Raw genomic sequence first — 72,089 nt, 5'->3', positions numbered from 1 at the left:
TAGCATTTTGTGACTAGTTTAAGGCATACTTGAGTATCCTCTTTAGGTGGTAAACGGTGGTGATTGGGTGGTGAAGTGGTGATCAAATAAAATCAAATAAATAGGAAATTTTCATGAATGGTTGCTGAAAATTTAAGGACATTTTCGAATTAGACCAAATTTGGGATTTTAGCTAGAGTTTTCAAAAATCAAGCTTGGTAAGAAACTTCATGAATAAATTAAGGGGCCAATGACATAAATTTCCTTAATAAAAATGGTATAAAAATATTTGAGCTAGGGGCACATTAGTCCATTGCACACAAAATACACATGGGTTGCGATTAGTATGGTTTTAGGGTTTGACATGTCATTACCCTAAATGACATGTGTAAATGTTTATCTAGAATTCTAATATGATCTAAGAGTAATAGAAATGGATAATCAAATAAGGAAATTTTAGAACAAAATGACAAGAAATGATAAGAATAAAAATCAAACTTAAAACATGGTTTCAAGATCACTAATAGTGTGGTGATCGATCAATGGTCTAAACCAAAATTTAATTTAATTCTTTCTAAACTTCTTAGGGTCATGGACTACTCTAATGAGTTAGTCTTCTAAATTCTAGTGTTGATCTAAGAGTTAATCTATAAGAATAAATAGGTGGGGTGTTACAGGAAAGCAAAAGGATATGGCAAAACTTTTTAACAAGTGTTTTGTCTACAAGCTTGTTAAAGCAATAGAACATCATAAATCTACTGGTGTGTTGCAGCCACTGTCAATCCTAGAATAGACGTGGAAAGATATCTTGATTGATTTTGTAGTGGGTTTTCTAAAAACTGCAGTTGATAATAATACTATCTAGATAATAGTTGACCGGTTGACTAAAAGTGCCTGCTTTGTACCCATCAAAAATATAGATTCCTTGGAGAGATTGGCAAGGATTCATGTGTCAGAGATTGTCGAACTACATGAAGTACCAAGAACAATCGTTTCGAACAGAGACCTCATTTCACACCTTGGTTTTGGTAGAGTTCTTAGACTTTGATGGGCACTAGTATGAAATTCAACAATGCCTACTATCCTAAGTCGAACGGATAGACTGGGAGGATGATAAGACTCTAGAAGCAATGCTTAAGGCCTATGTACTGGTGCATGAAGGAAATTGGGAGAAGCAGCTATCTCTGGCAAAGTTTGCTTACAACAACAACTTCCAGGTCACCATTTAGATAGCGCCCTATGAAGCTTTGTTTGGAAGAAAGTGCAGGTCCTCGTTGTATTAAGATGAAGTTGGAGAAAATAAAGTGATTGGACTGGAAGTCCTATAGGAGACAAAGGACCAAGTCATAATGATCAAAGAAAAGAAGAAGGAATCTAGATTTTGAAGTCGGAGATTGGGTCTATGTGAAACTGTCTCCTATAAGAGGAGCGACCCAATTTGGCATAAAGGAAAAGATAAGTTTGAGATATGTGGGACCCTATGAGATCTTGGACAAAGTGAGAGCAATTGTGTACCGTTTAGATTTAGCAATTGAGTTCTATGGAACTCACAATGTGTTCCACATGTCCTCGTTCAAGAAGAGCTTTGGGGACCAAACACCAGCAATTGTGGATCCCGAGAGTATACCATTGCAACCCAATCTGACTTGTGAGGAAAAAATAGTGCAAATTATTGATTAAAAAGAGAAGGAATTGCGTAACCGCATTATTCCACTAGTCAAAGTACTATGGTAGAACCAACCGAAACCCTAAACGAAACCCTCTCTATACCTTAAATTGAAGTCCACTCGGTTAGACCCATTTTTGGCCCATTGAAAACCGCCACCAGGCCAAGCATCTTGAGAAATTTCATCCCCTTCCCAAGGCATTGTGGCTATGGTTGACACACCACTCATTTGCTAGTCTCTAATAGTCACTTGATAAGAATCAAAAGGGCTACACAAACTCTAGCCATCCACACTGTCAGACTGCAGCTGGAGACAGTAGCTGTGCAACCCCTTTGTCCCCCCCCCCCCCCCTCTGGCTACCACTCTCCCATCCAAGGGTCACTCATCTACCCTCATGTTAGCCCCTCTCATATATAACATGACTCATGTATTTTCATTCCACACTTAGCATTCGTCCCTCACTTTTTTAAAGATAAACCGAGAGAATTCTTGATGTAGTTTTCGATCTTGCATTTCAGCCCCTTTGTAAGTCAATTTCCATGACACAATCTTCATATATTTGTTACATTTTGTCCCTAGTTTACGTGGGTACCTGTTGGAAGATTTTTCATGGCGTTTTGATTGGTGAAAGTTTGGTTTGACAATTCAAAGGTCACGATGGTGACAATTTTGACATTTGTGTGAAACTTTGGACATTTTGTGAAATTTTTGGTGAAATGTTAGGCAAATCTTACTATGGTTAAGTGTTGACATGTTAATATGCAAGTTAGGTTTGGATTCATATCATGTTAATACTTTCATAAAAGAGTTTTGCATGATTTTGAAATTTTAGAAACTAGATGACTGTTTCTTTTTTGGTGAAGTGATTTTTGGTTATGGAAACTTGATCTAATAGCTTTTATCTTTACATTTCCTATTCTTGAGGCTTTGATCTATGTGTTAAGACTTTATGTTTGGAGAATATTGGTTTATATCTTTTGATGGAATGATTTTATACATGCAAGAGTTTGTGTAAGATTCAATTTAGAGGCTCGCAGGTATGAGTTTTTGTTTAGATGCAATTTTTGTCAAGTCATGCTAGGTTTAATTCTTAAATAAATTTAGAACTTGAATATAAGGTATATGGCTATCTTTTTTAAAAATTTGGTTGCATGAAAATCAAGGATCTAGTGGTTTTGTTTTAAGTAAAGCATACTATACACAATTTTGAGATTTTCAAGCAAACCAATTGTGTAGGTTGTGTTTTTGTGATTTTGGTTATTTAATCAAGTATGCTATTATTTAGGTTTGAATGGGGAAGATGTTAGGAGAGTATTTATAAACTTTTGGAATCTTTGGAGTTGATTTGGAAAATGTTAGACCAAGAATATCAAAGGTTGGTTATATTTGACTTAAACTTGGTGTTTTGACACTTTTGTTGATATAGTAAGTTTATGATTTTTATTAAAGGTGAATGTTCATATTTAAACATGATTTTAGAGCTTAGAATGTGATTTTGAATATTTCAAAAATCAATTTCAGCATATTAGTTTATGGTTGGTCAAATTACAACAAGAATCATGCTTTTGCTAATAAACATCAGCCGATGAGTGTTTCTGCTAGTTGTGCTATAGTTTAAATTTTCCTAATTTGATATTTGGTTTTAGGAAAAAATTTATATGCAGAATATAAATTATGGTAAATTTGGAGTTAGTATTCAAAATCTTCTGAGTAATTTTTATATTTTTAAATATTTAGTGAGATATTATAACCTTAGAATTATCTCATTTCAGTTCACGACTTTTATGCTTGTTTTTCATAATGCTAATCATTGTAAGTTATGTAACCTCCGCTCCTTTCTTCTTACGTAAGCTTCTCTTTTCTTACGTAAGGCTCCTCCTTTCTGACGTAAGCAAATTTCAATGACGGAATTATGCAATAGTCTGCCATTCTTTCTGGCGATTGCAAGCATCGTCATGCGTGCCAAACCATGACGATGTGTCTCTCGATATATTAGGTGACTTCTAAGGCACGTCCAATATTTTAAATGTACTGAAAATATTTATATGAGATATTTTCAGTATCGTTGAGTTAAACTTGTTTTTAAATGAGACAATTATAATATTTTAAAGAGCTGCAAAATATTATAATTGTCGGAGATCATTTTAATATTAATTATTAAAATGATTCCAGTTATTTAAAATATTAAGGGATTTAAATTATGTTGAAAGTTTTAATTAAATTAAATGGTTTCATCCTTTTAAATATATTAAATAAGACTTCATCATTTATTAATGATGAAGAAATGTTATTTTATAAAATAAAGTTAGTTTAAAATAATATTTACCTTAATTCCTCTAAGTGCTTTTAATTAAGCTAACATTTACGCATTTTCAAATCAGTATTTTAATATCTCAACGTTAGATTGTTTTGAGGACCCCCAAGACGAAGGAACTGGATTAAATACCCAGACCCTTCTCTCTCCCTCACTTTTCCCCAGCCCTCTCTCTCTCCTCCCTCTCCCTCCCTCAAGCGTACGTTGTACGCAGCCTCTCTCCCTCGCCAAATGCTCCATGCCTTAGCCCGGCGCCGCCGTGCGTCGGCAGCCCTCACCGCCGGCACCACCAGCTCCACCTCACTCCGACAAGCTCCCCCATCCCGATATCTCTCCCTCACACTCTCCCTTTCTCCCTTTCGGAAGTGTAATGCCCGAATGGGCATGATGCCCATTCCACCGCCGTACGCCACCTACCGGCGCCACCACCGCCACCAACAGCCTCCTCTCCCACCGGCCATCATCCTCCACCGAAGCCAGCCCCTGTTACGCAGCCCTCCCTCTCCTTCCATGGCAACTACCCGAAATGGGTTTTAACCCATTTCTCCACCGTGCGCCGCCGTACGAGACACCCACGGCCACCAGGCACCACCGTGAGCCTCCCTTTCCCTTCCCCTTCCTCCTCCATGTGACCTGAGGCCCATAGCCTCTCCTCCATCGCACGGCTTCCTCCCCCTCTCACCCACGGGTTTTACACCCTCCACCGCCGTGCACCGCCACCCACGGTAGATGACCACCACCTCCAGCCTCCTCAGGCCACCACCAAGCCAACCCAACCACCCACGGCCCCGATCTATCACCCATGTACACACACTTTCTCTCACTCTCCCACGGTTTCTCCTCCACTGTGCGGCCAAATCCGCAGCCGTGAGCCACCGTGGCACCACCTCGACGCCACCACTAGTTCCGCCATACCTCCCTTAGCTGAACCTAAGGTCCCAAACCACCATTTTATGTGGTGGGTAACTACTGTACGTGATGGACAGTCACTGCGTGTGACTGACCGCCATTGTACACGGCCAGATCCGCCGTGTTACACTCTTTGCCACCATCACAAGGCCTTCACGAGCCCTTCCAAGACTACACTTAGCTATCCAAATGCCCAAATAGCCACCGTACGTGGGTTAGCCGCCACGTACGACCTCTCCGACGTCATCGGCTGTGACGATCAGCGAGCAATGCACTGGTTATCCCGTCGATGGTATAACCCTCTATCTCTTGTTATTTATGTTAGATATTGATTAGTGGATTAGGTTGTGGACTGTGCTGTTAGTATTTGTGGAGTTCGTTGTATTGAGATGTGCTTTGTAGTGCACTGTGAAGTGTTGGGCATATCTGTGTAGTGTGGTGATGTGATGTGCTGTGTATGTGAAGTGTTGGGCTTATCTGTGTAGTGCGCTGTGATGTGTTAGGCGTAGTTGGGAAGTGTGCTGTGAAGTATTGTGGATGGTGCCGTGTAGTGTGGCTGCGGAGTATGTGTTGTATTGGTGTCGTGGCATGTGGAGTGGGAAGAGTACACACTGAGTGTACTCTGTGTGTCACATAGAGTAAGATAAGGAGAGTATATGTAAAATATACCCTCCTGACGTATTGTGGAACGGGACGAGTACACGTGAAGTGTACTCCATGTGGCGGAGTGATGCATCGTATGGTGAATATGCCATATTGATGAGCAGTTGTAGTGTGTGGAAAGGGAGTACAAGCGGAGTGTACTCTATGTGGTAGAGTGATGCACCATATGGCAAGTATGCCATAGTGGTGATGTGGCGTAACATGTGTGAATGGAGTACATGTGGAATGTACTCCATATGGTGGAGTAATGTACCATATGGTGAGTATGCCATAATGGTGATGTGGTGTAATGTGTGTGAAGAGATTATATATGGAGTGTACTTTATGTGGTGGATTGATGCACCATATGACGTGTACGCCATAATGGTGATGTGGTGTGTATGAACGGAGTACACGAGGAGTGTACTCCATGTGGTGGAGTAATGCATCGTATGACGGGTATGCCATACTGATGATAGGTCGTAGTGTGTATAAAGGGAGTATATGAGAAGTGTACTCCATGTGTTGGATTGATGCATAGTATGGTGGGTATGCCATATTGACGATAGGTTGTAGCATATGAAGAGGGAGTACACGCGGAGTGTACTCTATATGGTGGAGTGATGCATCGTATGGCGGATATGCCATATTGATGATAGGTTATAGCGTGTGGAAAGGGAGTATATGTAGAGTGTACTCCACGAGGCAGCGACACTCAGTGTGGCGTGTCGGAGAGATAAGGATAGTTGTGCAGTTGATGGGCGTAGAACGTAATGAATAGTGTTGAGAATTGTGGAACAATGTCCCGAAGTAGTTATGGCGTAGCCTGTAGTCTGAGGTGACAAGTATCACTGTGATGGACTTATGGCTAGGAATATGCGTGAAGTAGCAAAACAAGTATAAGAGTGCGCAGCGGAAGCATGACTAGGCAACGTCACGAAGTGACGTGGTTACTGACAGTCGTGCTTATGATGGATAATGAGTTAGCTTTGGAATGGCGTAACGGGAACGTGACGAGATGTCACGATGTGACGGGAGTATGTGAGGAACCGTACTCGTGATGAGTAAGGAGTTGACATAGAAATGACGTAACAGGATGTCGGGTGACGTGACAAGGTCACGATGTAGCTTGGGAGTAGTCTCGAACTATATGATGTGACATAAGACGTAATTGTGAATGTAGCCTTGTCATGTTAAGTGTTGGGATGAACTGTTAAAAGGGATGGATAGCATGAAAAATCATATTAGCCAGGTTAAGAGAAGGTTGTTATTGGAGTATGACCCTTGTCCCTGCGAGTAGGTGATCAACATGTCATATGTTGATCTTAGGTGATAAAGGAGTAAAGTACATGTGTAATCTGGTTGGACACATGTGCTGGACGGATTCACCATATGTAATGGGTAATCTGTCATGAGCAAAGTTACATAGTGCTTAAGCCTCAGAATTGGCTCAGAGCTGTGTGACTTGTATGGATGGGAATGATGATTTAGTATGGGCTAGGATGTATGGAGGTAGTGACGGCATATTGTTAGGATTGAGATGCGTGATTTCCATCGGTCGGAATCATGCGTCGAATGTGGTTAGTAAGAAGAGTAAGACTAAGGTCTTAGTGTCTTAATCATAAGGTGAATCATGGGTTCGCTTTAGTAGATGAGCACTCAAGGCAAGACATTGAGTTAGAAGATGTGGTGACCGTAAGTGGTCCCCGAAGGTTTTAACATAGTAAATGGCACGTAAGTGCATGTGATAGAAAGAGAGTGTTCCAAGTATAGTGTAGTTCTATTTATAGTTTAAGTTGCTTATGTACTAGATAGAGAATGACGTTAAGGTTATGTATACATGTAAGTTGCCAGCTGACACGTGCATGAATGGACTGCATGATATGCAAGTAGCATGGAGTCCAGGTAAGTATTACGTTCATGCTCTTCTAGAGTCTTCTAAAATATATAAAGAAACGAAAAGAAACACTTTTCCTCATGATGCCTAACGAAATGAAACGAAAGACGTTTTACTGAAGAAAATGCTAAGTGTTCAAATGTATACGTATGTACGGCCCCTCCTTGGCAGCCCCTTTTTACGCAACGAAAGTATTAATTATACGCATGTGAATGGATGACTATACGTTGTATCTATTGTATGTATTTTCTAAGAAAATCCATGAACCGACGTAAATGCACGAAAGACGAGTTTAGACCGATGCTTTTATGGATCCTACGAACCAACGCTCTCATGTGCGCCATGAGGTGATGCTCATGGATGCCATGAGAGACGACGTTTAAAGTGATGCTTACAGATGCTATGAAAGGCGAAGTTTAAGCTCGTGCTTTACGTTTTATGGACGGTACGAACTGACACTTTTATGAATGCTACGAAAGAACTGAATGAAAGCTCTAGCTCTTTAGAGCTGACGTGAATGAATGAAAAAATAAAAGGAAAGCATGAAATGTATGAAAATACATAACAGCGACATGAATGAATGAAAATGGGTACCTAATAAATGAATGGCGAATTGCAATGCCGGGCAGTAGTACTGGTAGTGCACCCAGTGCTGCACCCTAACAGAATGAGATTCCAACCCGTGGCCAAGGGCGAATCCATTGGCCATAGGGCCGCTAACCCTAACACACGGGGCGTAACAATGTGTACTAGCCTATGAAAGTGAAAGAAAGAATCTATGTATGTATGTATGTACGTATGCATGAATGCACTTTAAGAAATGAAGGCACTGCACTCTTGCAGAAATGAAGGCACTGACGGGGGACGCGTTTTACGAAAAGAAAGTCAATTTTCAAAAGAAAATTCCGTCCAGTGACGTTTTCAAATGAACGCACGTATGCACACATGCATGTATGTATAGTATGTACGAATGATGAATACATGAATGAAAACCTATGTTATTATATTTTAACTGCATGAAGTAATGCTTACGAGTCTTCGACTCATTTTAGTTTTTATGTATGTCCCTTCCCCCCATAGGGAAGGAAATGAACTGCACGCGTCGGGACAGACACGGCCGATGGGAAGAGCACAGAAGTCTAGGCACGAGCATTTAAATTGTAAGAGACTTTGTTATTAAAATTGATATTTTCGTCTATAAACCTCTTTTATTGTAAAAACATATTTTTATTTTATAAACGTAGAGTCTTGCACCCTGGGAAGAAGCAAAAAATTTTAAATCGGACGGTAATTCCCGTCGTCCTTTATCAAAATATTTTATAAAAAGACCCACCACAAGGACGAGCGTTACAAGTTAGTCTCTAATTTACTCTCGATATATTTATGTATGTACAGTGGTAAGATTGTTACTATTTTATTCTATCACTTATGATTATAATAAATTATTATAATATGTCATGTCATGTCATTTATTACAATTAATGTTTATCTGTTACATGCCATGATATGTCATGACATTTGTCACATGTTCATTTTGTACATGTCATACCATGTCACACATATTGAGTATGTCACGAAATATTTCTAGTCATTTAAAGTTTTTTATTTTAATTATGACCCCAAGTGTTAGAATGAGGAGTTATTCTAATGGAATTTCTTTGTCTATGCTGGAGTGTTTAAACTGGTTGTGAAATTTTCTTGGTTGACAAAGTACAGTCAAGAGGCTTCAAATGGGATCTAAGTAACTGGTTACCAAAGCAAAAGTCAGGCACCCAACGTCAATGGTGCCAACTTCATGTTTATCAGTTTTAAATCAGTTCATTTTTCATGACGTAATTAGACCTAGCACAAATGCCTATGTAGCATCCACAGTTTCACATTTAATCAATCATGTATATGTTGAACAAATTATGTCACTTTCAGTTTAGCCAAGTCATGTTATGTTCATGTGTAGTCATGTTCTTGTTTTAAGTTAAGCACATGTCATGCTATTTTTCAAGGCATGTCATGCATATTAATGTCCATGTCATGATGTATCCACGTCATTTTACTGTTATGCATGCATATGTATATTGTTGGTAGCTTAGTAGCTTCCTTATTGAGATTTGTATACAAATCTCACTCAGTAGTTCCAACTGTCATTCTCCTTATAATGAAAGATGATCTGTCAGGATCTCGAGAACCCATGCACAACAAACTGGATGAGGTTGAATAGTCCACAGCACAATGGTGACGACGAGGAATTGATTACTTCGATTATCCTTTTTTTTATGTGATTTTAGATATCATAGCTAAGTGACGTGTGCGGCTCAGCAATTTAGTACAATAATTCTATTTTCAATTCTGTAATTATGGAGCATTGTCTCCATTTAGCCAAGTTGCGTGTTACAGACATGTTAGAAAAGTGTTGTAACCCTTTTGAATATCAGTTTATTATGTGATTTATGAAGTATGTTTATGTTTTTGGGATATATTACTTATGGTACAATGTGTATTGCTTAAAGAAAAAAAACTATCTACGAATATTGCATACTATTAGATACATGCTAGGTGTACTGCATATTTAATTATCATGAATGGGGGTATGTATCCTTCTGTTGCATGTCTTGACGCTTCAAGCTCTATCAAATCCCAAGTGAGGGTTGCGGGTATCAAATCCATCCTATATGGTGCTCTATGGACTTGGGCCGTCCTTAGTTCCAAATCAATTATAAACTCAATTTCCCAGGCAAGGGCATCCCTGGCAATTTCTCAAAAACTTTCGAGAATTTCACATTAGTGGTATATCTTCCACTTCCTTACGCATCCCTTTCCTTGAGGCTAGATGCACTAGATAGGCTTCATCACCTTTTATTAACTCTTTCTTAGCCTGAAGTAAGCTAATAGCTTCTGATATCGGGCATAATTTCCTTCTTGTAAAAATTCTAACTTCCATTGCTTGTACTCAAAATGTTACAACCCTTGAATGATAATCTATGGTTGAAAAGTGCCTAAACAACCAATCCATCTCCAAGATAACGTTGAATCCTAGCATACTGAATACTATTAGATCACTCTCCAAAGGTAATCCTTCTACCTCTAACAGACATCCCTTAACTCTCTTGGTGCAAAACACTGTTTCTCCGTTTGCTAATGCCACTGTGACTCCTAGCTCATCGGTTGCATCCGAAGGCCAGCCATCCTAACCAATATGGAAGATGCAAACGACTGGAAAGCTCCCGAGTTGAAGACGGCACTTGCGTAGACTTGTGATACTCTAACTCTCCCTGTAATAACCATCACTACTTACTATATGTAAAGAACTCTTATGAAGGAAGTTAATTAAGGTGAGTTATATCTCTATAACTTTGATCACGTCGGCTTCCTGTATTTCTATGCTATCCTCATCGACCTCTTACGAGGTAAGTGCATATACCTTGGCTTGCACAAGCCACCTTAAGCCTCCACATCCTCCTCCGAGCACCGTTGTTGCACTGGTGGTACTTGGAATAATCTTGAGCGTAATGTTTCGTCTGTCTACACATATAAGACACATTCAAGGCATGTCAATAGTCCCCTTTATGGGATCTATGGCAAACATTACACACTAGCATCCTCCCCCCCCCCTCTCCAATTCATGAACCTGGAATGATTGGTGGTAGCCTACCAGTCCTTGACATGTCTGTAGGGCTCCTGAACTGCTTCCTTCGCCTACCACCATACGTTTTTTTAGATTCGGGGATACAACCAACAAGTTTTGTTATTCTCGTTTGGCTATGGAACCTTATGAACTAATTTATGGAATTCATAATCTCCAGATAGGCTACTTGTGTCCTAATATGGGTTTGCAATCTATCTTGAAATCATTTCGCCCTCATGGTTTTTGTAAAGATAAGATGAGGGGCAAACCTTCCGAACTCCATAAATTTAGCGACATGCTGCTCTACCATCATGCTCCCTTAGATCTCCGATTCCTTATAATTTTTGAAAAATACTGGTCATCAAATTATTTCTTGAACTTCTCCCATGAGATTCTTCCTGTTGCTCCCAATTTCATGGTAAGGAGTTGCATATAGATATTCCACCATAGAGTTGCCCCTCCCCAGATGAGGGAGCTCACATATAACAGCTTTTGACCCTCGATGCATCCGCAAACCTCAAAGGTCCTTTCAATATCGGATATCCACCTTTCTGCCCTCGTTGGTCCCTCGTTTCCGAAGAATCTCAAGTAGGATTAGGCCAAAAATTGCTTGTACATACATCCCCTTGCTTTCTCCTTGGGGGATCCTAACGACTGAACTTGCATGTGATGATAGTACATCTCATATTGTAGTTCCAACTCGTCCAATATTTTGTTTGGCACTATTATTAGTTCCTCATCTCTTCCTCTGCCAGATGATCCTCCCTCATGACCACTCAACGTTTGCTCTCCTCACAATCAATCACACCATCCTCAAGTCCTGCCACATAACCCAAGCTTATTACATGCTATCCCATCTCTTGGTCCTAAGCACAATTCAAGCTTAACATTAACTTTAGCTTATAGTACTAGATTAATAACTCCTACTTTCTGGTCTTGTCCTAATATATGAAGAGTTGCACATAGGAACGTACAAACATTTGCTCTGGTACCAAACTGTGGCACCCCATTCTTCATGAAGGTTTAGGTTGATCCGTGGTGCCAGGGATGCTCGCCAAAATTCAACATCCAAGAGGGAATTGATCTAGCCATGTAAATTTCTAGAAGGAAGTACACATGAAAGGTATTTATCTATGAAATTGCAGAGGAAATTTAAGTAGAATACATTGTGGTAACAACGCTAGCTATTAAGTACTAGAATAATAAACTTCATAACAAATGGCGGCCTCTTTCTCTTCATTAAATCCCAACATATGACATCATCCAAATATACAGAAAGTTAGTCGCCATAAGGTAGCAGACCAATTACAAGTGGTCACCTAAGTTAATATTATATATATATTCTAACGGAAGGTACAAGGTAACTACGGTGGCTACTGGTCTCTGTACTTAGGACTCAGGCGAGTTTGATTATTTTTCCTCAGGCGTTACGTCAGGATCTGGATTTTTATTAGAATCTATGGTCTCAAGAATGAAATCATATGTAGGTTAGGCAGGTATGATAAGATTGTTAATGAGAGATAAAGTTACCGAAGATGCTATGAACACTTTCATGAAAAGATTGGACAGACACGTATTTGCATGACGATGAATTACCTTCATGCTTATAGCTATGTGCATCCTCAAACATAGTGAGAAATCACCCTCTCATATAACACATATACATATATAGGCATGGCGATGAATCACCATCTGGAGACATTGCCCTCTACTCTTATGCAAAGTACAAAAACGTATTAGTACTAGTATGGCTAGGAATAATCCATCTCCAATATAAATATAAAATCCATAAAAATCAATATTCAACATGTTTTAGCCGAAGTAACATTCTTCCACCACATAGGTACTTTTATCATATAGATATTCATCGCACAAAGATACTTGTTGCAATGGAGATGCTTCTACCTAACCATCCAACTCGATGACATCAACACGTGATATATTAGAGTATCCTACATCTCGACTATCAAGTGAGGCCAATACAACATCGTTCCACCCCAATCCCCAAGAGGCATTTTCCTTACTGTGTGAAGTAAGTGGCAATGTTTCGCAGGAATGGCTCAGGGAATTCTTCATCCTGTCCCATTATCATAGATTCACGCTACTAACTTCTCACACAGAGATAGACATTCTCAAAGAGAGATATATATTCTCACACAGATATTGGGTTCCCTCACAAGGATTCAATCATGTATTGTAAACAGTTAACACATTCAAACATTCAAAACATAGGAAATCAGTGCGTAAATATATGCATAAACATAATGATCAGAATATTTACTCATGCTTTTAGAATGAGGGAGAGAAATTACAGGATAATGTAACTTATCCCAGCACCCCATATTTCCCTACACTGTCTTAGAAGCTAACATATATTCCAATATTTGGAATTCATTCATTGCCTCTCTGCTCTTTGTTTTCTAAAGCAATTGACGTCACGTGCTCTTTGATGAATAAAGTCTCAAAAGTGATATCTCATCCCATGTCCAAGTCCTTTAAACATGGTGGAATTGTCAGATGTCTTTTCTGACTTTGGATCTGAGGTAAAGGATTTTTTTTTATCCTTCCCTGTCATAATGAAGGATGATAGAGACAGGCTGCCAAGCATGGTTTGCATGCTTGGTCCTTTGACTTTCCTCGAAAGAGGGTCTTGGTTGTGGCTTGAGTCTTACTGTTACATTTAGACAACATGACACATCAAGCCTTCACCTTTCATCTTAGAACTACTCTGGATGTAACCATTCGGATGGAGTGCGGCTTCTGCATGCTGTATCGTCACTTTTTTGAGCACTTTTGTGTACTTCCGGAAAGCTACCTCCCGTACGCCGTCTCTTCCAGACTGTTATTCGCCTTGGCAAGTAACTCTTTTTCTTTTGAGAGTTACTGGCTTGCGTGGCTCCTGGTTCTCGCCTTCTCGGTAAGCAGCATTTTCGTACTCACCTTTAGTGAAACGGCACACTTATCCCCACTTTACTCTAGGATGCGTCAACCGAGCGTTTGCAAGGTGCTTGCTCACCCACGTGCTGGACTGGTTGCACTTTGTAGTTCCTGCTGCTAATTCCCTTGAGTATTTTTCATATTTGCTTTCCATTCAACTCTAATGCTACGTTTGGGTAATGAGGTGATCTCAGATGATCAGTGAATAATAGTTAAGAAGTGGTGAAAAGGTAATGACGAAATATTGAATAGTAGTGAATAGTAGTAAAAAATAGTAAAAAGTAAGTGAAAATTAATGATAAAATATAGAGTAGTAGTGGAGTAATCTCACAGAGAGGCTATTGATTGAACATTGTAGTTAAAAACCAAATTCTCAACCTTATAATGTATAATGTCTAAGTTTAAAATTAATGGACTAGTTTTATAAATATGCTTCCTTTGAGTTATTGCTAAGTCTTACATTCAAAGTTAATATATAACTCCAAAACTTGGTGTGGTTAATACGGAGAATGAGATTTGGGAGCATGACAATACCATGACCACGCCAATATGAAATTCAAAATTACAACCCAAATAATGCACATCATTCTCGAATGAAAGAGAGCAGTAATTACTTTTGTGCTTTTCTGTGAGCAATCAAAAAGGCATGAAAAGACGAAAACCCTTAAAACAAAGGTCGAGCTCAAAACAAAAAGATATGGGCTTATTGCTATTCAATGTAAAAAAACATGCCTTAGATGTCCCGAAGGCACACATTGCATGCTGAAATGTCCCACAAAAGTAGAGCAGCTAGTCACTTTTGAAACTTGAGCAGTTAATTTGAAACAAAATCACAAAAACAGATTCGGTGTGGTTTGGATAGTGAGTTGAGATGAGATGAATTGAGATGAAAGTTGAATAAAATATTATTTTGAAATTTGAAAAAATTGAATTGTTTATTATATTTTGTGTGAAAATTTGAGGAAGTTGTAATGATTAGATGAATTGAGATGGTTTTGATATCCAAACGGGGATTGAACAATTCAATTCATTCAACGGTTAAGGAATTTATCATCATATCATGATATCAATTCATTCGAGATTACCAATTCATTTTGCAAGTCACGAAGATGAAAATCCAATTAAAAAAAATTTAACTTCTTGATAGAAAATATAAAATAAAATAGAAAAAATTATGTGGGCAAGAGAATGAGGGAGATGGACTTCAAGGGTTACATTTGTGCTATTCTCAATTGTAATAAAATGCAAGACATTGGTCTCTATGTATAGAGAAATTATATGAAGATGAGATAAGGTAAATATCTTCGAAAATAAAATCTCTTGAATTGATAATTAGGAAAATCAAATAAGTTGATATGATGATTATGTAATCAAATTAAAATAATAATCAAATCAAAGTATTAATTTGATATTATTTTCAATATCTCCTAAAATTTAAGGTGAAGAATTTGAAATTTTAAGTTTGAAATTTGAATGTAGTCTTCTTATTCGTTGATTGATTGCCAATGAGATGATGAAAGTGGCGTTGATGATGAAGCAACTGGCAATTGGAATATCAAATTTTTAATTGCTGCCTATAATGGGTTGATAATGGGCCAAACACAATAATGAGCTAATAATATACTAAAAGATTGAGCCGAAAATGCGTTACAAATGACATTGGTTAGCTATATGACCAAATCAAAAGGCTAAAAATGGGTATGGAGTTTCAAACAATGCTCCGAACAAACCAAAACCCAATTAAAAGACTCACAGTTAATAAAGATAATCTAAATGCATGGATTTTAGACGAAACAAGGTTGAACAGTGATGAAAAATTTATGAGAGCTAAAGGTAGCGGAAGAAATTTAAAAGAAATTGTCGGCAAGATCATGCCTAACATTAGTTAAGGATTCTATTACCATTGAAATCACTATTTGTCCCAAAAGTTTAAGTTGATGGAAAGACGTTGATTTAATTATTTATATTATATTCTTAATATCTCCTCTACCTTCTTCTTCGACGTTGTCTATTGGTCGTGATCTCTTGTATTCTAGCATTCAGGCCAAGTTCGAATTCACAGAACCGTGTGTCTCACAAAGATGAAGATGTATGTACGTAGCATGGGCTATATATACGAGGCTTATGAGTTGAGGGAAAACGGCTTGGGCCTTCGAGTAATTGGGTAGGGTCCAGTTCAGATCGTAAATGATTTTCACATTTGTGCTCAAGTCTCTTACCAACACTAATGAAAATGAACCAACCTCGTCCAATAAACATTTGTGGGCTTTCATCAATTCCATTGCCCGCAAAAAAAAAAAAAAAAATTGGGCGCACTTGGTCAATAAAATTAAATGGGCTTAAACCAATTCATTAGGCCCAATAAAATCAATAGTCACCACAAAATAATTTTTTGGGCCATTTTCTTATCCAATATTGTTCAATAACATCATTTAGGTTTTGTTTAAATCTTATTGGCCGGGCCAGTTCTACCTTAAAAGTTAATCCTCAAATAATGAGAATATTTTTGCTTAAAAATTCACATAAAATAATAATACATAAAACTCTCTCCATAAATTAATAATTTAAATAAATTAATTAAATGGAGATTCTTCAAAGTTCGCTCCAATAAAATAAAAAAATATGTCAAGGAGCAATAACATTCCCACGGTTCAAAACAATTAATTGCTCGTGGAGATATATAGGGTATATATATAGGGTGGGGCTATTATGCCGCTTCACTTTTATTGTTGGGCGTACCACTCAAGTATTTTTTTTCATATTTTTTAATATATTTAAATATTTTTAAAAAATAAAAAAGTACATCAATATATTTAAAATCACTTTCTTAATCATTAAGTAAAAAAAAAAAATCAACGATCACTTTGAGCAGTCAAAGTAAGAGGCAAAATAGTATTTTCCACATATATATATATATATAAAGAGAGAATTGTACCATTATTTTTATGATTTTTAATTTTTAATATTTTTGTTATTTATTATTTTGTTATTTATAGTTATTATTTTATTATTATTTTTATCACTTTTTAAATTTAAGTTAACTTTTCAGCAAGGGCATTTGGCTGTGTTTGTTGGTCGTCCTCTCTCTCTCTTTTCAAAACCTCACCTTACCTCTTTTTTCTTCGTGGTTCGCCCCTAAAACCCCTCCTCTCTTCTCTCATCGAAATCTTCAAATGGATACTGCTACCATACGCCTTTCCTCCTCGTAGTGTCTCTCTCTCTCTCTCTCTCGTGCCATCACTCTCATGGACGCCATTCTCTTCTCGCTTCCGCCGACCAATCCTTTCACCTCTCAATGTCCACTGCCATTGCGAACCGCTTCATCTCCTTCACTCACCACGAAACGCCGCATTCGAAACCAAAAATCCCCCAGAAAAGCCACCACAAATGTCTTCCCATTCGGTAGCCATTTAAGCTCAATTAGCTTCCCAGGAGCTTCCAGAACCTCCAAATTCGCGAACCCGGAAGAAAAATCAGCTCTCGAAGGCTGTATCCGCTCAAATTATAGTAAGGACCCGGAAGAAGAATCAGTTGTAGAAATTTATAGCAGCTCAAATTCTCACTACCCAGAGAAGAGCTTGTTGAGTTTGATTGTAAATTGCTGGAATTTCGATAAAAGTATAATCAATCGCATTGCAAAAACAATAGTCTACGCATTGTTTTGTACTGCAATAGGTTTCTCTCCATTTCTGGGATTTCGAGCATGTGCAGTTGCAGCTCCCGTGGTTGCCAAATCAATTTTAGATAGAAAAAAGAATGTGAAAGAGCAGCAATCTATTACGGTGCGTTCAAAGGGGTACGAGCATTCCGAGTGCACTCGGAGATTGCTGGAGGTGGTTTCAGAACTGTTGAGGAATATAGAGGAGGCTCGGAGAGGGAATGGGGAGATAAAAGAAGTGGAGGAGGCTTGGAAGGCGGTGAAGTCAAAGAAAGAGGAGTTGCAAGAGGGGATAATGAGTGAGCTGTATGTGAAGGTGAATCAGTTGAAGAGAGAGAAGATGGAATTGGAAAATCGGGCGGAGGAGATTGTGGATGAGGTAGTGAAGGCAAAGGGAGAGTATGACAGGTTGGTAAGGAAGGGGAACAAGGAGGGGAAGGAGAAGATGGAAAGGTTGGAAGAGAGTTTGAGGGGATTGGAGGTGGAGTATAAAACAGTTTGGGAGAAGGTTGGGGAGATTGAGGATCAAATTTTGAGGACAGAGACCGTAACAATGAGTTTTGAGGTGAGGGAGCTTTGTTTTATTGAGAGGCAATCTGAGCAGTTGGTGGGAAGGTTTATCCGGGAAATGAGGAACAAGAGTACTGACAGGTAAAACTGGATGACTAATTTTAGCAATAATTGATGTATTTGGATCTTAGTAGGGGAGAATTTCAAGTGAAAATTCTCCTAAAGGTTCAAGAAAGTAGTTTGTAGGGTCGTTGCTATTCTTCTCAAGTACACTGCACTGCATCATCAGAACGCGTTATCTTTTGTATTGGTGTGCTTTCTAGTTCTAGTTTCCTTTCTATGTAAATATGAATGCGCTGGCCATCATAAGATTGTGAGTCCACATGAATCAAGGCTAATGAGTTAAAACTTTTGCAATGTAACTTTGGGTGCATAAGGTAATTTTTACATTGTTTATCTCTCACTGGTAGATATTGAAAGTGAAGGATAGCACATGTTTTCATTATGCATTGTATTGGACATTGGCTTTTTTTATGATGCTTTTCTAGATATTGGATTTGATGATACTTTAGGATGTGATATATTTGTAGGCATTTTGGCTTTCATGATACTTCAGTAGTTTTTTGTCATTGACTCAACTACTAAGCCATTCCAAAGACAAAAATTTGGTTTTTCGTTGGTTGTTAAAGGAAAAACCAAACAATAGCTCATGATACTTGTAGAAGTTCTGCACTTAATACCCTATGAGCTTTTTCGTTGTGGTAGACGAATAGTTGCCTGTAGTGAGCTTTTTTAGGGAACTCATTTATGCCCATTACATTTTCTCAAATTCTGAAGGGCTAAAATGACTCTTGTTGTTGAGATATGAACTAGAAAGTAACTAATATATTCACAGTCAAGTCCATAGATCTACTTGCTAGTGTCAAAATTCTGCATCAGTGGTATTTCTCAAAATTTTAATCATATATATATGTAATAGTTTGTTTTTTGGCTGCTTTTTCTCCAATGGGTGTCTCCTTATATGCAAATTAATGAAGATTCATTTCATTATGTGAGCTTTGGTCGCTATGTGTCTGCAGTCTACCGAAAAGCGTCATCCCCAAGCTTTCCAAATCTGATATTCAGAAAGATTTGGCAAGTGCGCAAAGAAAACATTTGGAGCAAATCATTTTGCCTAGTATCTTGGAGCTTGAGGATCTTGGACCTTTATTTGATCAAGAGTCCAGGGATTTTGCTCAGCGTATAAGCGAGGGCCTTAGAGATTCAAGGGAGCTGCAAAGAAATTTGGAGGCTCGTATAAGAAAAAAGATGAAGAAGTTTGGTGATGAAAAGCGTTTTGTTGTAAACACGCCAGAAGATGAAGTGCTAAAAGGTTTTCCAGAAGTTGAATTGAAGTGGATGTTTGGAGATAAAGAGGTTGTGGTTCCAAATGCTATAGGCCTCCATTTGTTCCATGGTTGGAAGAAGTGGCGTGAAGAAGCCAAGGCAGACCTGAAAAGAAACTTGTTAGAAAATCTCGAGTTTGGTGAACAGTATGTGGCTGAAAGACAGGTATCCTTTTTACCTTATATTTGCAATAGTGATCAAATCTGGTGGAAGCATATGTTCACAATTGTGATGAATATTTTTTATCCTGCAAATGGGTTCTAGCTCAAATGGCACTCTCCTTGTAAGAACACATTGGGGGGCCAGGTACTGACCTCAAAACCTGTTATGTTTGAGCATGTGACTTTCCATGAAAGAAAATGATTTCATTATTTCATCCTTTGGACCAGGGAGGTCATTGACATTAAGGGTAGTGGACCATTTTGTTTCTTATGACCATTTCTTTCCCAAGTGATTGTCTTACAAGTAGTTTGGACCTGGAAATTAAGGTGAAATTTACATCCACAGCATACACCTCTAATAGAAGGCGAAGCCGTCGTAAACTTTGAGTATTCAACCTCTTTGGTTGCTTTAATATGGAAATCATGCATTTTGTTCACGTAATATGTTGTCGATGATGGTTACTACAGTGATTGTGCTCCCTTCCGCCGACTCAAATATCATTTTATAAATTGCAAGCTGCTTAGTTTGGTTGAATTCTCTTATTGGTATTTCCCATAACACCTTGATATCAACATAAATCTTCATATGGGTTTTCTTTTTCTAGTGTTCTAAATAGACAGACTGTGTTTGATTGATATTTAGTTTGCTCTCCTACTTTATAATCTTCATTGGCCAATTAAAATTAATGATGTGATTTATATTTGTTTAAGATAATCATTGAACTTTTTTCTTGGCTTTTAATAAACACTATGTTTTCCCTTTCTCAGCTATGTTTAGAACCTTTGTTTGGGAATTATGTTCATTTAATGTACATCACTTTTATGCATGTGAAGTTGGATGCAATTCTTTTGAAGTATTTGTGTTCTTAATGATTTAGCAAATGTTCATTAGGAACGTATTCTTCTTGACCGAGATAGAGTGGTGTCAAAGACTTGGTATGATGAAGAGAATAATAGGTGGGAAATGGATCCGATGGCTGTTCCATATGCTGTGTCCAAGAAACTAGTGGAGCATGTTCGAATCAGGCATGATTGGGCTGTCATGTATATTTTACTGAAGGGGGATGACAAGGAATATTGTGTCAACATTAAGGTTTATTTGCATATTCTTTGTTAATTCCTCTATGAGAGTTATTATGTGTGCTTTAACTTCTAAAAAAAAACTATGTGTGTGCTTTTAACATGGGTATTCTCATTCCAGGAATTTGAACTGCTGTTCGAAGAATTTGGAGGTTTTGATGGGCTATATATGAAAATGCTTGCCTGTGATATTCCAACTACTGTTCACCTGATGTGGATCCCCCTTTCAGAGTTGGATTTCCGTCAACAGTTTCTCTTGACTATGAGACTGTCGAGTCAATGCTTGAATGGATTGTGGAAGAGTAGAATTGTATCATACGCAAAAAATTGGGTTTTTGAGAAAATTAGAAATATAAATGATGACATTATGATGATGGTTGTGTTTCCAACTGTGGAGTTTATAATTCCTTACCCGGTATTAATTATTTGTGACTCGTGAAATTTTAGACACATGCTTTATACTTCTATTGTTGCTGTTCTTAATGCTATTGTTATTATTATAGGTAAGGATGAGGTTGGGGATGGCATGGCCAGAGGAAATAGACCAAGCCGTTGACTCGACGTGGTACTTGAAATGGCAGTCCGAGGCAGAAAGGAGGTTTAAATCCCGTAAAAGAGATAACATGCAGTGGCTTCTTTGGTTTCTAGTTAGAAGCATTATATATGGATTTGTTTTGTTTCATGTTATCCAGTTTATGAGTGGAAAAATTCGAAGACTTCTTGGTTATGGGCCTTTACGTAGAAATCCAGACCTGTGGAAGCTGCGGAGAGTGGTATTATTTTGTCCCTTTCTGATTATCAGTTTTTTATCTGATTATAATGCTACAATTTAAGTGCTGCATAAGTCTGAATTGATCTTTCAATTCTTTGCCAATGTTATCTGCATGATAATTAGCATGGTCTGGAGAATTTGTTTATGGCTCTGATCAGCGTTACTCTTCTTGGGATGACTTGCATTGAAAGTTTTCCTCCGTGGTCTTGCTACATGTTACCCATGTTGAAGTCCACAATTAACCTGAAGCTAGAATGAATGACTCATGCAATGCCTCTTCCCTGCTATCACATTTTGAATCTGTCCCAAAATAATTCACCTTAATAGTGGATGACGATTTGCAAACTCAACATTTCTCTTGTGTCAACTTTCTAATATTAACTGTTTAAGTTGTAATAAAATATTTGAATTTGGAGAGCTTACATTGCTGAATTTTCTGAAATTCAAAGGTGATTGGTACTGAGAATATCTCAGGTATTCTCAGAATACTTCACTACTATTTATTATTTTATTATTACTTTTCACTATTATCTACTACTATTCAATATTCTATCATTACTTTTTCACTACTATTCATAGAATATCTGAGAATACCTCACTATCCAAGTGCAACCTTAATTCAGTTGATGTTGTTTAAATTGCTCTACGTGGTATATAATGTGTATTGGACATTATTTGACTTGAGCCTTGAATAAATTGTCGGTATCTGAGAATGAGATAACTCAGTAGCTGAAATCTTTGTTTTTACTTCGGTTATCCTGCTCTTTAGATATCGTTCACTCTTAGATGTCCATCGAAGAATTGCATTTTGCAAGGACAAGTGAATGTTTTAGCAGCAAAAGGATAATCAAGTCTATGGTCATGATACTCAACTATTAAGTTGCTCTATAGACTATAATGCCTCCTTTATTTTTGGGACTTTGAGGTGCAGTTGACTGAATAAAATGATTTTTCTATGCTATCTTGCAGAAAGCCTATCTTAGTTACAGGGTGAGGGAAATCAAACGTAAGAAAAAAGCTGGCATTGATCCCATAAAAACTGCATTTGAGGGAATGAAGGTTCATCCTTGGCACTAATTCTTACGATCAAATTAATTCTTAAAACAGGCAAATTTTCTGATCCATATATTGTATGCAGAGGGTGAAGAATCCACCAATACCATTAAAAGACTTTGCTAGTATTGATTCTATGAGGGAGGAAATCAATGAAGTTGTGGCATTTCTACAAAATCCTCGAGCATTCGAAGAGATGGGTGCCCGTGCGCCTCGGGTATGTTATTCTCAAAATGATGCATTTTTTCCATACTTGCTTCTTTTTATTTCTCTTTTAAACTTTCTTCTTAAAAAATGGTGGACACAACTCACATACCATGAATGGTTCAAACTTGATCTTATTCTCCTTCCCTAGCTTTCGAGGAGGAGATAAAATTTGGTCTGAGGATTGTTGATGTAGAGAAATGTTTTAGTCACAAAAGGCTTTCATGAAAGTAAACTTACAAACTGGCATAATTTGATGCATACGTCAAATTGTAAAGATACTTTTATTTTAAAGTAGATCTGAAGCCACATCAGTTTGTGAATTTAATTTTGTGAAATCTTTTTGTAGCCGTAGCACTTCTCGTTGATGTATATTATATCATCTTGTTGCAAACATCATAGCACTGACATCGTAACTTGACACCATTTTCATTTTGATTGTATTTGTTAGTTGAAAAATTGAACTCTTGTTATAAAGAAGTAGACCTGAAGGTGCAGAGGTATTTTCAGCATTACATGTTATATGATGTTTGACATGTAAGACGAGTAAATATCTAGTTATTATTATTCACTAAGGAAATCCTAATTATTTGGGCTTAATGCGTGTGTGTAATGACCCAAGGAAGATCTAAGCCACATTCGGACCAATACTCTAAAAGGACTAGTTAAGTTTACAATTGAAATTCTTAGGATCATTATATAGAGTGAAAACATCTTCCTTCTGAGCAATGTCGGATTACACTCACCGCCTTCTTATCCTCACTCAGTATAGGTATCACAATCTCCCTCATAAATTCCTGACATTGTCGTTAGGCCATTCTAAGCTAGATGGCATGGTTCAAACCTCATACTTTAGGTTAGGTTTGGCTCTAATACCATTTGTAATGACTCGAGGAAGATTCAAGCCACATATGGACCTATACTCCAAAAGAACTAGTCAAGAGCCCTTTGGAATCATTATAGAGAACAAAAACTTCTCATTCTCAAGCAATGTGCGATCCCATTCACCACTCTCCTATAATCACTTAGTTTGGGGTATAACAACACACACAAAAACTATTTGAGCGGGCACTGAAGGAGCTCAAGACTTTTTTTTTTCAATACTCTCATCCTTTGGATAGCTTATGTAGACTTTATGGGCTTAATTTTCATGATTTTCTTGTATCTTCGTTTTATTCTTTTTTATAAACACTTGCTTATGTTTTGAATTCTGAATAGGTCAAGGGTTTGTTCTAATAAATATAGACAATATTCTTATGTTTGGCTGGATATCTAGTATCATTTATTGTTTTTCTTCCATTTCTTTGTATAGTAGTATTCAGATTCTCAAGTAATTGAGAGCTCTTTTGCTTTGCTTTGAAGCTGTTTCCGGCCTTAAGGTAAATTTGTCTAAATCTGTTCTGGTTGGCTTGGTAAGTCACATTGGAGACTTGGCTGAAATCTTGGGTTGTAAGGTGTTGTCTTTGCCTATGAAGTACCTTGGTCTTCCACTGGGGGGCCCTCATAAATCCAAGGTAATATGGGATGGTGTTGTTGAAAGGATTGAGAATAGATTGGCGAGTTGGAAAATGATGTATTTGTCTAAAGGGGGAAAAATCACTTTAATTAGGAGTACTTTATCTAATCTCCTATGTTCTATCTTTATTCCCGGTGCTTGCTGGCACGACTAATAGAATGGAAATGAATTTTTGTGCTTTCTTGTGGGGAGGATTGGGGGATGAGGAAAATTAAATGGGACAAATGAGAAATTCTGAACAGCTGTTACGAATCTCACATTCCTATTCAGACCCTTATAAATTGTTGAATAGGACGTTTGAAGGCTTGATTTTTTAGCTGGAAGACATATGAAAAGGCTAAGATTGTGTGGTTGTTAGCGCCTGTCATCGGTTTTCTTTAGACGTTTTGTTTTTAATATTTCTCAGTCTGCAAATGCTTTTGTTTTGCATATAACTTGCGCCATGTAGCATTAATGGTTTTAGAATGTTGATGCTGTAAGCTAATATATTTTTTAGACAAGTAGGTAAGTTAGATTTTCATTAAGTTGTCGCACAAACAGCTTCTCAGGCACTTTACACTTCTGTTGCAGGGAGTTCTGATAGTAGGTGAGAGGGGAACAGGAAAGACATCTCTAGCATTGGCTGTAGCTGCGGAAGCCAAGGTGCCTGTTGTTGAAATTAAAGCCCAACAGTTGGAGCCTGGATTATGGGTTGGCCAAAGTGCATCAAATGTTAGGGAACTGTTTCAAACAGCAAGAGATTTGGTCATCTATCTTAAGCCTTCTTGTCCACTTTATTCTTCATTTTTCTTTTTCTTTTTCCCCTCTTCCCCTTTCAATTTATTTCCCGTTTCTTAAGTCACTATTATATATAAAACAGTGTCCACAACTGTGTAGTTTGTATATACATTGTTTAGATCTAGGCATGGTAGATGGATTTTCACACACTTTAGTTGAGTTGGTCAGATAGCTTTTGGTTTATCATGGAACCTCAGGCAAAGGTGTGGGATCAATTTCTAGACAGAGACGCACCAACAAGAGGGAAAAAAGAGGGACATGAAAATTGCTATAATTTGGAAGTAATTTAAATAATAATCTGTACTAAGATGAAATCTAAACATGCATATTCCAATATAAGTTTTTTTGTTATGCGGGGCTCATTGAGTTTCTAAGATGTATTATTATCATTCAACTAAATAAATTCTAGAATGTCATAACCATCTTATTTTAATTTCTTTTTTATTTTGTAAAACTTATTAACATTGTTTCCCTTTTTATTTAATTCCTGTAGCTTAGGACTATATCTTTCTTGCAATAAAAAAATAGGAACATTGATCCAAACAAGATGCAAATCTTTAAGAGCAAGCCTTTGTTTCAAAACTATATTCTTAATTTCTTTTGAAACATAGTGATCATTACTATTGGTTTTATAGCAATTATAACTTACAAACTTGGACATGATGAAATCCATGATCTCGCTTTCTGCCCTTTCTTTATGAGGGAAGTAGATTCCATTTGGTCCAAATGCTATTATATTATTATTTTTTTAAAAATCATGTAATCTGTCTTAATTTTGTGGATGACATTTGAGTAAATATGTAATATTGTTATTTTGTCCTTAGTAATACATTAATTAAGATTATCATCAGTTGATATCCTGAACTTAATGAAGTTGTTTGTGAAGGAGTCCCACATTGTTCTAATACATGCTTGGTGATGGGTCTTACATACTTGACGGGCTCTCTATTTACTAACTTAAGCTTTTGGATTAAATTTTCTAGCATAATCTGAGATCCGGAGGGGTTTGTTTTCGGACTCCGCATGCAAGGTCCATTTGCAAGTGTGTTTGGTTTATTTGTTAGGTGGAGGCTTGGTTTTGTTTGTGTACTACTTTGGGCTTTCGACCTACTAGCTTAGCCTATTGTGTTGGATGCTTTAAGAGAAGGTTTTACCATGCATGCTAACTGGTGCTGAAATCATAATGTGCTTTATTTACTTTCGGTTGGGAGCTTAATTTGAACTATCAGAATTGTTAGCCTTGAAAAAAAGAATTGTTAGCCTTGAAATAAACATACAAAGTTTTTGATTTCCTATTATCTAACACTTGCCAAGTTGCATGATGCCATTCATAGGCGCCTGTAATCATATTTGTGGAGGATTTTGATCTCTTTGCTGGTGTACGTGGGAAGTTCATTCATACTAAAAATCAGGATCATGAGGCTTTCATTAATCAACTTCTAGTGGAACTTGATGGGTATCAACTCTTCCTTTTGTTCATCAGCTAATCATTCTAAAAAATTCCTTTGTTATTTCATAATTAAGATTATTAAAGGCCTATTTTTGCCTCATTTTATACTTTCTTTTTCTACATGTTACCCAGGACTTCCTGTATGCCTCTTGTAATGTAACCTACTTTCGATCCTTTCACAGTGCACACTAATTGCTTCTTACTTGTCCATTGTGAGGAAAATACACAATCGGCATCTGCTTCAGTTGTGCATGTTGTTTTTCTTATTTTTTTTTATATTAATTACTGTTCAACCATCAACTAATTGAATCGTGAATAATTTAGCTCGTTAACCTATATTTATGCTCATGTGCCTCATCTGAAAAACTGAATGCTATAATGTTTGACCTTGAACGCTGTTCTTATTCATGCGACTTAATTTGATAACACACGGACACACAAACCTTTGTATCATGTGTAGTAGAACGATGTGCATTTGTACTCTCCCAGTTTATAACAACAACTGTTGCAGGTTTGAAAAACAAGATGGGGTTGTCTTGATGGCTACTACCAGAAATCTGAAGCAAATTGATGAGGCCTTGCAGCGACCTGGTAGGATGGATAGAGTGTTTCATCTTCAAAGGCCTACTCAAGTGGAGAGGGAAAAGATATTACACATTGCTGCAAAAGATACCATGGATGATGAGCTAATTGATTTTGTAGACTGGAGAATGGTAATTGCCAATCAGTTTCACAGGTTATCTGCATTAGCATTTAAATTGCTCTGATTGGTAAACTTGTTCCAATTGGTTATAGATAAGTTGTTTAAGATGGTTGAGTTGGTTTCCCTTGTGCACTTCTATTTCATACTGTTCTAACACAAATGCGATTTGTTGTTCACTATTTGGCTTCTTTCACTCCCTACTTTCCTTTGGTGACTTTATCCGATGATTCTCGCCAAAAATAACACCTCCTTTCAATAAATTGTCAATTGTCGGCGCTTCTCGATGAGAATTTTCTTTTTTCATCCCCTTCTATTCTCTACTCCATCCCTCTTTTTTCACTCTTCTTATTTATCCTTAGAATTTGTGGGGGCGGTATGGATTCTCTGAGGAGTTTGTTGGTGGATTCAAAGGTCTTCGGTTTTTCAAGAGAGGATGCTAGGTCTTGTAGGATTACTGGAGGGAACAAGAAAGTTAACAAGTCTATTATCATTGGCGATGCCACGACAATTTGGGTGGTAAATATGGTGGATGCTTGTGCATTGTCAGCCTGTAGCAATGAGTTTTAAAACGACATAGGTGGGCAATCGTGCTTTTCTGGCACGACCGTGCTCGAATTCTTTTGGTTGATATCTGGTTATCCCGGAATACATGGGTGGCAATAGGAGAGGCTCTATCGACATATTTGAATGTGGGAAGGGAAGGGGTTCATAGTTTTGGTGATACTCTAAGGGAGGTGGGCATTTTGAAACACACTATTTTTTGCGGTGAAAATAGAGGTAGGTGACTTCTAGTGTCAATTCTTTGGCTCGGCACGAGGTTCAAAAAAATTTCAAGTCATCATTAGGGTTGTAATCGAGCTAAACTTGAGCGAGTAGTGTTTGGTCAAACTCGGCTCGATTATTGAAAACCCAGGCTCAAGCTTGACTCGAACTTGAATCAAACATTTTTGGATGTTTGAACTCAATCGATTTAGAAATTCTCATGTCGAAACTTGTCTCAAGACTAGATTAAAAATCAAGTCGAGAGTGTTCGATTGAGCACTCGTCTCGACTCGACTTGTTTATCATTTTTTAATTTAAAAAATAAAATAACAGAATATTCTTAGTGACAATATACAATTAGATGCAAATTATTTTTACAATCTCAATTGTTCATAATTATTTGCACTTACAATTAAATAATTACAAGACTATATGGCTACTTGGCACTTATCAACTTTAATTAATTATACTTGTATAGTATATTTATATGATTATACTCATAAAACAATGAATTATACATGTACACGCATATATTCATCATAACTACTGCATATACCATATATATAGTGAACAATATACATATAGAATAGAGTAATGCTACATGCAGTTGTGGAGTGTGCTAGCGCTATGCAGTCCCTTTGAAAAAGAGTGGGGTCTACTATTAAAAAATTAATTATTATTATTATTTTTTTCATGTGGATCCGTATTTATTCACTTTTTTCAAAGTGAATGTACGGCGCTTGTGCTCTTACGACTGCAAGTATCATTTCTCTATATAATATGATGCATTTTTATATATTAATGTATGTGTGTGTTTTATAAGCGAGCTAAAGAGTCGGACCATGTTTTAGACAAGCATGTTCACGAATTTAATCAATTCGAGTGATTATAATACAAGTTTGTATCATTTAACAATCAAGACTAATCTTTTGTTCACGAACAGTCTATTTAATAATTGAATCGTGTCGAATTCGTGTTTAATCAAGTCGAATTCGGGCTGCCTATCGGGTGGTCTTGTTTATTTGCAGCCCTAGTCATCATCTAATGGAACTTCCTCAGGGGGTTGGGGCTCGCATATAGGTGTCTTTTAGAGACTTCGACATGTTTTCTGGGTTTTTAGAATTTTGCTAGGGTTTGTGTAGGCCTACGGGTTAGTGGAGTGGGTGATGCCAGTGAATGGTCGTTAAATCGCAGCGGAACTGCATCAATCCTTATTTTATGATGTGAAGTGGTGTTTGGCTTTTGACCCCTTTGGTTTCATTTATTACAAGTTATTAATTGTTCTTAACTCAAAGCAGAGTGTCACATGGTGTTCTCCTTGGAAAGCGGTTTATTACAATTTTAGTTTTCAATTTTATATTATTGCTCCATATATATGTGTGTGAGTGAGTGTGTATGTTGGGGGGGGGGGGGGGGGATGTAAGTGTGTGAATATATTTATTTATATATATAAATATTGTTTGAAAAAATCGGTAGTAATTTTCTCCTGATACGTTGACATTCTGTGTCTTTAGGTTGCTGAGAAGACAGCCCTATTACGGCCTATAGAACTAAAACTTGTTCCTGTGGCCTTGGAGGGTAGTGCTTTTAGGAGCAAATTTCTTGATCCAGATGAACTAATGAGCTACTGTAGTTGGTTTGCGGTAAGAAATAGTCAAAGCTTTCATCATTTCTGGTGTAATTATGAATTTAGATGAATATAAGGGTTATTTTATGTTTCACACAATTGATGAAGTGTATTTGACTTTTAATAGTCTCTTTTCTTTGGTTGTTTAATATTACTCGGTGGAAATTTTTGATAAGTTAATATTACTCATGGAAATGGAATGAGTGCCTTTTTTGTTCCTTTGTAGATTAATTATATCTACCGTGAATTTTGGTGTTCCCTTTTAGAACTTGAATTGTTTCTATTGTATGTGGTCTAGAGTAATTTCTTGAAATAAACTAATGATTTATTTCCTATGATTGAAAGAAATAGAAAATGGAAGAAAGAAAGTTTTACTTTTAAAAATTTTTGGAAAGTTAATAAAGAACTCAATATGGAAAATTTAGAATCATCATCTTCGCTTGACGTTAATTTTGAAGATTGCATTTTAGGGGAAGAGAGGTCTAAACTTCTGGAGTTTAATGGAAAGTTGCGAATTGTTATTTATCTATGCTTGAGATTACAACAAATACGGATCACAAACATTACTTGAATTAATTTTGAGGTTTAATCAGCATTAGCTAAGTTGTATCTAAGACACTTTACAAACCCTCACAGTGATATGTTATTGATTTCATTGATAGTATCATCCATATGGCCTATTTTACAAGGGCAGTATCGCCTAATGGCCCTTATAATTAACCAGACCCTTTCCCCCCTTTCAGAGAAACAGTTTTCAAATGCTATCTAGTTATGATTGTTTTCTATGATCTGTCCCAACTTTATATCAAATAAAATATCAGTACTGTTTGATATATATAACTGTATCGTGTCAATCATTCCATATTTTCTTCAGCTCTCTCTATTTTTTCTTCGATGGTTTCATATATTATATTAATATGCCATAAATTGTTTAATTTTCTTTTTCTCGTTCTTTGCTGAAGTTTGTTTTTGTTTTTTTCTTTGCCTAAATAATTATACTTTCTAGAACTTTTGCAGACTTTCAGTCATAATGTCCCCAAATGGTTACGGGAAACCAAGTTTGTGAATAAACTAAGCAAAATGCTGGTGAATCATCTTGGACTGAAATTGACTAAAGAAGATTTGCAGAATGTGGTTGATCTAATGGAACCATATGGCCAGATAAGCAATGGAATAGAACTTCTAAACCCTCCTCTTGAGGTAACAAAATATCTAGTACATTAGTCGTAAATAGTCAACTGCATGGCTTCTATATGTCATCTTACAATTGGAGCCCCTCGGAATTATTATAAACTGCAAGGTACATCTAGGCTTATACTTCAAATAGACTTGGCAAATTTTGTCAGATTTGGTCGAATATCTCTTTGAGGTGATTCCTTCTCATTATAGAAAAAATAGTTCTAGAAATAATTACAAAGATAAGATTGAGAATTCAATTTGAATCTCAACAAACTAAATCTTTATCTGATCTAAACTAACCTGACTTTATCCTATCTAAATATGTACGAGTTTAATTTAAATACAAGATAAGATTAGTAAATAAATCTTAATCTATTTGAAATTCAGTTTTGCTGTATCCAAGTAAAATAGGAGCTTAGTTGCCATGTAAACCCTAGCTGCAACCCAGTAAAATAGGAGATTAGTTGCCTAGCTGCCGTATCTTAAAAAAAACCCTAGTTTTCCTTTGATACCCTCCCTCAAATTGATGCTAGTGAGTCGACTAGCAGCAATTTGCTAACTAGGTATTGATGCCGTTGTCGAGTCAAAGCTTTGGTGAAGATATTAGCTACTTGGTGTTCAGTGGACAGATGAGGGAGAATGATAGCTTTAGACTCATAGGCATCTCAGATATAGTGACAATCAACCTCGATGTGTTTCGTACGTTCATGAAAAACTGGGTTGGCTACAATTTGAATGGCACTTGTATTATCACCATGAAGAGACATGGGATGTGCCTGTGCAAAGCCGAGTTCTGAAAGAATACCATGCAACCACATAATTTCCGAACATGCAGTAGGCATTGCCAGATATTCAGCCTCTGTAGATGACTTAGATATACAATTTTGCTTTTTACACTTCCAAGAGATAAGAGAATCCCCAAGGAAGACACACCATCCAGTAGTAGAACGTCGAGAGTCCGGACATCTAGCCCAATCTGCATCACTGTAGGCAACTAATTGAAGAGAAGAACCCTTACGAAAAAACAGTCCACAATTAGGAGTCCCAAGTAGATAGCAAATAATTCGACGAACAGCTACAAAATGAAGATGTTGAGGAGAATCCATAAACTTACTAACAAGGTGGACAACATAGGAAATATTAGGGCGTGTGATGGTGAGATAAATCAAGCTGCCAACCAACTTACGGTATAAGGTAGGATTCGAGAGAAGTTCGCCTTCGTCTTTCCTATACTTAACATTCACCTCTTGAGGAGTATCAACTGGAGTAGTATCTTCCAATCTCCCTAACTAAATTAGGTCTTTATTATACTTTTGTTGATTGAGAAATAAACCATGTGGCTGAGACCTAACTTCCAACCCTAGAAAGTAGGTAAGATCCCCAAGATCCTTCATGTGAAACACATTATGAAGATATTGCTGAAGTTTTGAATCAAAAGTCCATCCGAACTAGAGATGATAATATCATCTACATGTACCAATAAAAATACTACTCCAGCATTGCCCTTGTGCAAAAATAAGGAAGCATCGTACTTACTTTGCTTAAAAGAAAACCCTAGCAAAGTATTGTGAAATTTCTCAAACCATGCTCGAGGAGCTTGTTCAAGACCATACAAAGACCTCTTCAATTTACAAACAACCGTAGGGGAGGAAATAGGCATACCGAATGGAAGTTTCATGTAGATATCTTCCTTTAGATCGCCATGCAAGAAAGCATTATTGACATCCATTTGACGTAATTGCCAAGATTTCGAAGTAGCAAGAGCAAACAACAATCGAACAGTAGTCATCTTGGCAACCAGAGCAAAAGTCTCATCATAATCTATGCCATACTTTTGGCAATTCCCCAAAGCAACCAATCTAGCTTTGTATCTTTCCAGTGAGCCATTGGAATGAAGCCTTACGGAGAATACCCATTTACTACCTATTGGTTTGATAGAAGGAGGACATTGTACCGCATCCCAGGTCTAATTAGCCGCAAGTGCATCAAGTTCTATCTGCATTGCTTGCTGCCAGGACTCATGTTCCATAGCCTGTTTGTAACAAGAAGGGATATCAATGGAAGATAATGTAGCAGTCATAGAAGTGGGGGAAGAAAAACCATACCGATCTGGTGGGTGAGAGACACGGGTAGATTTCTGAGGAATAGAAGCAGCAGGAACTATGTTGGATGTTGGATCAGGTGCCGAAGTAGGAGAATCTTGAGAAGCCATAGGAGACTTCGCTAAAGGGGTGCTATGACATCGAGTGTAGACAAAACTAGGTTTAAACCGAGCCATTGGAGCATAAGAGGTATCAGGAATGGGCATAGGGAAGGGCTTGGGCTCATCATGAAGAATTTGAAAAACTAGGTGAGATAAGGATCGACATGAGAGAAAAAATTGCTGATTTTCAAAAAATAAAACATTCCTGGAAATTCGAATTCTTCGCGCATTAGGATCATAACTAACGAATCCTTTTAGAGTGGAACTATATCCAAGAAAAACACACTTAACAGATTGAGTAGTCAATTTATGTCTTTCATGTGGTGGAAGATGAACGAAACACACACAACCAAAGATATGCAAATCAGAATAATTAGGAGTGTGACCAAACAGTATGGAATAGGGAGAAACATTATGTAAAACTGGTGTGGTCAATCTATAATTAAATGGACAGCAATAGCTAATGCTTCACACAAAAAAAGAGATGGAACAAATGAGTCAATAAGAAGAGCTCGAACCATATCAAGTAGATGATGATTTTTACGCTCAGCTACCCCATTTTGTTGTGGTGTAGATGCGCAATAACGTTGAGAAAGAATACATTTTTCTTGAAGAAAATTCTGAAATTCATGAGACATATATTCACTCCTAAAATCAGATCGTAAGACCTTGATAGAGAAAGCAAATTGTGTTTGAATGAGTGCAAGAATAGGCCTTGAAAACAGAAAATACTTCACTTTTATTACGGAGAAAAAAGATCCACGTGAATCTACTGCAATCGTCAATAAAAGTAACAAAATACTTGTAGTGAGCATGTGATATAACAGGAGATATACCCCAAACATCGCCATGAATTATATCAAACACTCAAGAAGCGTGAGAACCAGATTGTGGGAATGGTAGCACTTTGCTTTTGGCAAGTTTGCAAGAGGTACAATCAAAAGAAATTATTTCCATTGAAATAGAATTTTTATTGTCAATGGCATACATTAGGATTGTGATGTCCTAAACGTCGATGCCAATCCTTAGTACTTATTTTGATAGCATTACAAGAAATAAAGGAACTAGACGCAATAGAAGCTGAACTAGAATTTATTGGAAATAGCCGACCCTCTTTAGGACCCCTCGTGATCATCCTCCCGGACACTCGATCCTGTACAACACAACCAAAAGATGAAAAAGAGACATTACAATTATTTTCAACAAGCTCTCCAACAGAAAGTAAACTTGTGGAGAGAGTAGAAGAAACCAAAACATTTCGAATGACAGGGGACATATCACCCACGGCAGAAATTAGTAGTGAACTACCATTTGCCGTGTGGATTTTGAGAGGACCATCATAGGATTGAAGATTGTGTAACAATGTGGAATTATTAGTCATATGATTTGAGGCACCAAAATCTATTTGCCAAGAATTAGGGGAGGACTTTGGTTTACCTGAGATGCCTAAAGCAGAAAAGGCAGAAATTATCATTTGTTGTACCATATCGGGAGTAAGAGTAGTAGAACTGGAACTGGTAGGTGCTAAAGCATGAGTGGCAGCAACAGGAGCTGAAGAAGAGGATGCACCCGAGACTTCAATAGAGGTGGAATAGGCACTTTCTTGCTTCCGAGGAGGTCAGATTGGGTAGTCCTTGATAATATTTCCAATTTTTTTTGCAATAGTTACAAAATTTCTTTGGACAGTGGGTGGCAATGTGACCAAATCCCTTGCAACTATAGCATTGTGTAGTGCTATAGTCTCGTCCCTTGGATTTTCCTTGTACTGTAAATGCCACTTGAGCAGGAGATGCAAGCTGTTGTTCCATTGAACTCCGAGTAAGTAACCTTTGCTCCTCCCAAAGCAAATCTCCCAAACAGTCATCCAGATAAGGAATTGCATCTCTATTCATTAACTGAGAATGAACAGATTCAAAATCTAAACGTAGTCTCATAAGAAATTGATCCTTCCTACTAGTTTCATGCACACTTTGCACATGAGGGAGACCATCTGCAGGGATAGAATAATACACAATGTCAGTGTATTCAGCCCACAGATTTGAAAAACCAGAATAGAAGTCCTCCACTTATAAGCCACCTTGAGAAAAATTAGCCATCTCAAATTCCAACTGAAATCTTCGAGCGGAATTATTCTGAGTGTAGATTCTCTTCAAATACTCGCACATAGCCTTGGAGGTTTTGTAGGGCCGTAGATTAAGGATGATGTGAGGCTCAATAAACCTAGGATCCAAGACATGATCTTGGCATCCTTACTCTCCCATGTAGACAATTCCTTTGCACTATCAGGGGCTGGAATAGACCCGTCAACATGACCCCAGAGTTCTTTACCCTTGACAAGAAGCTGAAAGTGAAATGCCCAAGCAGAATAATTTTTTCCATTGAACCGAATGCACAAGGAATCAGATTTTTCAGGTGCCATGAAAATAGACCAAGAGCAAGAAAAGAGAGCTGCTGCCATGAAATAGAGTACCCCAGGAAAATCAAGAAACTAGAAGCAGCCTCTAGAAAAAAAAAACAGAAAACAGAAACCCTAAAGATTTTAGGGTTGGCCGAGGAAGTGCAAAAAAATAGAAAATTAGAATAGCTCTGGTACCATGTCAGATTTGGTCGAATACCTCTTTGAGGTGCTTCTTTCTCATTATATAAAAAATAGTTCTAGAAATAATTACAAAGATAAGATTGAGAATTCAATTTGAATCTCAACAAACTACATCTTTGTCTTATCTAAACTAACTTGACTTTATCCTATCTGAATATGTACAAGTTTAATTTAAATACAAGATAAGATTAGTAAATAAATCCTAATCTATTTGAAATTCAGTTCTGCTGTATCCCAGTAAAATAGGAGATTAGTTGCCATGTAACCCTAGCTGCAACCCAGTAAAATAGCTGCCTAGCTACCGTATCTTAAAGAAAACCCTAGTTTTCCTTTGATAATTTTAAGATTGGAGCCCCTTGGAATTATTATCAAGGGAAGTGATTGTACAATTTAAGATGTGCAAGCCCTATGCGTTGCCTTAAAAAGAACTGGGCAAATCTGATACCCACATGGAAAAAACCCACTTTTTAATGGCGGTCCCTATTTTTTTCTAAAGTGACTGCCCAAGGCTTGTACAACCTTGGACTATATCATTACTCTGTTATAAATTGCAAGAATGTATCCCTCACACAATACGAGATTATTGCTCACCACCCTCTTGAACTTAATTTGGGGTATTATAATCCCCCCCCTTAAATTTCTTAGAAAAAATCTATTCTCAAGTGGGTGTGTATAACACACCTAGTAAAGTGCTTACATGACATAATTTGATTTGGAAGAAATTTTAAAATTTGAATCTTACAATTCAAATCTTAACATTTAAGTGACTTGGATGATGTGCTTTACACACCGGATTGATAGTAGAATAACTTAATTCTTATGTCCTTTGTCATGCCATTATGTTGTAAGGGACATGGCTCAAGTCTTTCATGTTTTATTGGGATTGACTTTGATACCATTTGTAACGACCCAAGAAAAAGCCAAGTCACATCTAAGCTTATAATCCAAAAGGACTTATCAATGTTACACTTCAAGTCACTTGGAATCATAATAAATTAGAGTAACTTCCTTCTTCTAGGTAGTGTGGAATCCCATATACCACCCTCTTATGTTAAATCCGACGTATTACAAAGCTGCTCAAAAACCAACTGTACTGTCTAAAATGCATACTTTGGAGATTGTTACATTTTGGAAGCTGAGTAACAAGAAAAGCACAGATAATCAGAATGAACTGATCGAAGTTCAAACCGATGCAGGGGAAAATAGGTTGAAACACTGAGTTGGGAAGATAGGACTTGGGTTTACCCACTTCAAGAGACTCGAATATAATTTGACTTATCCAAAGGTGATGGGATTAATCCGAGTTGACCCAAATCTTAATTTGGAGTAAAATCGTCCTAATTTTGCGACTTATCCAAGATAAGGATATCCCTAACAAGGGTAAGAATCTTCAATTTTGCAGCCAAATAGGGTATTGCCTTCACTTAACCTTCACCAATCAACGGTTTAGGTTTTTGTTGCCATGCCACAGTGTAGCAGCCCGTTCTCCTAGTGTTAAGAATAACGTAGATTTTTTTTCTTTAATGAATTTTAGAGGAAAGGGTGGATCATTTCATTCATTTTAGTCCATCATCTTCTATCACAGTTCATACCTATGCACTCTAAAATCTTCAAACCTAATCTTGTCTAAGCAAACCTATGACTATTCATGCTATTAACACTTAGTCATGTGAGTTCATATCATTTGAACCTTAATGCATCCATCCATATTCAAGCCTCTACTACATGCTACCCGAATTGCTCACGATCTCTTCGTAAAAATCTGTCCCTATGTTTAAACCATCAAAATCGTGGATCTTAGTCCTCAAATATGCATGGTTTTTTTTCAAATAATCATCCTATATGTACTTATTAAAAAATAATCTTCCTATATGTATGTTTGTTCAATCCCGTGTATAAAGATGCATTCTAATGCCATAAAACCTAATTCTAGCATGTGTATTTCCTAGCCCTTATGAAATCCGAGTTTCACTAATTTCATATGATCTCATGGCATTTGTCTAACATACCTATCATTAAAAGAGAAAATGAGAGAGAGAGAGAGAGAGAGAGAGAGAGAGAGAGAGTTACCTAAAGGAAGCGGTTGATCCAAAGGTTGGGTTGTAGTACATGGCTTGGCTAAGTGGTTTGGATCTTGATCTTCTTGCTTAGGGTGTGATGTGAGTATTGTAGCAAGGGTTATGGGGCTTAGTGTTTTTGGTTTTAGCACAAAGTTAAGAGAATTTCGTGGCCTTGGAGGGTGCCTTACTTGGGGCTCATCTAATGGCAGGTAGATTCTCATATGGGCTTAGTACGTAGCGTTTGGAGTGTAGAGTCCAAGGGATGTGGCAGTCCTAGTGTTGTGGGTTTAGTGGAGTGTTTGGATGTAATTTGGAGTCATAATTGCCCTAAGAGTTGGAGTTGTTGTTGCCTTAGAAACCCCAATTTCTTTTTTTTTTTAATCAGTAAAAGATAGATATTATATATATGAATGAACTAGACATAGCCCTTGTACACATGAAGTATACATAAGAACACCTAAATACATTCTAAAAGCGATAAATTAAAGATAAGAAATCCTGAACATTGTCCCCATGCAATACAATAGTGGAAAACCAATACATTAGAGTGTGAAGAAAAAAATTCTTTAACTCGGCTATTGTGCATTCCTTATCTTCAAAGCAATGCACATTCCTTTCTATCCAAATACACCACATAATGCACAACGGAATCATCTTCCACACTGCTGCTACTTGATGACAGTCTTGCATCTTTGTCCAACAGCCCAACAAATCCACCACCCTCATAGGCATAACCCAAGTAACATCACCCCTTTGAAAGATCTCATCCCACAACACCCTTGTTACCGCACAGTGTAGTAAGAGATGGTTCACGTATTCACCATTCTTCTAACACATGTAGCACCAATCCATCACTATACATCTTCTCTTCCTCAAGTTGTCCGTGGTCAATATTTTCCCAAGAGCGGCATTCCAAACAAAAAAAGCTACTTTAGAAGGCACACGAGACCTCCAAATATTCTTCCAAGGGAACAGAGTATTGTCAAGTTGTGTTTCAAGATGTTATAATACGCCTTAACTGCACATATCTTGTGATTATTAGACCTCCACTTTAATTTATCTCGCTGTGCCATATGAGTCTTCGTGGAATATAGTAAGCTGAAAAAATCTGAAACATTGGATAATTTCCAATCATGGAGATCCCTATTAAAAAGAATATTCCACTGGTGCGCATCATGAGAAAATAACTGCACGTCCGCCACTAAAGCCTCCTTATTAACTGCAATACAACATAAAGCCGGAAAAGCCCTTTCCAATGCGTGATCTCCACACCACATGTCCCGCCAAAAACTGATTCGATTGCCCTCACCAACTACAAAGCGAATTTGATTTGCAAAGCATGGCCACCCCTTCCTTATATACTTCCATAAACCCACACCATACCCCTCTCTCACTTCGTTAGAGCACCAACCACCCCAAGCGACACTATATCTAGCGTCAGTAATTTCCTTCCACAAATGATCCCCCCTTAGAAACCCTAATTAAGTGTAAACCCTGAATTTCCTAAAATGGAAGCCTCAAAAGTTCTGGATGTTACACACAATGACGGTGTCAACCACCGACACCAGTAGAATGTACACTGAAGACAACTAACTTGTGTGAAACATTGAAAACAACCATGGATCACCAATGAAGACAACTACTAACCACCAACACCCCTGAATCCATGATTATAACAAGGAAATTCACTAAATCAGCTGTGACCACACTGCTAGTCATGACACAGCCACCAAACAATGAAATATCACCCATTTCATGACACTAACGTGGCTGTTAGGAGGGTGCAAGATGATGCCAAATTCATAGAGGCTTAAAATATGTTTATGCATTTGGAAGTTTTCAAAATGATCCATTTTCAGGTATAATATTATGCTTTTTATGTGAGCGTACTCAATGATATAGGAAGATAGGTCCCTTCTGTTCCTCTGTGCACTGTACTGACACGAGTTTAATGATTGCTAGTGGACAAGGGAAGCCAAGTTCCCACATGCTGTTTGGGCTGCTGGTCGTGCTCTTATTGCTCTTCTATTGCCCAACTTTGCTGTAGTAGATAATCTATGGCTTGAGCCATTGTCTTGGCAGGTATTATTTTCATGTCTTATTATGATTACATTTCTCTAATTTGTTCCATTTTAGCTATTCTGCTATTTTTATGCCTATGGACGGAGGACGGATACAGGTGTTGTTGGATGTTTACTATGAAAAATCTAGTTTCTAGTGTTTCTAATATGTGATTTCTGGATATTTTATTGCTCCATCTCATCTCAAGTTTGCGCTATTTTTTAAAATTTAAGTTGTTTTATTTTATGTATTTAAATCTCTTTGTTAAACATGAATTGTGCAAGTGAAGATTGTAATGCTGACTTCTTAAAAATTGACATTTTTTTTGTGATGGACTAGAATCTAAACTGTGTACCGCCAAAGATGAAAGAAGGGTTAAAAAAGAAAATTTTAGTTCTCCATTTGGGACAAAGGAAGCATTATTTCTTGGTTTTTTATGTTATATTTCTCTAAACAATGATACATTTTTTTGTTCATAGTTGCAAATTTTTAATAATATGATTTATGATATTTATCTGTTAATGTATTACTAAATTTTACACATACAATATAATAACAGGGAATATACTTCAGAGTCTAGGTCATAAATTGCATTACTTTCTGTTGACCTATCAAACAAAATAACAGGGAATATACTTATAAAACAATTGCGTTGCTTTCTGTTTAAAAACTTTTAGGATTTTCTGGACATATTTGGTTGTTTTATTGCTTATAGAAGACAAAATCAGATGTCCATAATGTGTATGTGTAATAGAAGAGAACTGGCCAATGCATTCAAAGTGCATGTCAACAGGAAGAAATTGCATATGGAAATTCCAAAGGTTATTCTCCTTTGAAATATTAGAAACCCAACATCTTTTCTGAGGAAGGTATGACCTTAATGCAAGCCACCTTCAGATAAGCTCAAATTTGATGAATCAAAAATGGATTCTTAAGACCAGTGAAATGCACTCAAGAGGGCATTCGGTATACTAAGATAATATGTCTGTTGATTTAACAATTAAATTGGCTTTGGATTTCAAATAACCCCTTCTCTAAACTGAGCCAAGGCTTCATGTCTTTGTATGCGGTCAATTGCCCAATTCTCTTGTTCCAACTGTATTTCGATATTTAAAAGGGGAAATCTCATTATCTTGGTGGAGACACATGTCAGTAATCAAATCGTTTGGGAACTGCATTGTGATGAGCACTGATTATCTCCTACTCCTTACAGGGAATTGGCTGTACAAAAATCACAAAGGTGAGAAATGAAGGCTCTGCAAATGGGACTTCGGAGTCTAGGTCATACCTTGAAAAGAAGCTTGTATTTTGCTTTGGTTCATATATCGCAGCCAGAATGCTACTTCCTTTTGGGGAAGAAAATTTTCTATCTTCTTCAGAATTAAACCAGGCACAAGAGGTGGTTTCATGCAGAGCTTTATGATTCTGCAATATTTTGTTTTTATCTTCCAAAGTTCTTTTTTTTTTTTTTTTGCGAATGAGAAAAACCCAATAGAACTCATTCTTTCTTGTTTGGATGCTACAGATTGCCACAAGAATGGTGATTCAGTATGGCTGGGGGCCTGATGATAGTCCTGCAATTTACTATCATAGCAATGCGGTATTGTCATTTTCTTAAACCCAAAAGTTATTCTTACACAATAAGTGGTTTCATTGTGCTTGAATCACTGTTACAGGTAAGTATATTTGTAGAGCACCTTCAAGATTCAGTTATTCACATAACACCCTCTGCCACTACATTGGCATTCTTAATACATACAATAATCTTATCATATCTTCTTCTTAGAAACGTCACAGCTACCTGTTCCATTCTGTTTGCTTTAAATAGACTTCTCCTACGTTGATACATCATACTTTTTAAACTACATGGATCTACCTTATCTAGGATTGCTCTATGCAGAAAGAAGATACTATTTTTAGACGAACTGAATATACGATGAGAACACCATTTTGAATTTAATTTAAGCAATGTGGGAAGAAGAACATGCTGAGGAGAATTTTCTCCCTAATTAACCTGTTAAATTGGAGAAGCTCTGAAAGTTGAAATAAAGTACACAAGAAAAGAAAGTAGAGGAAAAAATGATCTATGAATCTCTATTCTTTGGTTCAATAGCTTTGTCTGAAGTTTTTTGTTTTTGGTTGATTCAAGATGAAGTTCCATGTGAGGGTATTTTAATCTGATAGGTTGTCATGTACGGGCATTTAGGTAGTGCCTGATTGAGGAGTAGAGATTTATAAGAGATAGATCTATTTGACGGACTCAGAGAGGCTGACCGAGAGTGGGTAATGCCATTTAAATTTTTTTTTTTTTGGGGCGGGGGGGTCTGGGGGAATCAGTTATATGTTGAGTGCATGTTCCTTTTGTTTTGGAAAATAAATGCAAGTAATTGCAGTTTGTAGTTCTTGAAGATAGAAGTAGATATCCATGACTTTTTCAATTGGTTCTGGTTCCTCGTCTTTACTTGTTGCGAGCAAAGACAACTTTGAGAAGTGATAATTCCTGGTAATGCATGTGATGGTCTTTGGCGGGTATTGACAACTTGGTGGTGAGGATGGTTACTCATAGTAACACATGAAAGATGGTGGATTCTGGTGCTGAGAGGTTATCATGAACTGAGATGACCCGGGTTGACATCCAATGGAGAACATGTTGATGAGCCAGCGGTGTTGTCTAGTTTTTTTCATTGTAGGTTTTTTGAGCACATTGATAGTGGTTGATAGAGGCAGTATTGACAACTTCTTTGTAAACATCATAGCTCTGGAATCTTTTGAAAAATTCAAGTTCATTTTCAATAACGCTTTTCTTTTTGAAGGTTCTTACAGGTTTGGTGGTGTAGTGATTGACTGTTCATGTTCTTATTGCCATAGGTTACAGCTTTAAGTATGGGCAACAACCATGAGTTTGAGATGGCAGCTAAAGTTGAAAAGGTAAGTGTATGTTGTCATGGGTTATGCTCACCCCAAGTCTAATTTGAAGCCTTGGGAGCAAACAATTTTTAGGGGCCATGTCCCATTGGTAAAATGTCGATGAATAAAAGACCTGTTGAGTTAAATGGGTTGGGGTTTAACTGGATAAAAGGCCTGTTGAGTTTGCACAATCTCCGAAATTCCTTGCATTAAAAAAATCCAAAAGTAACTACCAAATTTCCATTTCCATTTTATCCCTGATTTTGAAATTGGAAATGTCAAAGCACCAATCGTTGAAGGTTGATTTTAAGGGTGTCAAAAAAAATATATTTGTGCCAAAGTATCACATGCATCTCAAATTTTTCTTTTTGATATCTATGAAGACATTTGTTGTGGGACAAAGGGAGTATGTGGCACACCAAACACCAGCCATAAAAATGAGAATTTGCAGTAAGATTGATTTACAACCTCTGATAAGTGCTCGTTATTTTTATAGATGTACGATTTAGCATATTATAAAGCCAAAGAAATGCTTCAGAAGAATCATCAAGTTCTTGAAAAGATTGTTGAGGAGTTAGTTGAATTTGAAATCCTGACTAGAAAGGTAAATAATCATTATCCTGAACTGCCTATATTATCATGCCTATATTGTTGCACTTGTTGAATGTTGAATTTCTACGAGACTATTGTTTTAAGTATTTGTGAACGTATTTCTGAGGAACTTCAAGAAGTACAAATTGCTCTAGCCACAAGATGGTTAAAGAGATCTCTAATAAGCCTTGGTAGCTTGGGTTTAAAGCAAGTGGATCTGTGGAACAGAGAAGCTATGCTCAAGTATTGTTGGCATCTGCTCTCAAGATTTCCACTTTTGTTGGTTCATGCTATATTATATACATACATACATACATACATACATATCATATCTGCTAATATTAGACATCTATGTATTGGGATTGAGATTGATGATGTCGGTCATTGTGGATAGGAGGCTTCTTTTGGTCTTTTGGTGTGGTCAAGGAATAATATAAAATTTTGTAGTGTAACTTTTTTTGTTTTCAGATGGTACTTTGATCTTTTTTGAGGCTGATTGTGAAAATGATATGGCCTTGAATATTAATCTAAGAGTATCAGAGATTATTCCAGTTTGCGAGATGGAGGAGACTACTTTGCAAAGGTCATTAAGTCAACTGATAGAAGTACTTTTTCCAATTCCCCCCTTATTATTTGTCACTGTTTCCCATTCCTAGTGCGGAACATTATATGATGGGATGAGGGCATGATGATTCTCTAAGGAGGTAGTGGGCCTGGCATTTGGAAACACGTTAGAAGGGATGGAAAGTCTTTTCAAGTTTTGTGAGACATCATGTAGAGGATTGAGCCAAGATAAAGTTTTTGCATTACCTATGGTAAGGCTTGTGCATGTGGAGTTAAGTTATATGGAATCAGCCCGTAACCTGCAATCCGTCAATTCAATATCTTGGTTCCGCTATCCACCAATGTATACATTTGGCTAGAGGATAGCAGATATAGGGTAGCCGATAGAGAATATTATCCCCTATCTGCGTGTGTATATATATTTATATTGCACTTTCCGTATAGTATATCATGCCTACTATTTCAATATGATTTTAATATGGAAAATATAGATGGAGGTCCTCAATGCTCTCCTCTCTGTGCCCCCCCCCCCCACTCTCTCTCTCTCTCCACCTTTGCTTTATATTCTGTCTTTTGATCTGTGCTTTAGAAACAACCACGTCTCCCCTCACCATTTGACGTGTTAGAGCAGAATTTTGTTTTCTGATCCAAATTATGACCATATGCATTAGTGTAACATCTTGCTAAAAGAGCTTTATAACCAACGCTATAAATTTTGATAAACTCCTTTTGTCCTTCGGCTGGACACATTCTTCCACCATTTTCTTTACCCATCCCACACATGGTTGTTGAGAACAATGTTCGTCACCACTTTCATACTACTCTTTGTCATATGAAGTACAAGGAAACCCCTCTGCTGCAAGCTCAGAATCTTTGAATCTATCAGCACTTGTTGCAAAAAACCCGTGATTATCCTCTTTTGGATGATGTGTAGGATTTAGGAGGTGGAGGTGGGTCGTCGTGATCTGAGATCTTGGAGGCCCATTGGATCGCAAGCACCTCAATGATGATGTAGAGTAAAGCCGATCACATGCATAGAATCTGAATATGCACTTGTGAAACATCTAATCCAATCTAATCCACCAAATTTCATAGTTTTAGGTGTGTATTTTACCTCCGTTTTCCCACAAAACAACACATAAATAGGAAAAGAGGATATGTTTCTTCTTGCTCCAGTTGGCTTCCTGAAGGTACCTCTCTGTCTCTCTATCATTGATTTCTCCATTTGTTTTTCCCTCTACAACCTGTGATTTTCTTTTCTATTCTTTGGTTTTCCTTTTGATTCTTTTGCTCTGATTGTGATTTGAACCTTTCAAATGCCATAAGTTGTGATAATCTCAAATGCGATATTTGATTTTGTCCTTGAAACTCATTGTTGTTTAATAAAACAATATTCTGCTGACATTTTGTAAAACATGAGCATATAAAAGTTATAAAAAAAATCTTTGATTTTGTCAAATTTTCTTGCTTATGGTCAATCATTTTATTTTGATTGGATTTATGTTTTGTTTTTAATGCTATTTATTTTTAAATTTTTTCACAAGTCTATGTTTTCCTTTCCAAGAAAAAGAATTCTTATGTTTACATTCTCTCTCTCTCTCTTTTTTTTTTTTTGTACTTCAGTTTTGTATGGAAGTGTTGTTGAAAATAAAAAATCAATTTTGTAAGTGCTTCCATAGATCCCAATATGGCAGACAGACTGGTACAATTATCCGTGAGTGCGGATTTCCACATCTGGATACCAACCTAGTACAAAGGTAGAGGCAGGGGCATATTTGAGTATCTGCCCAAGGGCAATTGCATGGGTGGTTTAAGCCCAAACCCTATGTATCTGCATTATCAGGCGTAACCTATGGTGTGGGTATGGACCATGACAGTCTTTTCTGGAGTTGTTCGTTATCGTTTGTGGTATGGTGGCATTGGTAGTGTGGATAATATGAATTCTAATGGAACTCTCCAGTGTTATCTCTTACTGGATTTGTCCAAGATTTGGAGGTAGAAGCAGTAACATCATTTTTTGAATTGTTGTGCTCCCTCAGGGTAGAATTGGTGAAAATTGTACTTGTGGTTCCCCTCTAGGAGGAGTTTGAAGCTAGGTTATACTATCAAACATTATCTATTTTGAGTGATTCTCAATATCCATGGAAGATTATTTAAAAAGTCAGTAAGTTTCTTTGTGTGGATGGCAGCCCTTGGGATGATCTTGACTTTGAATAATCGAAGAGAAATGTCATAGCAGTGACTTGGTGTTACATGTGCAAAGGGAGCGGGAAATCCATAATCTTCCCTTCTTATCCATTGTGAAGTGACAAGGGCCTTGTGGCCAGTGATTTCGAGCCTTTTTGGAGTAGATCGGGTCATGCCTAGAAGGATGATATAGATTACTGGAGAGGTCAATTTAGAGATCACTCAATGGTAGCAGCTTGGATGATGCCCCCCTTTGTTTTTAATGTGGAGCATGTGGAGAGAGCAGAATGCAAGACACTGAGATGTTGGTAAAAGAGCTAAAGAATATGTTGATCAAATTGCTCTATATGGATAGGCGCATATTAGCTATCTTGTTTCTCTAATACTTATGATTTTTATTAGTTTTCACTTCTGTTAATCATTAAAAGGGTTTCCATTATATACACCCTGTGCCTCAGGGTTGTGCCCGTCCTTTGAATGAAAATTTCTAGTGTTTCCTTTTCTTCTTCTTTTTTTTTTTTTTTTTGACGATTTTGACGAGGAATTCCAAAGACCATAGAAACATAACATTTCATTTCTAGTTGTTTCTTACTTGGTTTAGTAGTTATTTTCTCTCTTTTATTTAGAAATGGAACTCTTCTCAGGAAAATGATTAGGAATAGCCTCTATGAAGGGTTTATGTTCTTTCTCAAGATTTGTAGAGATTGGGTTTAATAAAATTCCAGCTAGTTCTCTAAAGATTTGAGAATGCGACTCTCCTTAGGTACAATTATTTCGGAAACCTAGGTGTGATTGCCTGGGCTGTCTTTCCTTTTCTATTTTTTTCCCGTTTATATTTGACTAACATAACTGTACATGTCAAACCCTATACGTAAGCCTTCAAGAACTTATCAGAACCAAATCCAATGCTGAATTTCTGAAAGATGTGCATCAAATTGATTTCAGAGCAAGCCAGAGATTTTTGTGCTGTTTTTTTGTTCCTTTTTTATTGGTGAATTTTGTGCTGTCTTATTAGGCTATAAGAGCATTCTGCATCTTATTCGATCTAAATCTTTAGTTCACACACTGAGAATATTAAGGGCAAGTAGAAGATGAATCAGAAAGAAATAAAATAGGAGAGGGAGAGGCAAGGAAATCAAACAAAGCTTTCAGCTGTGAATTTTCAATAATCCTCAATGTTCTCAAACATTAGAACCCCTTACAATGCTAAAAAAACAAAGAAAAAAGAATTCCAGCCCTGGTCTAATAAATCCTGTCCCTACATTACAAACGGTAATTATTTTTTATTTTTTATTTTTATAGTTAGAAATAAAATTTTATCAAAACAACTAGGCATAGTCTAAGCATACAGGAAGTATACAAAGAGAACACCAACCCCTAGAAGTTGGCTCAAGTGGTAAAAGCCTTGGTCTTGGTAGTATGATCCTTTTCTAGGTATAAGGTTCGATTCCTCTTGGTTGGAAACGATGTCTAGGGGCCATCATACTGGGGAACTTCTCCTTGATTTCTCAAGGTGGGCTTGCGGGAAACTCCTTAATGATGTCCTGTGCACCCCCAGGATTAGTTGGGACTTTGTTCTTGGACTTCCAATGCCAATCAAAGAAAAAAAAGTATACAAAAAAAACACCTAATTACAGGTTAGAACTAAAAATGGATACAAAAAAATCATGAAAACTAGCCCTATTGAAAACAAAAACAGAAGCCCATAAAAATAAGGTATTGGAAGAGAATCTTTTAAGTTCACCCAAAGAGTGTTCTCAATCTTCAAAGCTCTGACATTCCTCTCCATCCAAATGCACACCATAAGACATGGGAATCATTTTCCGCACTGAGGCAATTTGGGGATTACCCTGAAGACCTCTCCAACAAGCAAGAAGATTCACCACCCTTCTTGAAAGTACCCATGCAAATTCGATCCTGCTGAAAATATCATCCCATAAGACCCTAGCCACCTCACAACGAAGTAATAGATGGTCCACATTTTCACCACTTTTCTTACACATGTAGCCAATCAATGACAACAAGGCCATGATTCCTCAGATTATCTATGGTCATGCTTTTGGCAAGGGAAGCAATCCAACCTAAAGCTACCTAGAGAGGCACCTTACATCTCCAAATGCACTTCCAAGGAAAATTGTTGTTTTGACATGTCAAAGATACAGGGACCAGACAGTGAATTTGCCATTCCCCATATGGGTCCAAATCATCCTATCTCCCTCAACTCGACCAATGTTTGCAGCATAAAGTAAGCTGAAGAATTTGGTTATGGCACCATTTTCCCAATCCTGAACTGCTTTGAGAAAGCCTGCATGCCACTGTAATGAGCCACTAGAGTTATCCATGAGATATGCCACCAAAGCCTCCTGATCACACCCGATCCGATAAAGAAGAGGGAACACGCTCTTGAGAGCCCTATCCCCACTCCAAAGTGTCATGTCAAGATCTGACCCTGGAACCGTCTCCAACCTCAAATTTGAAATGGCTAGCAAAACTCCTACAACTGTTTTCAATATTTTTCCACGACCCCACACCACACCATAAGCGCCTCTAACTTCATCCCCAAGCACTCCCATAGTTGGAGTCAGTAACAACCCTCCACTATGTCTCCCCTTAATGATTGAATTTGGCCATGGTCTGTCTTGGAGAAAAGCAAATCATCTGCAAAAATAAGGTGAGAAATATTGATAGTGTCACAATAAGTACTTCCAACCGAAAAACATGTAATAAATCCACCACCAACAGTGGCATCCGGCATTCTATTGAAAGTATCCATAATAATGACAAATTAAAAATGAGACAATGGATCCCCTTGTCTCAACCCATGGGGCTGTTAAAGAATCCAATCAAAGAACCATTCACCAAGACTGAAAAACGAGTTGTGGAAACACAATGCTTTGTCTAAGAACACCATATCTCCTCAAAATCACACTTCCCAAACAATAATACAAAAGTTCCTAATTTATATGTTCGTAAGCGTTCTCCATATCCAACTTGCATAAAGTATCTGGCATTCCCTTATTGATTCTACTCTCCAAACATTCATTGGCAATGAGCACCAAGTCCAAAATTTGCCTCCCCTTGATGAAGCCATTTTGAGGCATGGAAATAATCTTTTACATGACTATGCTCATATGGTTGACAAGAACTTTAGATATGAACTTATACACCCCATTCACAAGGCTAAAGGGGATGATAATGATTTACTTTGAAGCACCGGCCCTCTTTGGGATAAGTGCAATGAGAGTCGCATTAAGGCTTTTCCCCTCGAGATATCCTCCTTAACAATGTCCTAACAATCCTGAAAGAAAGCCATGAGGAAACCATCTGGTTCAAGAGCTTTATCTTTGGCCATCACTCTTATCACTTGTAGAACTTAATCCTTTTCGAACGGTCTATACAACCAGTTGCACTCAGGATATCAATAGGCTTAAAAGCTAAATCGTCAAGTTTAGGCCTCTGATTAAATTGTTTTGTGAGGATTCTTTCATGGTGGGCAATGTGATCCTTGATCTCAGAGTGATCCCAAAGAGCAAGACCATTAATGTGAAGTATCTTAAAGGTATTGTTCCTCTAATGTGAATTGGCTACCCAGTGGAAGAGCACAGTGCAATTATCCCCTTCTTTCGACCAAAGAGCCTGAGATTTTTGCCTCCACTAGATTTCCTCCATCAAAATCACCACCTCAAGAAAAGAAGCAATCTGACTTTTTTTTCCTCAAAAACGCCAAATGTACCCAATCTCCTCCCTACCCTCTAAGCCCTGCAACTCCTCAGGAAGGGACTTCTTCTGACTATCTACATTCCCAAAAGCTTCCACAATCCACGTCATCAGGTCATTATTCAATGTTTTTAGTTTACCTGCCAATATAAAGTTAGTGCCATGAATCTGATAAGAAGACCCTTGTGAATGCCGAGGTCATTTTAATTATATCTTAATTAAAAATTACCCAAAACAAAAATAGGAAAATAATGAACTAGCAAATAATAGCAAGCTACCTCAAACTCTTACCAGATAATGCAGATTTGGCCTTTCAGATTAATTCTTCTCAACCCGCTCGTAGTTACAGCATCAAAGTACATATAACTCTTGTACATAATGTCTTTAATTGAACTCAATCAGGTGGAATCTGAATTGTTCAATACATCTCAATTACAGTCATTTTTTTAACTTCAAAGTAATGTTATTGTACATATCTGAGTTCTCTCTCTCTCTCTCTCTCTCTCATACACACACACACACACACACCCGCGCGTGTGCATACATACACACTCACAAAAAAAAAAGAAAATGGATCATGATCTACCATGATAGAGGCAGGTTGGGTTTGTTTAGGTTGAGAAAATGGAATTCATGAATATCTTGAGGGTTCAAACATGCATGAGTTTATAAACTCCTAGTCCCCACCCCACCCCCTCTTTTTGAAATGTAATATTTTTGGTAATGACTGATGACATATAAATATCTTCAATATTATGATGTATACTCTGTACTAAGCAGGATTTGGAAAGAATAGTTGAAGAATATGGTGGGATTCAGGAGAAGGAACCATTTTTTCTTTCAAGTTCTTATAATAGAGAGGTATGCCTGCCAATAATTGATTCTTTGTCCATTTCATGCAATTTTTACTTACTAGGGTTTATTATTAGAATATTTAGTAATTTATGGTTAAAATGCATATTTATCCTAGTTGCTGATGCTTTAGGCGATGTTCTTGTTGGAGTGCTTTCATATTAGGTTAACAGCATCTGGAGTACTGTCTCCGATGTAGCTTCTAGATGTAAAAAAAGAACTAACTTGATTCAGGTTCTGTGTGGTCCTCTGCTCTACAGAAATTACACCAAGTCGAGTTTCTTTATATCTTAAATTATTCCATTAGTCTTGAACGTGATTTCAACATTTAATCACTTTAAAGTTATGAGATTATCTATTAATGAGAATAATCCATACTTTCAAACCAAAAGGATTTGAAAACCTTGAATGAAATTAAGGTAAATTGTGTTCTTTGATAAATGATGCCTGATAATTTGGGGGGAAAGACTGTCAGCTTTCCATAATTCCAAAATGGTTTTAGTTTCTTCAACACTTTGTAATTAACAATAACTATACGTCTCTGAATAAAAGGTGATAATTTTATCCCCTCTAAGCACTCTCTTTGATCATGAATCCTTACCCTAGTGATTGTATAAAATGATCCTGGGTCTTTGGAAAAAACCCAGAGACAACCAGCAATCTCGTTTCACGACTGTAGTTGATCTATTCTCCATTTAACAGTCGATGTGAATTGAAAATTATATCTACTTGATTTCTGATGATTAATGCATTAGGGTTTTTCATACAAGATGAGTATTTTCGTTTTATCCATGTCATGGACTGGGCTTCTGTCACTTTCTCACGTTTTTCCTTCTTTTTTTCTTTTGCCCCAGCCATTGTCTAGCGGCTTTCTTGATGGTGGGAATGCAACGGGTACTGCTCTTTTAAGATCAGCCTAGTCTCAGTTAAATATGCAGCTCTATAGGAGATACCGGCTGTAGATTTTAAGGTGAATCTTAGTTTTGGACGGACTATTTTGTGTTTCAGAATAGGTTTCCTAGTTATAATGTACATATTCATTCATTTTTAGCATAAGAGAGGTACAATGTAAAATAATTAGACAGAAAGTAGTTTTGGGTTTGGAAGAGGTAGCATTTTTCCTTCACTGCCATCGTATTTCGCCTTTGTGATGGGTTGCAAGCTTCCGCGTGCTCTTCTCAATTTCAATTTTGCTTGTTATGTTGTTCTTACTGGATTTGTAATGTAGGGTGGTGTTAATGGAGTTAAACAAATTAAAAGCCTATCTTCGTTTTATGATGATGTTTATGAGTATCTATGTATATATGCACTTGTGTATTGATTGGTAACAAACACCATCATCCAATGGTCTACACTATTCTGTTTATGGATTCAGTACTATAATTTGTCTACTACATGAGAATTATATTCTTAGTTACCTTGAAAAAATACTAATCTAGGCGGTGAAATAACCCTATCGGCACTGAAAACAGGAATATGACTAGTTTTATACAATCTTTGTAGGTTTGGTTGGCTCTTTTAGTTTGGCCGTGAGATAAGATGTCTGCGATTAACTGGATTTTGGATCGACATGCCAGGCATACTCTGCTTGTAGGCCCTTGAAATAGAGATATTGTAGTGGCAATATCAAGCAGTTGATATCATAAATGAAATCAAAATAGAAAATTAAGCATTCGAGATAAAATTGTTTGAATGGTCATTATTCTTCTTGATAGGTGCAAATGACTGCTTGAAATCTAAAAATCCCAACAAAATAAAAATAATAAAAATATTTCAGAGAATATTTACTCAGAAAAGCAGCCAACTGCGGAGATTATTGTTCCTACATAAGACCTATTACAGGCGAGGTGCTAAAGATTGGCTTCTCTTTTCTACTATTGTGTACCCCATTTTGACAAAGGCTCTTCCTTCTCGGCTTTGCCTCTCCAAGCATCGTTACAATGTCCCTCATAGACGGTCTGTCCTTGGGGAGCTTTGCAGTACAGAGAAGTGCTATTCGAAGGACGAGGAGCATCTCTTCTTGGACATGTTTGCATTCACCAGCTATGTTGGGATCCAGTGTTTCTTCTAAGCTTCTGCTGTTTCCAATCTTCCTGCGAACCCATTGGACAATATCGATCGGTTCTCCAAATGCTGGATCTAAAGGCATTTTCCCAGTCAGAAGCTCCAAAAGTATGACACCAAAACTGTATATGTCTGTCTTCTCGTTGACCTTCAGAGTATATCCGTATTCTGTCATTTAAGAGGAAAGGGAAATATTGTGCAAACTTTGTTTGCATATTAGATTTTCAAGTACTCGTCAAAGAAATAAAAACACAGAATTTTGGAATTGGTTGACATCAAACTTTAGTTGATCTACTCATTCCTATCTTCCAACTATAACCTGTTTAGCAAAACAATTGTTAGTACAATCAAATAGATCATTGATGTATTTGATTGTACTAACAGTCCATCCGATACATGTCTTGAAAAAAGACTATTATGTTATTGTTTTTCCTAACTGATGATTTTGAAAAAAGGGACTAAGGATCTCTCAAAAAAATATCTCAAGATAATAAATTGTAGTGAACCCACAGCTTATACCGCCTCCAATGGTGGCTTGCTTAAAAACTATCTTTTAAGATGGTGGCCTCTTTGCAGGACATGGGTGGGGAGCAGGAAATTGATCTCAAAATCCGTTTTAATTTTTTTTTCCATCACTTTTGCACTATGGTTATTGTAATAGGGTGTTTGTTGAGGAACTCCACCTCTTCCTCATGTATCCATCTTTTCATTTTCTAATGAAATTTGCTTGCAGAGAAAATAAAAAAATAAAAAAGTGATCATTGATGTAAGAAGCATAGTAGGTAACTAACCAGGTGCAATATACCCATAAGATCCAGCCACCCCAGAAACAGTCTCGTTCTTATGAACCATCATCCTCGCCAACCCAAAATCCGCTATCCTTGCCTCGAGATTGGCATCAAGGAGTATGTTGTTGCACTTGATATCCCGGTGGATTACTGGCGGGCGGCAGTCGTGATGGAGGTAATTCAGCCCTTGTGCAACCCCGACTGCTATGTTGTATCGGGTAACCCAATCCACCAACAACTTTGTAGCTTCTTTACTGTGGAGTGCCGTCCCCAAATTCCCATTTGGCACGTACTCATATACCATCATAATGTCAGTTTCATTGTGAAGATACCCTAAAAGCCTTACAATGTTCCTATGTCGAAGCCTCCCTAGAAGATTCACCTCTCCCAAAAGATCGTCGCTGTTTTCGATGTCCGACCCTGACCTCCATAGCTTCTTGACAGCAACAACTGCATGTGGCCGATGAGTTTCAGCCTTGTACACTACACCAGTTCCGCCAACGCCGATTAGGTTTGATTCTTTAATGCAAGCTAGTATGTCGCTGCTGGTGAAACTGACCTTCTGGAATGCAACTAGCCTCCAAGGCCATTGTTCATTGCTCTTCATGAATAAATCATCAAAGAAGCTGTTATATAAGTACCATCTTCTAAATAGCCATCTTCCAGTGAACAAAGCTATTCCAAGAGACAGAATTATTGAAATCCCTACAATAAATCCCACTAGGATGTGTTTTACATGCATGTTTCTTGGCCCTGGTGGTGCAGCAAAAGTTCGAGAACATGGTGGAAGTACTCCACCACAGAGACCCGCATTGCCCATTAGATCGTTAGGATTGATCGTCATCAACATACCATTTGAGGGGACTGGACCCTCGAGCTTGTTGAATGAGAGGTTGACCATTTCCAGGGCGGGTGAGCTTCCAAAATTTTCGGGTATCCGACCAACAAGAGAATTGTTGGACAGATCAAGAATAGCTAGTGATGGCATGGTTGCAAGTGCTTTGGGAATTCCTTCTGTAAACTGGTTGCTTCGAAGATTTAGATTCACTAGCTTTAGACACGAATCAATTCCTTCTGGAATTTTTCCTGAGAAATGGTTGCTTGAAAGATCGAGCATGGAAAGTGATGGGCAGTCTTGGAATTGGTCTGGGATAGGACCCTCCAGATTGTTGCTGGAAGCGATGAAGATTTGTAGATTAGGAATAGAGAGAATGGTGAAAGGAAGATATGATTCAAAGTGGTTCGAGGAGATATCAATGAAAGAAAGCGATACAGAGGAGGCAATATCTTCTGGGATTTGGCCACTGAGATTGTTGTTTGCCAATTCCAGCCTTTGAAGCATTGGAAGATCTCCCAAACCAAAAGGAATGGTCCCGGAAATGTCATTATTTTGCATTCGGACACGTACTAGTGACTTACATTTTGCAATACCAATTGGGATGGGGCCGGAAAAGGAGTTGTTGAAAAGGATGAGTTTTGTGAGATAGCCTGAATTACACAAACCTTGTGGAATCTCACCCGACAATGAATTTGATGACACGTCTAACCATTGCATGGGGGAGCTTTGTCCAAGATTTGTTGGCAAAGGACCTGTCAAAGAGTTCTGCCATAGCTCAAGTACCTCTAATTTAGTCAACTCGCCAAGCTTGCTTGGAATATGACCAGACAGGTGATTGCACATTAGATTCAAGAGCTGCAAGTTCTTCAATTCTGCTAGCTCAGCTGGAATCTGTCCTGAGATCTGATTATCAGAAAGATCTAGAAAAACTAGCGATGTAATGTTACCAATTTCTGGTGGAATCTTTCCTGCAAAGTTGTTTTTGTACAAATATATCGTGGTAAGTTGTTTTAGCGTACCCAATTCAGGTGGAATCTGGCCACTGAGACTTCCGACAGCCAAGTCAAGATACTGAAGATTTGTGAGGTTGCCCAACTCCACCGGGATTTCACCTTTAAATTCGTTGTATCCAAGAATTATTGTCTCTAAGGAAGAAAGTTGCCCGAGTTCTCGTGGAATCTTTCCTGTGAAATTATTGCCGGAAAGGCCGAGGAACTTCAGTTTCTGCAAATTCTTGAAAGATGAAGGGATTGATCCTTCAAAGAAGCTCCCTCTAAAATCAAGGATCTCAAGTAATGTGGCATTTCCAAGATCCTCTGGAAGAAAACCTGAGAAATTATTGCTTGATGCATTAACTGAAGTCAGTCCTGAGGCCATTCCAAGACCCGTGGGGAAGCTGCCAATGAAGGAATTCTGACTTACATCAATGCTCTTCAGTGAAGTAAGATTGGATAGTGATTTAGGCAAAGATGATGCAAACCCATTACAGCAAATGTTGAAAGAAGAAAGACTATGCAGACCTTGAATGGAGTCTGAAACACTGCCGCTGAGATTCATGTTGGAGAGATCAAGCTTCTCCACAAGGCCTTTGAAGTTGCACATGACCCCAGTCCAGTTACAATGCAGTACCGAACCTTTCTCAAGCGTTCTGTTTGGCATTCGCCAATCCTTCAGGCTATCTAAAGGATCGATAAGAACAGCTTTTATTGATATTAAGGTTGACAATTCATCATTTGGCGTGGTTTGAGCTCCCTCAGCAAGAACAAGAGAGAGCCCAATGTAACAGCAGAAGAACAGTAATTGGGTTTGCATTTTGCTGCTCTTTTTGTTTCGTTCCTCTCAGTTGTATGGCATTGTTTTTTCCTTCTGTGGAACAAAGGAGTAAGAATGTCGTAGTGAGAGAGAGAGAGAGAGAGAGAGTTAGCTTGTGATAATTAATAGCAAATGGAGATGATATTATCATGTATTCGTGGGTTCTTGGGATCTGCACCAGCTAATGATCTGCATCTAATGACTGTCAAGCTTTGGACTTATTGGAAATCTCCTAGACATTAAAACATGGAGGGAATGTGTTTACAGTTCCACTACTGATCATTGTACTTGTGTTCTTATAATTTTATCATGGTCAACCCAAGTGGGGTGATTAACAAATGAAAATGCTATTTTCTTTGTTGTTTATTTTGATTTCTTAATTTTGAAGGGAAAATGAACTTGCCTCCCTGCATTTACCTTCATTTTTTTTTATTAGAAACTCATTATCAAGAATGAATTGGGTAACTTCCCCACCTTACTTTTATTTGAAAAGGTACTGTAACTACTACATGGACTGCAATGCCATGCTTCATCCTTTCATTTTACTTGCCTCACACACTATTCTCTTTTACTCATAGTACAATGAACCATATAGTCCACCTTAAAAGAGATCTTTCTAATCCTTTTCTTCAGCATCTGGGTCTCTAATTAGGCTCTCTTTCTTGATGCATAATCCTTGTGGTTAATGCATAAGCATCATTAGGTGCAGTCTGTTAACGTCGTGTTTCGCACACTTTTAGGCCAAGTTTCGATAACTCAGGTCTTTCGAAATGGGCCTGCAAAAGATATAAACAGCTAGGAAAGGGCGACTTTGGGGCTGGGGAGTCTCCGATGACAAAGTTAGTAAATATTCTTGGAAGTTAGTAAATAAGTGATGGAGTCTAGGAATCAGAGGGAGTTTTCTCGTACCTGAGACTTGCTATTTATACCATAAGTCTGGGGAACAGATCGGGTCTGCCCCCATGGAGTCTGCATCTTTCATACTATTTCCTGTGTCAAAGTCTTTTAATGCGACGTGACTCTGTGACAATATCATTAATGTGACATGTAGCTCGGATAGTGGTGCCATTAATGCGGCGTGATTTTTCGATTTCTTTCTCCCAGACAGTATTCTTGGTGGTCCGTCAATATCCTTCCTGTTAGAAGATCGAGAGTTCCCAGCACATTATGCCCACTACGCGAACGAGCACTCGTGAACTAGACACTACTCAAGGGGCCTCCAGATCGACGAGTTTCATCCCCTACAACGCACTCCCTCCTGCAGATTGCGTCCAGAGGACCCTACCCATGAACCGGATCGGAGACTTTGTTCGTTCAGAATTGGGCCTTTGGTCTTAATCTTACACCGTCATTACTGCTTAATACATAGGAAAAAAAGAAAAGAAAGAATTATAGGATGCGGATAATGAGAAAATACGTGTTAACCAATTGCCATTGTTGCTCAAGGAAATTAATCCTTATAATGGAGGTAACTCAGTTTTTAGTTCATGTTTAAGCTTTTATTAAGATAAATGTTACCCCGAACCACCAAATAATGAATTGGACAGAAGAGAATATCATCACGTTGCAAGGTCGAGAAAGTTTGTAGAAAACTTCAGACAACTTAGAACTTTCTCCACGAAATAGAGAAACAGAAAATGGGTCCCATTGAGGGAAATGTTTTCAGACAATCATTGTCTGTGCCCACCAGACACCATTCTTTCCCATAAACAATGTCAGCCCATTTCCTAAGGCCTCCACATGCACACCTCTGGCTCATGCAATTATTTAAACTTGAAAAAAAAAAAATACAAGAATCCTATACAACTAATATTTAAAAGCTTCTGCAATTAAAGGCTAATAATTCAAACCATTTTAACATGGTGGGGGAGCTGGAAGGCATGTGGAAGAGCTAGTTTCTTGGGAAAAAGGACTCAAATCCCACATTATTGATCACATTACCTTTTACATTCACACATATTATATAATATATACATATATGTTGCTATATTTTTGTAGCCATTTGAGAATCCAAGAGGAGTTAGAAGATTAGGTGCCCCACATGGGTCTATATATATATATATATGCTTGATGCCACAACAACCACTAATGATTTCATCATTAGAGAGGGATGGATGACTCAAATGGTGGGCGGCATATGGATTCAATGGTGGTTTGCCTCGGCCTCTGGCAGTATCTTCAAATGTCAATTTTTTAATTACTATAAGCACTTGAAAAAGGATAGAAAAGGACAATAATAGATGCCTCAAATACGTATTTTCCTTGTCATGGGAATTTTAACCGACTGAGCAATTATATATCTACATATCATGCCATTGTCTTTGGGCACAACTATATGAATTCTTTCGATTGAAGACTGCAGTTTATCAGGTGAAGTTTTCACGCACTCTTCTGTTGATTATTTATTGTTTTATTGTGGTTGTGTAGTCACAATGATAACTAAGACTTTATGGCGCTGGACAGAATAGAGATTATTCTCGCAACTAACTAAACAACAGAAATTAAGGATTGAGATTCAAATAGAGAGAAAACTCTGAAATAAACTTAGAGATTAGATTTTACTGATCATAAGAGTGCAAAAGTCCCTTATGAAGCCCACAAATGTGGAATAGAATAAATATCTCGCCAAAATCTAGCCCCAAATTAGGCATAAAAATCATCTCTCAAAACAGAAATCGAAATATCAACATGAAAAGAAAAAAAATAACTTGAGACGACGATTGGGGGGGGGGGGGGGGGGACTATTTTGAGGCCGAGACAGGGACAGGGACCACCGAGCGTAGTGTAGTGACCACGATGTGCGCGCTGAAAAGAACTTTCTATATATAGCCATTATGAATAAAAGTCAGTATGTAAAGTAAAAAAGATGAAGTTTGGTAATGTATTTTAAAGAATAAAATAAAGGAACTATTGTGAATACTCTAACTATGATTCAATATACATGTATATATGAATTGTATATAGATACTTCCAAAAATCTAAAGTTAGTTTGTTAAAATTTTAGTTAAATCAATAAGATATAATATTTATGTCAAAATTAAGAAATTTATGAACCATCGAACTCGTTCGAAAATAAAGCTCAACTCATATTCCTACAAAATTGAAACAAATAAATCTTGACTACTGAACTTACCACTCACTTAAACTCAACTCATTTACATTCCTAATTATTAGAGTTTGTAGTCGCAATATATCATACAAGTTTTGTATTGTAGAATTGAAGTACTCTTTGAAGGAGACTTTTGGCCACCCATTGATCGTCACTTTGCGAAATTGTATTAGGTAACTTAGAGCATTGGCAACGGTCTAACCAAGCCAAAACTAAAATTTGCCTAAAACTATATGATTTGCCTTTTGTCTTTGTCATTCAAGATATAATTCTATATTGAATTATTCATCTATTAACCAAAATAATAATAAAATATTATTTTTTAATAGTAGTATTTTTTATAAATTTATTTTTTCAAATTTTATAATTATGCTAACTATATGTCAAATTAAAAGTTGGACATATATATATATGTATGTATGTATATCAAATAACAAACACAAGAAAACTTAAAATCCGACCTCAAGTAATCAAAAAGTAAAAAGTTGCTTACAGATACTAAATGTAAGACAATGGAGAATATCAAACTCTTGGGTTTACATTGAAAATTAGACCACTTTTCTAGATTATTTTTCAATAAAATATGCTTTAGATTGGTGAATAGTAACTCTCCAATTATGACTTTTGCAATAGATTTACTGTAACTCATAGTCTTATTTAAAGGTATTTAGCTAGTTCAATGCAGCTGATTTAATAAAAAATGAGGTCTGAGCTATAATATATGGTATAATATATTATAGCTCTGAGCTCTGAGCTATAATAAAAAAATGAGCTTTGGCTAGTCTAATGCCAGTGCTCTAAGCTATAATATATGGTATTTTATATCCATTTAAAGCAGTTTATAAAACATACTCTAATATGTTTGTCTCTCTGAAATTTTGGATCCTAAATTCCCAATAAAAAAAATCGGAATTATTATATATAATTTAAGAAAATAAATAATTAAGAGAATGAGGATCAACAATAAAATGCTCAATAATAAATGTAAGGGTTACATACTAAAAGAATCTTTGTAGTTTGCTTCTAATGGAAATATATTTCATTATAGAATTTTCATCTCATCTCATCCCATCTCCTTCCCAAACATAATTGAAATACAAAATTTTCAAACTAATCATTACAAATTTATAACTTTTCCAAACTTTCAAACAAAAATAAAAAATAATTCAAAATTTTGAAATCCTCAAACAAAAATAATATTATAAAACTATATTATAACAATATTTTATTCGACTATATTATATTTTATAGTTTTATTCAACTATATTATATTTTAATTTTATAATATTTTTTTTCAACTTTTTTTCTTTCCTTTTCCAAATCTAAAAAAATATTCAATTCAAACTATCTCATTACTATTTATAAACTATTTTATTACTATTCACAAAATTTACATCTCACCCCACTCTCCAAACGAGCCATAAAGTTTCTAAGTTTTAACTTTGAAGTTTTTACTTTCAACCTTAGCCAAATTAATCCTTTTGTCACTATTCTGTTAATTAACTGTTAAAAGTGGCACGCCAATATTAATAAAAGTTAAAATACAAAAATAAAAAACAAAAAAGAAGCCTTTTTAAAATTAAACAAAAACCTTCTAAAAAATCATTTTCAATTTAAAATGAATAGCTATGTTTTTCTTATGAGTTGTATTTTTGTTTAAAGAAAGTCAAGGTTGAAGTGCTTTTAGAATAGGTTTTTTTTTTTTTTTTTTTTTTTTTTTTTTTTTTTTTTTTTTTTTTTTTAATAATTTGTAACTCGGATTAAATACTAGAAATTGGTTTACATATTTTTTAGAATTTCAAATTAATAATAAAAAATATAATCATTCTAGTGTGCAAACCATGGATAACTTTTGCAAAACTAAGCCCATTTTTTATTGATTCTTATACAATAAATACAATTAATTAAAGATTTGGGTTCATGATAAGTTTGTATCAATGTGCTGTATATGTGTCTGTTTTTGTCTATGTATGTATATGTATGTGTGTCTCTGTATGTATTTATCTCTAGGGACGCAAATCTATCCTACAATAAAAGAGGCTATAGCCTCATGAACAGTAGATCTTCTTTGAGTTCATATTGCACAATTACGTTTTTGCCCTCATTTGCACAATTACAATGTTTGTCTCTAATTCTTCATTGAAATTTGTATTATTCTAATATTAATTAGATGATAATAATAATAATAATAATAATAATAAAACTTACAAATAATCTACACTGAAGATTTTGGTTTATTGAACTTTTGTGGAACAAATTAACAATTTAGGAATTTTTTATATTTCTTAGATTTAAAATTAATTTTATTTTTCGTATATAATATTATTTAAAAAAATAACAATTATCTTCATATTATTTTTCATAGTAATTCATAAAAAGAAATCATAGTAATTAGAAAAATAATATTTTCATTTTACAAAATGTAATTATTATTTTTAGGTTCCAATTTATGCATTAGTTTATCATGAACGTGGAGCTCGTTTTGGTTCCGACGAAAATTACATTTCGGGTGGAATTGCAAGAGTTTGCTGAAATTGACTATAAAACCGATTGAGTAACACCCGTTCCTCTAGAGTTGTAAAAGCTAGAGCAAATAAATGCTATTAACTTTAAAATTAATTTGTAACGTATGTATCATATATGTATAAAAGATTTAATCATAAAATCAAAGCAGTGTATTAAAAGAAAACATCTCAAAAATAGTTCCTTATAGCACTTACATTTGAAAACAATCTAAAATTCATGTGCTACAATCACACAGTAACGACAAATAAAGAAAAAAATATCTCAAACTCCGCAAGCCTCAATATCATGGCCCTGAGCAGTATCTTATTCTGCATGCATGCAGCATCTCATAATAATCATCACTTAGGATACGCACACATAAAAATAAAAACGAGTCGAATACTCAGTAAAAATTACGTCATATAGTAAACATAATATAACAATCTATGTTTTCAGTCTAACATGCACCAACAGTCTTAGTCAACATGATCATCATCATATCATATAAAACATTAAATCTCAAAGAAACATACATTCCTTATAAAGTTCATGTTCTTAATGCCATTACACATGACTGTTGACTAGTTTGTTTTACCTTGGAGCCTATATTGATATTTAAGCAGCTATTTTTTATATTAATATTTTCAGAATCAACCCATTAAGCTAAAAGATCTAATTTTTTTGGGGTGAAGAAATTAACTTGGGAGAGAGAAAATACATATATAGTACATATATAGGAATTACCTTAAAAATTTTGGGAGGACCATGCATGCATGCATGGCCCCTAACGTCGTAGCTATAAAGTGGGCTCGCATACACGACCAGCTAGCTGCGGGATATTCATGTTTGCAGTAGTTTTCGTAGCTTTGTATGTTATTTTCTTATTTAATTTACTTGTCGTCAAGAAGTTTTTGTACGTAGCTTCTGTACATGACTTCTGCAACCCCCATCAACAAAATCTTATCCATCCAAAATAACAATTCTTGCTATGACTATGGACTCTAGGACTGTAATCGAACCGAGCCGAGCCGGTCTTTGCTTGGCTCGACTCAAAATACTAGCTGGAGCTCGAGTTCGATATTTTTTTTATTCTTTGTTCGAGTTCGACTCGATAAGCTAGACTCTCAACTCAAGTTTGAGTCGGGCCGAGCTCGAGTTCGAACTTGAAATGTTTATTTTTTTATTTTTTGAATAAGATTTAATAATTAGTAAAATAAAAAAATTGAAAATCTAATATTAAATTTATACAACTAACAAGTAGAACCTGATCTATTGAATTATAAAATTTTAAAAAAGTCTATAAATAATTAATATCTAACTAATTGATATTTATTCAAAATAACAATATATTATATGTCTACATCTATTATTAATATTTAATATATACACTTAATATGATAGTATATATCTATTTCATATATGGTTCTCACATACTAGTATATGAAATTATTAAATTTTATCGACTAATTATTGTACAAATTATAAAATATACTTATGAAGTATATTCACTATATAGACACAAGTAATTAGATTACATATTATATATTTAATTAAAAAAGTGGTATGGTTATATTATTAGTTACTACATATATATGTGTGTGTGTGTGTATACATAGGTGTATGTATATATTTATCAATATATGAATGAGTTTTAATGGAGTTGAGCTAACGAGTCGACTCAAGCATAAACGAGCGAGCTTTAATGAGCCTTAGTCGAGTCGAGTCGAGTTTTGTTGGGTATGTGTCATTTACAATTCGAGCAGGTATTTGCTTTCACGAACGAGCTTTTTTTTTCATGAGTCGAGTTCGATTTGAGTTTAACCGAGCGAACTATCGAACAGACTGGTTCACTTCCAGCTCTAATGGACTCATTTTAATATGTTAATGCAACTCCGAACATCAAATAACAATAAAAGTGGTGGCCTGCGGAGTAGATTGATCTTATCAAAGTCATACTCAGTTTGGAATCTCAGTCATTTCCTCAGAAAACCAGTTACCGATAACATAGATCATTAAGAGAACCTTACAAGCTAGGTCGTCTCTCCTAGATTCTTAGAGAACAAGGGACAAAAAGAACAACATGAGCTAGCAAATATTCTACAAATATCAAAAGAAAACAAATATAGAAGATACACTACAAGAAATTTGACTTTTATGGACGAAGTTTGTTAGGGACTAAAAGTCATTTTTGGAGACGTTTCATCTCCAAAAATGCCTGAGCTACGAAATTCGTTCGAACAGAAAACTATCAATTCGAAGAAGATATTTTGTGACGAACAAATTCGTCTAAAAAAAAAACCGTTTGAACTGAATAAAATAGATTCAAACATGGAATTAATGTCCGTTCGAACAGTATATAATTTGTTCCAATAATAATATTGGTTGGAAAATTAATTTATTTTTCCTGGGGAAAGTTAATAACCGTTTGAACTTAAATTTATTTGTTCGAACGAACATTTTTTCAATTAATTTTTTTTATTAGTATGGATTTGTGCATATATTTTTTCCATTAATTTGTTATCATTTTCAAAATATAAAAATGTGTATATATTATATATTATGATTTGCAGTGAGTTAAAATATTTATAAATTCATAAATTAATTTTATGTAATTAACTTTAAAACTTTATAATGATTTCTTTTATGTTAAATTTATATAAATATAACCTTAAAGATAGTATCATTTTTTATATTATCATGAACAGCAAGAAAAATGAAAAAAATAAACAAAGTAGTAAACACGAAAAATAAAAACCATACATTCATTACATCTCAAATATATAATGTTCAATAAAAACCATACATTCATTACATCTCAAATATATAATATTCAATACAACATTAAAAAGAAAAATAATAACTAAAACGATCATTGGGTCCTTAGTATATCAACATCCTCTTGCAACATTTTAATAGATCCTTCCAGATCCCTAAGCTTCTCCATGATGGCCTCAACGAACTCCACAAACAGAGCTCATACCTGATCCAAAGTAGCCACATGCGGCTGTCTCTCAACAGCAACAGCACTACTAGAATCTGGATCTATGGGAGGATCACTAGGTTGTTCTGGTACAGCCTTCCGCAAGTGCCCATTGCTCTTGCTGAATATGATCTTGTTAAGAGGCCCCATCTGTGGCGACCTCCGCTTAGTAGCCGACACTGTAACCCTCGATCAGAGTAGGAAATTAGATATCAATAGTGCAAATGGTAGACTACCTCCACTGAAAAATCGTGACTCCGATCGAATGCGGAGGAATAAATACAATGCTAGATCAATGAGATCCTCCCGTGCTCTCCGCAACAAAAATCTGGCTCAATTGGTCCCGAAATCAGTCTTATTTTTTCGGATCGATGTTATAGCCAACAATCAAATTAAGCATTCTAAAAAATGTATACAATCGGCCTGTCGGATCACTTTGCTCCCATCATATGGAGGAGCCAATGGGTCTTGCACTAGCTGACGCACCTGATCGTCTGTGAGACCATCATCAGGTAGATCCTCATCCTCACTATCATCTGAACTAGCATCCGAATTTACATTTGAGGCTAGCATGGAGGATGCGGCCGGTGTGTCGGAATCAGATGGTGTAGCCACTGGTCCCCGTGTAGCCGCTGCAGGATATGCGTTAGCCACGCGCGGGATGTCAAGGAACTCAGCAATAATGCGGGGAGAGAAATTAATACTCACTCCCCGGATCGATAGGGTGTAGAACAGAGTATCAACACTAAGTTCTCCCATTGCACGGTAGAACTCACCGACCATCTCTAGATATGCAATCCTCCGCTGCTCACAAATCGGTATTCATTTCCGCTCGGTGAAGATGGACTGTATGCTCCGTCCCTCCCATGAAAGATCGGACAAGTCAGACAAAATGACTGGACGCTCGACAAGTATCGGCCTCGTCTCTTGAGCATGAGCTACTCCACTACTTTGGCTGGGCTGATCTCTTGCACGTTTTCTTCCGCTGGATGCCATTGATATACAATTTAACTATAATGAATGTAATAATATAATTAACCATAATATTTAAATTATATTATTGAACAATTATAGTATATTGAAATGATTGAAATAATTCGTTCAAACGGGATATATTCTGTTCGAACTAGTCAAATCTATTCGAATGAGCTTTTCTGTTCATTCCAACCGGTAAAATTTGTTCATTCGAACGAATTTATGTTGTTTGAACATAAATAATGTTGTTTGGCAACTAAGCATTCAAACGGACTAAAGTTAGTTTGAACGGGAAGAAGCCAAATAGATATGGCTGAGTCGACTCAACCCTGAACTGAAAAACTTTCTATCTAGATATTATGCTTTGTTTTAATTGGTATAAATGATTAAGGAGTGAAGCCCAATCATTTCTACCGATTATTTTGATGTTATTTCTATGGAATACACCAAAATGGGTGGATTTCAGATTCGAAATCTATACCCCCAAACACAACCCATTCGTGCAAAAAATTAAACAATAAAGGTAGAGAGTTGACCCATACCTCTTAGAAGTTCAAAGGTGGGGTTGCTATGGCGGTTGAGTGGCAGTTTTGGCGGCGGAGATAAGGGGCAAACTCGGAGGCTCTCAGCGGTTGTGGGTTCAAATGAGAGAGTTTTGTGGAATTATATTCGAACTACGTCTATAATGACCGTGGCATCTCATTCGAACTGGATAAATATCCGTTCGAATGGTTATTATATTAATATATTTATAATTATATTACTAATAGTAGTATATAATAATACTAATATTACAAAGTACAAAAGTATAAAAATAAAACTAATAATAGTATTATAATACTTTTAATTAATATATTTAGTATATTATTTGTAAATATATTTATTCTATTATACTAAGTATATACTAAGTACTTAGTATATATAATTACAATAGCTTAATTATATAGCTACTATATATAAGTTATGATAACTATACTCGTATAGTTTATATAATATTATAACACTAACTACAGTTACTTAGCTATTATAAGTTATGATAATTATACAAGTTAATATATTAATATATAAGTACTACAGTATAAGTATTATAAGTTATGATAACTATACAAGTTATCATAAGTATTTCTAACTAATTACTATAGTTACTAGTTACTATAGTTACCATAGTTACTATTATAAGTTACTATAACTATACTTATTATATTTTATATTACAAGGTAGTAATTTATATAATATATAGTGCAAAATCAGAAGACCAAAAGTGTATATATATATATATTGATAAGTACCATATATTAATAGTTAGTATATAATATAAGTATTATATTAACTATTAGACTTGTAGTACATTATATATTATCAATTATAATATAAAATAGTTGCTATAATATATAATTATTATATACTATATATTATTAAAATATTTTGTGATTGGTTCGAACCCAATAACGTCCCGTTCGAACGGTTTTATCTCGTGGAATGTGTTTGGAAGGAAACTTCACGCTAAATACTCTGAATGTTTGTTTATTCGATCGTGAAAATTAGTCATTCGAATGCACTGGTTGAATAGTGTTACGAAAATACCCTTTGAGTTTATCTACATTTGAAGAATATGCCAAGGAATATTTTGATTTGTTAGTTCGAACAACAAAATTACATGTTCGAACGCGAAATACATCGCGGCAAATTTGGTGCCAATTCAAAATTTTTTTGTTTGAATGCATAAATGTCCAGTTCGAACGAGACTTCACAGATTCAAATACCTCAACCTCCAGTTCATTTTCACAGTTGATGAAAATTTACTTGGAGGCAGGCGATTTTGTGTGAGAGAGTGTTGTGGAGAGAGAGAGGAACAGACTTAGTGAGAGAAGGGATTCTTGAGAGAGAGAGGAGAGGTTTATAAAAGGTTTTTTTTTTGTTCTATAATTTTTTGTATTTCGAGTTTCATTAATGTTAGTTTATTACACATGATTTAGGTTTTCTCACAATGTGTTTTATGCTTATGTAGGTATTGTGGATTGATACTTTTATTTGGATTGCTTAAATTCGAGGTAATATTTATAATTTTTAGATTTTTGATAATTTATAGTTTTTAATTAATTATGTTAAGATTTTTGGTATAGTTATGTTTGTGCGATCCTATTGAAAATGGACACTCTGCCAATATACATCTTATGAGATTGGTTTTGTGAAAATTGTGTTTTGTAGCAAATGTTTTGTCTCTATTTCGTATCTGGAATCTGGGTTAGTCACGTTCGAACGCTATAATGTTAGTTCGAACGGGACCCTGTACGATAAGAATCTTCGTTCGAACATCATCTTAGTAATTGCTTAAATTATAATATAATATAATTATATAATATAGTAATTGCTTAAAAAATAATATAACATAATTATAAAATATACTTATAATATATTTAATTAAAATAAAAACTTAAATATAGATATAACATAGCAATTGTTAATAGTTAAATTAATGTTTAATACTTATAAAAAATTTTAATTATAAAATAAAAATAATTAAATATAATTACAAAATATTATACACTAAAATTAAATTAGAAACTTAAAATATAGATATAACATAGAAATTGTTAATAGTTAAATTAATGTTTAATACTTATAAACAATTTAATTATAAAATAAAAATAATTAAATATAATTACAAAATATCATGCACTAAAATTAAAATAGAAACTTAAAATATAGATATAATATAGCAATTTTTAATAGTTAAATTAATGTTTAATACTTATAAAAAATTTTAATTATAAAATAAAAATAATTAAATATAATTACAAAATATTATGCACTAAAATTAAATTAGAAACTTAAAATATAGATATAACATAGCAATTGTTAATAGTTAAATTAATGTTTAATACTTATAAACAATTTAATTATAAAATAAAAATAATTAAATATAATTACAAAATATTATGCACTAAAATTAAAATAGAAACTTAAAATATAGATATAACATAGCAATTGTTAATAGTTAAATTAATGTTTAATACTTATAAAGAATTTAATTATAAAATAAAAATAATTAAATATAATTACAAAATATTTTGCACTAAAGTTAAATTAGAAACTTAAAATATAGATATAACATAGCAATTGTTAATAGTTAAATTAATGTTTAATACGCATAAAAGATTTAATTATAAAATAAAAATAATTAAATATAATTACAAAATATTATGCACTAAAATTAAATTAGAAACTTAAAATATAGATATAATATAGTTACTAATTGTTAATAGTTAAATTAATGTTTAATACTTATAAAAGATTTAATTATAAGATAAAAATAATTAAATATAATTACAAAATATTATGCACTAAAATTAAATTAGAAACTTAAAATATAGATATAACACAGTTACTATTTGATGGAAGGGTTACAAAATGTGATTTGGAATGTGATTTTATTGTATAATTGTATTACGAGTTGGATAGTTTTGAATTTTAGGGTTATTTTTATATGTACATAAACCTTATACCCATTCGAGAGTTGTGGCCAAATATTCTCTTAAAGAATGTTTGGGTACAACTCTTGAATTATCCAAAATGGACAGTTTGAGATTCTATCATCTATACAACAGATATATTCCTTTTAAACTCTTGTGTTAGTCAATTATAATTTTAGTTCAGCGATTCCTTACATTCTTCGAGTATGTGGTCTGTAAGTTTCTCAGCCCATTAATAGAATTGACGACTTATCGTGACTAGCATACTTAGAGAATTATAGGGAAATGCTGCCGAAATTTGTAGTAACATTAGAGTTTATGACTGAGTATATATGCAATATAAATGATAATCTCTCGAATGAGATATGATCAACTACCTTATAAAAGTCACAATGTTTTTTTTATAGTGTTTATCCCATGAATTAAGTGTTTCTTGATAGATATCTGACAAGTAACAAAAATATAATGGATAAAAATTGGATGTTACTGGAAGATAGACTTGGGCGAGACTATAAGGAGTATGCATAAGGGGTGAAGTTTTTATAGAGTTTGCTCGTATAAGTGTTGACAGTCGAGGATTTATAATATGTTCGTGCAAGAAGTAGCAAAAATCTTAGTTCTTATAATTTGGTGGTAGTGGAGAATCATTTATTTGTAAATGGAATTAATCCTAAATACTCACCTTGGGTCTTACATGGCAAACCATTTCCCAATGGAGTTAGATTTAGCAGTTAGACCAATTAAATGGAGGAGGGTAACGACATCGATATAGTCGACATTAATGTAGATGATCCTGATAATAGTGATGGTAATGGAGAGGATATGACTGAGATGTTAGGTGATATGGGGGCAGGAATATTTGGGACTAGGGATGGAGAAGGAACATCTGCACAATCATTTGAGGGAAATGATAATTTTGCAAGACTGTGGGAGGATGCACAAAGAGAGTTGTACGAGGGGTGCACTTGTCGTATTAAGTCTATTTGTCGTATTTCTGCTAAGGCCATCGACATGTTGCTAGAATTATTTAAAGAGGTTCTTCCTTAAGATAATGTAGCACTTCGTAATTTTTATGAAGCGAAGCAATTGAAGCGAGTGCTAGGATTTGATTATAATATCATACATACTTATAAAAATGATTGTGTTATCTACTGGCAGCAATGTGCAGAATTTAACTCATGCCCAGTGTGTCATGAGTCAAGATAGACATCCAATAAACGTAATGTACCCCAAAAAGTGTTAAGACATTTTCTGTTGATTCTTCGACTTCAAAGATTGTTTACATCCCAGTTGACTGCCAAAGATATGTCTTGGCATCACACAGAAAGAGTCAAAAATAAAAACTTCCTCTCGCATCATGCATATTCCTTACAATGGAAGAAATTTGATGTCGAGTATTCATGGTTTGCTGAAGAACTTCGCAATGTACGTCTTGGTTTAGCAACGGATGGCTTTAATCCATTTGGCAACATGAGCACTTCTCACAATACTTGGCCTGTCATATTAATACCCTATAACTTGCCACCTTGGAAGTGTACGAATGATCCATATTTTATGATGACTCTACTGATACCAGAGCCAAGGTCACCAGGGAATGAATTAGATATATATCCGCAACCACTGATTGCAAAGATGAAAGAGTTGTGGGATCAGAGTGTTAGTACATATGATGCGGCCTTGTCGGGGGGGCTCAAGATGCATGCTGTAGTGACGTGGACAATAAATGATTTTTCAGCATATGGAAATCTGTCTGGGTGAAGCACAAAAAGTAAAATGGCTTGTCCTGTTTGCAATAAAGATACACAGTCTTAGTGGTTGAGTCATGGTAGGAAATTATGTTTTATGGGATATTGTCGTTATTTACCACATGATCATAGATGACGTTCAAATAGAACGATGTTTGATGGAAGGGTTGAGCGTATGGCGCCAGAGTTGTCTGGGAATGATATTATCGCGCAATTGGGAGATGTTTTAGAAAACAGATTTGGGAAAGATACAAGGGTTTGAAAGAGAAAACGACAAGCAATGGAGTTGAATTGGACAAAAAAAAGTTTTTCTTTGAATTGCCATACTGGTATACCTTGATACTGTGCCATAATTTAGATATTATGCACATCGAGAAACATATATGTGAGAATATATTGAGCACTCTGATGTCAATAGAATGGAAGACAAAAGATACAGCTAACTCTCGTAAAGACTTAAAGGAGTTGGGGATAAGACCGGAGTTGTATTTGCAAGATAATGGGTCGTCAGCTTATATACCCACCGGATGGTATACACTTTCATATAACGATAGAAAGAAATTTTGTGATTAGTTTATAAAAATCAAATTACTCTATGGCTATGCTTCAAACATGACAAGATGTGTTCAAACACATGATTGGAAGATAACTAGTCTTAAAAGTCACAATTGTCATTTATTTCGACAGTGTCTATTGCCGATTGGTGTGCGCGGAAAGCTTACTCGAGATGTTCGTACAACTCTCACAGAATTAGGGAGATTTTTCAAAGATATTTGCAGTAGAACGTTAAAAGTTGATGCATTGTTAAAAATGGAAGCTGACATTGAAGTAATATTGTGGAAATTGGAGAGTTTGTACCCACTTTCATTCTTTGATGTAATGGTTCATTTGCTATGCACCTACCTCGTGAGGCTTTAGTCGTTGGCCCGGTTCAGTATAGATGGATGTATCCTATTGAACAGCTTTTGAAAAAACTTAAGCGATCTGTGGGGAATAAAACTCATCCAGAAGGTTCGATTGTAGAGTCATATATTGACAATGAGTGGCATACCTTTTGTTCAATGTATTTTCATGGGGCTGATACTAGATTTACAAGACAAAACCGAAATTATGAAGGTGGGCGAGAGATGGGACTCTCATCAACATTTACTGTATTTTCTCACACCGTGCGTCCCATAGGCGCACAAGGGGCTACGATCCATGTGGGCAAGAGTTTGAAAGAGCTCGATGGTATATCTTGAATAACTGCACAGAGAT

The 72,089-nt window shown here is 36.1% G+C and overlaps 2 protein-coding genes across 2 annotated transcripts; one reads left to right on the top strand and one right to left on the bottom strand.

The window, feature by feature from the left end:
* The first annotated feature begins 17,023 nt into the window (after positions 1-17,023).
* On the top strand, positions 17,024-51,805 carry LOC121259710 (probable inactive ATP-dependent zinc metalloprotease FTSHI 5, chloroplastic). The gene is made up of 19 exons (XM_041161429.1): positions 17,024-18,273; positions 19,212-19,683; positions 20,572-20,772; positions 20,881-21,174; positions 21,263-21,532; positions 22,501-22,590; positions 22,670-22,801; positions 24,875-25,048; positions 26,416-26,537; positions 27,043-27,244; positions 29,511-29,639; positions 30,641-30,823; positions 39,627-39,746; positions 40,939-41,124; positions 41,251-41,325; positions 42,594-42,653; positions 43,129-43,236; positions 50,472-50,552; positions 51,398-51,805. The coding sequence occupies exons 1-19, from the start codon at positions 17,210-17,212 to the stop codon at positions 51,461-51,463; spliced, it is 4,029 nt and encodes a 1,342-aa protein (XP_041017363.1). The 5' UTR covers positions 17,024-17,209; the 3' UTR covers positions 51,464-51,805.
* A 306-nt stretch (positions 51,806-52,111) lies between these two features.
* On the bottom strand, positions 52,112-56,123 carry LOC121261705 (leucine-rich repeat receptor-like protein kinase PXL1). Its single transcript, XM_041164196.1, has 2 exons — positions 53,399-56,123; positions 52,112-52,775 (listed from the first exon to the last, which is right to left on the bottom strand). Exons 1-2 carry the CDS (start codon positions 56,043-56,045, stop codon positions 52,366-52,368), a joined length of 3,057 nt encoding a protein of 1,018 aa, XP_041020130.1. The 5' UTR covers positions 56,046-56,123; the 3' UTR covers positions 52,112-52,365.
* Positions 56,124-72,089: the final 15,966 nt, after the last annotated feature.

This window comes from Juglans microcarpa x Juglans regia, chromosome 4D, assembly GCF_004785595.1.
Source record: "Juglans microcarpa x Juglans regia isolate MS1-56 chromosome 4D, Jm3101_v1.0, whole genome shotgun sequence".
Taxonomy (NCBI): Eukaryota; Viridiplantae; Streptophyta; class Magnoliopsida; order Fagales; family Juglandaceae; genus Juglans; species Juglans microcarpa x Juglans regia.
The sequence above is the reverse complement of the archived record's forward strand: the minus strand, read 5'-3'. Positions and strand labels throughout refer to the sequence as shown.

What these genes read in the sequence shown, in the direction of transcription:
- LOC121259710 (XM_041161429.1), top strand. Translation starts at nt 17,210, where the DNA reads ATGGACGCCATTCTCTTCTCGCTTCCGCCGACCAATCCTTTCACCTCT. An exon ending in AATATTGTGTCAACATTAAG is followed by an intron (nt 20,773 to 20,880) that starts GTTTATTTGCAT and finishes TTCTCATTCCAG; the next exon opens with GAATTTGAACTGCTGTTCGA. An exon ending in TTGAGCCATTGTCTTGGCAG is followed by an intron (nt 39,747 to 40,938) that starts GTATTATTTTCA and finishes TACTCCTTACAG; the next exon opens with GGAATTGGCTGTACAAAAAT.
- LOC121261705 (XM_041164196.1), bottom strand. Translation starts at nt 56,045, where the DNA reads ATGCAAACCCAATTACTGTTCTTCTGCTGTTACATTGGGCTCTCTCTT. An exon ending in TTATGGGTATATTGCACCTG is followed by an intron (nt 52,776 to 53,398) that starts GTTAGTTACCTA and finishes CTTAAATGACAG; the next exon opens with AATACGGATATACTCTGAAG.